Genomic DNA, 70,200 nt, shown 5'->3' with positions numbered 1-70,200 from the left:
TTTCCTGGTTTGTGCTTGATTATCAACAGGGAGGCGTTGGAATTTGAATTCTGTTGACATTTAGTTGAGCTCAGAAATCAGAAATCAAACCTATTTAAGCCCGAGATTTTAAGAAGATACTTATTGAATCTAAGTTCGGTTTATTCCTGGGGAAAAAAAATTAATATCCCAAATATAAAATTTAATTCTCTAGGCAAATTCCCTTTGGGTAAAAGAAGAGAAAAAGATTGTCAGTTAGATCTTTTTCCTTTTTTTATGACAATCTATTTTATGATCTCTACGTCCTTTCTCCAGCAGATTTTTAAAGTATTTTGAAATATATGAACATGATGCCAACAGATTTTTTTGAAGTTTACAGTGGAAAATCTTCCTCATGCCTTCATTTCCCCAGCCACCGTTCTTTCTGGACTCTTCTAGAAATATTCCCTATTTGTACAAATGAGGGGAGGGTGTTTTTAATTTTTACCCTTAAAGCCTTCAAAAAAAAATATAGAGAGAGAAAGGGGCAACTGACTAAAAAATGTTCTGCCATTAGGAAAAGACTACATTCCTGCTTGAAATTATGAACATTATATTATTTAAACATTATACTTAAAACGTGAATCAGAACAAAACTGCTATATATTTTCTTTGGTAACCTGTGTATGTATTTATGAAAAAGGTCTGAGCAATTTTCAAAATAGACTTTAACTTCTATCATTTTTAACATTTTTCAGAATGAATTTATTACTGGGAAATTAGAATGAATAATAAAAATAAAATGTCATTTTTCAGGTTAGCAGGAGACCCCAGTTGACAGGGACAGCGGAAAGAGACAAAGTTGGTGATTAAATATTATCGTTAATCCCACTAGGGGGTTGTAAGTAGAGAAAAAAGTATGTAAGTTAAGTGGTCTTTCACTCAAGAAAGCAGGTTTACTTAACCACAAAACCAGCAGGCTTGTTTAGCCAAAAACCCATGCAACAGAAGCATGAGACATGCCCCGAAACAAACAACAGTGGAAGGAGACCCATATCCTGCCCAGTGAGCTCAGTAACTTAATGATTCCTAGGACATGCTCCTCTGGGCATACTAAAAACAAACCTGTAAGGAAAGAGTGACATTATACTGAAACCTGAGATGATTTACCATTTTTAATATATGTTACCACCTTTTTGCTCATTTCCACTGTGCCATGACATTCCTGACTTGACTATGGAGCGACAAGAAAACTCCCCTGCCTGACATGGAGGAGGAACTGGTGATGGAAGCTTAACATCTACTCAAGAATGAGGAAGAAGGTGGTCTTTTCCCCCTCCCCATTTTTTGTTGGATTCTAAAACTGTAGCCCACTAAGTTCTCAGGGTGCAGCCCCCTCTCGCCCACCCACTTGGAAGCCTCACAAGCGTCCTCTTCTAATAAATCACTCCTTATCTATCACTTTGCCTCTCGCTGAATTCTTTCTGAGCTGAGACGTAAAGAACTGGAGCTCCTCGGAGCCTCCCACCCCCAGATGCATTTCTGCTGTTTCACAGTAACTTCCAGTACAGACTTCCGTGAAGGTTATTTCTAAATTTTTGGAAAGGGGGTTTAAAGGAACAGAACATCAAGGCTCTTTATAAAGTTTTTTTCTTTTTTTCTCCCTAAATTTCAGAAAGAAGTTTTCAGAGGAACAAAAAGCTGAGGTTCTTTCTCAGGTGACCAGACCTGGCTTCAAACCACACCCTATTTGCTTTTGGCTGTTCCTTTCCTGCAAGCCTTGTGATTCCTGTTGTTTAAAGGCTGAGTCACGAGTTTTGTGACATAGTTTTTTTCATGGTCCAAAAGGTACAGAGAAAAACAGGCCTGATTTCAGAGGCAAGGGAGAGGGAAAGAAGGAGAAAGAGGGGGGAGAGGAGGGAGAAGAGAGGCTCAGAGGGTGGGGAATGGGCCCGGGGTTATCTCCAAAGAGAAAACAACATTCTTACGAGCTGAGAACACTGTGTTGTCTCTAGCAGAAAAATTCTCTGTACCACCCCTGCGGTCCCTAACTTAAGTCTAACTGTGGGTTCGGTCGAAGCAAATAGAAATAAACATTTGTCCAAGGGCCCTGAGGTGAGGGGGAGGGGAGGGAAAAATGACCTCCCCAAAGACAGGTGGCTGCTGTTTATCTCGAGCAGTGGTTCTCAACCACGAGTGATTTGGCCCATCGGTGGACATTTGGCCATGTCTGGAGAATTTTTTTTTTTTTTTTTGGCCCCCTCTCCGCTCTTGGGATCTTAGTTCCCCGACCAGCGATTGAACCCAGGCCACAGCAGTGAAAGCACCGAGTCCTAACCACTGGACTGCCAGGGAATTCCCAGGAGACATTTTTGGTTGTCATACTGTGGTATTGGGGGTGAGGGGTGCCACTAGCATCTAGTGATAAAGGCCAGGGATGCTGCTAAACCCTTCAATGGACGGTCCCCCATAATACAGAATTACCCGGTCCCCAATGTCAGTAATCCATTGGGTTGATAAACCCTGCTGTACAGAGGATTTTTGTTGCTGTTGTTACAACTGCTTTTCTATTTGCTGAGAAGGGCCCCCAAAGTCTAAATGTCCCACTTGGATTCAGGAATCGGGTATCAAGTTACACTCCTAAAATCCCCTGACCTAGAATGCAATGTGCTAGAACATGCCAGAAGCAGCTTGAGTCACCGAATCCAATCCATTTTCAGCTCCTTCATCCACTGACCCATCCTTTGCAGGCACCCCAGAAGGGATTGCTTCAGAGCTGGCACCAATGGAAGAGTGACAGAGACCCAGCAACAAGGCGGGATTGGTGGGCAGGCATGAGCACGTGATGAGCTGAGCTCACAAAGGGCCTGGGTGTTGGGCTGCAGGGGGTTGGACTGGTGCCTGTTTGTCCGCCTGCCTTTCCTCCTTCCCCCAAAGGATTCAGCTCCCCTGAAGGTCACACAACCTTGTATGGGACTTAACTCAGCATCATGAGAATGTTCGCAAAACGACCAGCAAACATTTTCCTCCCAAGGGAAAGGGTGAAATCGGAGAGCTGGATGGGAAAGGTTTGCCTTGTGTTGTCATCAGTTATATAACCATAAAAGGAAGTCAAGGGAATCTGCAGCTTAGGGGGGAAAATAAAAGAAGAAGCCCTAGAGGCTCTGTTCCTTTTCCTGCTTATATTTGTGTATTTGCATTGTGTGGCAGAAAACAAACTGCTCCGGCTTCAAAATAACCCATTTCATCCCCCACCAGTCAGAAAATCAGACCGAAGTTCCAGTCCCCAATTTTGCCTGGTATAGGAACGTTACGAAGTTAGTTAACTTATTGGGTCTTTGTTTGTGTTTTAATTTGTTGTCTTTAAATTGTGGCAAAATACACACAAAATATATCATCTCAACCATTTTTTAGTGTACAGTTCAGTAGCGTTAACTATATTGTAGGGAAGGAAAAATAATTTTCCTTTTACCCTCTGATTTCTTAGCTGAGATGCCTGTAATGAAAGACAGAGTAACAAGAGAAACAAAACAAAACAAAGCACAATAATTTATTAAGATGCACACGTCTTTAATATATGGGAGATACCCCGTAGGGAAAATGTGTCACTCAAAGATGTGACTTTAGAATTTAGGCTTAAATACCATCTTAACAGGGAAATACCATCTTAAGGGAGAGTAAATGATTTTTGCTGGGAGACTAGAAGAATGGATAGAGATATGATAGCTTGTGACACAGTTTGGTATCAACTTTTAGTCTCTCCTGTGTCAAGAGCCACTCTTCCCTGGTTGGTGAAACTCCTGGGGAGGGGATCTAGGACCATGGAGTTCCTTTTGAAGGATCTGTCTTTGGGCGGAGAAGGGGAGTTCAGTGAAAGCCTTGCTTTGCATTTGCTGTTTTTCAAGTGCCGACAGCTCAAAATAACGTCAGGGGCATGTTCTGCTACCTTTCAACTTTCACCCTGTTGTGCAGCCATCACCGCCATCCATCTCCACTCTTCATATTGCAAGACTGAAATTCTGTACCCAGTAAACGCTAACCCTTCACCCCCAGCCCTTGGCAACCATCATGCTTTCTGTTTCTATGAATTTGGCTAGTTTTTAAATTTTAGATCTTAGACCAGGATCGAACCTGAGTCCCCCTGCAGTGGGAACGCGGAGGCTTAACCACTAGACCGCCGGGAAGTCGCAAGAATGTGACTACCTTTGGTACCTCATATAATGGATTTTGATTTTTTTTAATTGTAAAATCAAATCTAATCATTGGAAAACATTTTTTTTCAAAGATTTACGACATCTTTTCTAGAAAGCTCCATTTCTCAGCACACCTTGTTCTTTTTTCCTTATGGTGTTTTTTTTTCCTTGTCATTGTGCTATTAGAAACATTTAAGCATAAGATACAAAGTAAAACAGAATCGTATGATTCATTTCATGGGAGGCCTGATAACTTTAGAGATAACTTCAACGTTTTGTCCTCTTAAAACCTTGTTGACATTTAGGGAGAAATAACCTTCACGGAAGTTCATTACCAAGAGAAGCTGTCACCAGTACTCCACTCCCTAACTGGGTGAGTCATTTCATGAATTTGTTTCATCTCAAAAAACGAAGGCTGTGCGGAGTCAGATCCTTCCAGCTCTAAGATGAGGTGTTTTTATGATTTAAAACATGAGGTCAAATCAAATGAGAGACAGGATTTGATGGATGAGGAATTCATTATTTCTGCAGACGAAGAACCACCGAACCCAGAGTGCAACAGGACCCCTTCTTTTAATAAAATAGCTTTTATTTTTAATGGTAAAGTACAGTGTATAAACATAGGTTTAAACAGTAGGTGTGCCACAGCCATTCATGCGTTCATACGTGGCCTGTCGCTGAGGAAGCAGGAAGCACAGTCCCGCCTGCTGTGTCTGCTGGTTTCCTTTTGGGTGGCTCCCTTTCGGAGGGAGTTACTGAGAGCACAACTAAAGGGCAAGGGCCCGCACAGACGCTCAGACCTTTGAACGACGTCCCCACGTTGTCGTCTGATGGCCGGGAACGAGTCACCAGGCCTCCAGGCCTTTTACTCAGTCACAATGCCAGGAAGCGTAGGGTAAATTCCCTGAATGATCATTCTCACTTTTTCCGTGGTTTCAGTCATCATGTCAGGTTTTGCCTCTACCTGTTTCTTGTAACTGCTTCCTTTGCCTCTTCTAACAAAATTACATTGGGAGTGTTAGCGACTTCAAGAAGGGCAGATCCCGCCTATTGTGAAAATCCCACTTCCAAGTAGTGACCGGAGGAGTAATACCTGTTATAATCACGTCCATGGTGTTTGTATGATGAACAGGGGCAGAAATTTGAGGGGAAAAAAAAAAAAAAAATCAGAGAAGGTATAGTGGAGATGCCGGGGATCGAACCCGGGGCCTCATACATGCAAAGCATGCGCTCTACCGCTGAGCTACATCCCCCTCCCCTTTTCTTTTCCTTTCTGAAATTCTCTGCTATAGTCTATTCTTTAGATTTTTTTCCCCCTAAATTAAAATGTTGTATACCTAAATGGGTGTTAAAGTTTAAAGCAAACCAAAATAAATCGTTTTATGTTTCCCAACTAGACCCGTCCTGATACCGGAACCAAGGAGCAAAGGGAGACAGACCTATTCTTGAATGTTGCTCCTCACAGACAGAAAAGAAGGAACAGAAAATAGAAGAGTTTCTTTCCAATAAATAAGGACATTGCCCCCATTGCACCTCCACCCGGAAATCTCCTGTTTCCTGGTCTTTAAAACCATGCCAACCTTTGGTGACTGTGAGGTTTGCAGTTTATTTTTCTTTTAATTTTTCTCCAACAAGAACTCTGAATATTGAGACTTCCTGGTGGCGCAGTGGTTAAGAATCCGCCTGCCAATGCAGGGAACACGGGTTCGAGCTCTGGTCTGGGAAGATTCCCACATGCTGCGGAGCAACAAAGCCCGAACGCCACAACTACTGAGTCTGCGCTCTAGAGCCCGCGAGCCACAACTACTGAGCCCGCATACCGCAACTACTGAAGCCTGCGCACCTTGGAGCCCGTGCTCCGCCACAAGAGAAGCCACCTCGATGAAAAGCCCGCGCACCGCAAAGAAGACCCAACGCAGACAAAAAAAAAAAAAAAAAAAGAGCTCTGAATGTCAACATGAACCCTCAGTGGAAAGGAATCTGAAAAAGAATATATACATATATACACTTGAAACTAACACAAGACTTCAATTAAAAAAAGATATATTCAAAAAAAACCAAACAGATCCACCCCCACTAAAACGCTGAGGAAGGAAGGAATCTCTTTGAGATAGCTCACTGAAAAGATCCATTCCTTAGCTGTCAATTAGCGCCTCTTTTCCAGAGTGCTCCCCAAGGGGAGAGAAGTCACAGTGCGTATGGAGTGTCCTTCAAGTCATCAAGGTGCCACTCGCTGGTTCGGTGAGAGACAAGGAGAACACCGAAAAGTGAGGCTACGCCTCTTTCCACCAGCGCTTGAGATTTCCTGGCAAGAAATAGAGTCACTTTACTATGATGTGGAGAACGCACCCCAAAATACACTGCCACCTCAGTCCTTAACTAATCGTCTCCCTTACAGCCTGCCAGTACCTGAAACCCTTCATAGTAAAGTCCCAAATGGGCTGGTGGCCGGGACATTGGACCCAGCAGCTGTAACTTCATTACCTCACCTCTCTGGGCCTCATCTGTGAAATGGAGATTTGACTAGTAACTGCTTCACAGGGTGATCGTGACCATTGAATGAGTTACACAGAGCAGGTGTAGAACGAACAGTGCCTGGTACGAGGCCCCTGCTCTGAAATGCCAGTTCCCATGATTAAAAATGCTGTTATTATTATATGAACTCCAGCGAAGAGCTACTACTTCTCATATTCACCCCATGTGTGAACTGACACTTTGCTGATACTGTTTTGGTGAAACAGGAAAAGAGCAGGAGGGCGATGGGGTGAGTTGCGGAATGGGGCTCCGTTGAAAGCCATCCTCTCTCCTTATTGTTCTAGCTCGAGAGGGCGGCCATGAGAGCTGCGACCTTAGCCACAGAACGGAAGAAGGACGGCAACATAAGTGGTGGTATTTTGGACGTGGTTCGGGAGCGAGCTGAGGGGTTGTAGTCAGTTCAGCAGGTGCCCCTGCTTGTTCTGCTCCAAACAAACCCGATTATGTTTGCTTTTCTGTGTAAAACTTAGAATCAAATCCATGCTCCTAACTCTGGCCTTTAAGGCGCTCGGTGATCTGGCCTCTGTTGACCCGCCCTAACGTCCCTCCATTACGCCCCTGCTCCTCTCTACGGGCACTCTAGCCACACCTGCCTCCTAGCTGTTCCTCAGGCGACCAGGCTGCTATGCACCTCAGGGCCTTTGCACTTGACATTCCCGCTGTCTGGAAAGCTGTTCCCCAGATCTCCTCATGGTTGGCTTCTTTTCATTGCCGGGGTCCTCAGGAAGGCCTTCCTGGCCACCTCTCTTAAGAGACCTATGGGACCGTCCCTGGTGGTCCAGTGGTTAAGACTCTGCCCTTCCACTGCAGGGGCTGAGGGTTCGATCCCTGGTCGGGGAAATAAGATCCCGCGTGCTGCGCGGTGTGGCCAAGAGTTTTTTTTAATAAAAAAAACACATTTTTTTTAAATGAAGGGACCTGTGAATCCCATGCATTCGCTATCTCATCGCTTCGATTTGTTTTGTTTTTCTCCAGAGCATTTATCACCCTCAGAACCTGTGTTTATACAATTCGCTTATTGTCTGTTTCCATGCCTTGGTCCTAAGCTCAGTAGGGCAGAGCCTTGCCTGTTTTGTTTCCTGCTCTATCCCCTGAGCCTTGAACAGTGCCTGGCACGTAATAAGTACTCAGTAAATATTTATGGAATTAATGTGAAAAAAAAAAAGAACAGACAAATAAATGAATGAAGATGAGGAGCCTGGGAAGGATGATAGCCATATATTCAGGAAGCTGAGTCTGCAACTGAAGTAAGACCAAAAAAAAAAAAAAAAAAACGGTCCAGTTTAGACTCACCCTACCTCCTGTCTCAAATCCATAGACATTTTCTGAGGGCCAGCCTCTGGGCCGGCGCAAGACATAAGAAGATGAAATATTGGCAGCCGAATGAGCATTTCCTGGCCTGAGGAGTTGACGGTTTTACTCAGGGAGATCATTATATAAACCAAACACTTGACAGCGGCGCTGTGGCATGCAGAAAATGGAAAATTCCACTTCAACGTGAGAACTTTTTTTTTTCTTTCTTGTAACCATGTGACGGGAGGACGCTTGTCCTGACTAGACCAAGCGGATGATAGATAACCGCCGGTGCAAATCTCGCTTGCCTGCCAGGTTGATTCTTTCAAAGAGTAAGGAATTTGTATGAGAGTTATTTATTTGGAAGAGAAATGAAAATGTACTGAAGCTCGAAAAGAGGTCGCCTCCCCGTCGGGGAATCGAACCCCGGTCTCCCGCGTGACAGGCGGGGATACTCACCACTATACTAACGAGGACTAGCTCTCGAAACACCTTTTCGGCTCTCCCCTAAAAGGCACATTCAGCGTTCCCTAAATAGTCACATGTTCCAAAAGGTTAAATATTTCACCTTCTCCTACAAAACAAAAGAAGGAAAGATCCCACTTTATTTAATTCCATCTTAAAGATTACTTTTCCTCCCTGGTCCGTGATTTAGCCGTGAGGGTTCAGAGAGCAAAAATTAATAAACAGCAAAAATTAACCAACAGACATCTAACAGAGGTTAAGTGTCTATGAAGTGAAAGAAACGGAGTTAGGGAACTCTTGGTCTTGTCCTATTTTTCCAGTTGGGGAGTTGTAAGGAGGTTCCCATATCCTCTGGCTTCCCTTCGATACTGCTCGGAGATGTTTTAAACAAAGAAAATGAAACCCCTTTATTCGTTTGAAAGAATCATTTCGTCTTTTTTGTTTTCCCCCGACACATGGGAAGAAAAACTAAGCTGCCGAAACCCGGGATCGAACCAGGGACCTTTAGATCTTCAGTCTAACGCTCTCCCAACTGAGCTATTTCGGCGCCTGTCGCTTCTAGCCTGCGCTTTTGTCCTCCTCGTCGTCTAATGGCCCTGGTCCTCGACCTGTGGATCCGCTGCTGAGGAACCGGGGTCGGCGGGAACGCATGCCTGCCAGGCTCGCCCCGCACCCGCCCATTCTCGTCCTTCAGAGCCACCGCCTCCGAGAAGCCTTCCCTGATCACACCTCCCTACGCGACCCCAGCCCTTTATTGTTTACCGTTAGCTCAGGTATTGTTTTCCTTGTCCATTATCTGTCCCCCCGGTTAGAATGACAGACCCACGACGGGCAGGGAACTCATCAGCCTCTGTCACTGCTGTATCGCTTAAGGCCGACAACAGTGCCTGGCACCTAATAGGTGCTTAAAAATAATTGCTGAATTAAGGAAAGAGCGAATCTTACCTGGCTCAGAGCTCCGCTTTCTCAGGCTCCCTTCTCTGCGCAACTGAACAAGGTCTCCCCTTGGGTGCAGCTCACCAAGCAGCCCAACGCATGGCAGGGATGCTGACCACGCCAAGGCATGTGGGAGGCCGTATGGGCTTTCCTTGGGGCAGTGACACAGATCCGGCCTCCAAGCATGGCCACCCCACCTGTGGCAACTGCTCAGCTTCAAGGCACGAAGAAATCAACAGGTCGGCATCCAGGTTTGGTTCTTTCTGCTTCCCTGCCCTTTGGGAGATGGGTGGCTGGGGAGTGTTGTCTGGGACAGGATGAACAAGTGTGGACGCCCTTCATGATGTGAAGTCATTTAATACGTGTTTGCTAAGTACCTAATGACCCTGTAACCCAGTCACAAATACAGTAACAAAATAGTTCGTCATAATAGGAATGCTAAGAAGCAAAATAAATGGTAGTGATGGGATGGAACACCTGGGATGGGGGCAGTAAGAGAAGGAGAGAGTGCTGAGAAGACTTGGAGAATGAAGAGCCTGCTGGGGGAAGAGCCTCTGGAACAGAGGCAACAGCTGATGCAAAGGCCCTGAGGCTGAAACAGAGTCCGGCCAGTTATATGAATGGAAAGAAAGTCAGCGTGGAAGAGGTGAAGAGGTTGAGGGGACAGGAGATAGGAGGCAAGGACAAAGAGGTGGGCAGAGGCCAGACCTTGCCGGCCTGGAAAGCCACGGTGAAGGGTTTGTACTTTCTTCTGTGTTGGAAAGCTGCTGGGGAGTGAGTGATATGATTTACCTCGTAAAGCCTCCCTTGACTGCTGTATGGAGAATGGACAGGAGGGGCTCAAGTGGCAGCAAGGAGACCAGTGAGGTGCTGACGGCTCAAAATAAACAGTACACCAAAACGGGATGTCCTAAATTCCTTCAGGAGCAAGGGGATACAGCAGGGGACCCTACCGCTGCTTTTCACGAAAGCGTAGTAGCTCTTGAAAAACTAAGTGTACCAATTTAATAAAACTCGAGTAAGGAAGAAATGAAGGAAGGAAGGGAAGGAGAGCGGGAAAATAAATAAATAAAATTGAAACAGTCCAGAAAACTACCGAACGGAAAGGCAGAGTCACTCCCACCTTATCCCAGTCCTTCTCCCCAGAAGTAACCAGGGTCTAGACCAGACTGATTCATGTGACCTCGGACAAGTTACTGGATCCACGCTCTGTGCCTGCATTTCATCTGTCTGATGTGATAAAATAGCCCCTACTAGGCTTATTGTGAGGACTAAATGGGTGCACACCTGTAAAGGACTAAATGAGTGCACACCTGCCTGGTGCATGATGGGAACTATATAACGTTCGCTCTAGTTGTTGCCGTAATCCGATCAGAAAGATAAACACGAATATACTCACTATGTATATTTATTCTTACATAGAAGGGAGCCTATAGTGCTCATGGCTGAGTATACAGTCTTTTCCACTATCTTCTTGAGGAAATGGACATCTTCCGAAAACCAGATTTACACGGTTTCACGCATATCTGTCTATCATAGTCATCATTTTGGAGAAGATGCCCCAAATGTCTGTGTGTGTGTTAAAACAATCGCCTAGCCTCCCCGTCGGGGAATCGAACCCCGGTCTCCCGCGTGACAGGCGGGGATACTTACCACTATACTAACGAGGACGAGCTATACTTCGGATTCTCCCGCGAAACCTATAAAGAAACACCATTCTCTGGCTGCTACACCCGTCTACTCCGGACACTGGTCTCCACGGGCGCAGTGCCGGGCGCCCCTGGTTGGTGGGCTTCCTGGGACGGGAAAGACTTACTTGCGTCTCTGAAGGGGCTGAGCCTCCAGAACGGAAGAAACGTGGAGGAACGAAGTCACTACTTCCTATATCCTCAGTTCCAGGAGGTAAATCCGCGGGTCTGGGGATGTAGCTCAGTGGTAGAGCGCATGCTTTGCATGTATGAGGCCCCGGGTTCAATCCCCGGCATCTCCACGTTTTCACCCACAATTAGTTTTTTCCCCCTCTGGATCGCAGTCACACGACCAAAAGGCAAAGCAGGGAAGGGGACCCAAAGCCCCCGCATCAGCTGGCTTAAGAAGGGAGCTCCGTTGGAGAGGGCGGCGCTAGTCAAACGCCCTTGGTCTCAATCACAGATGCCCGTGTCCCCTCCCCTGGAGATTCGGATTCAGGTCAGCAGTGGGCTGCGTTTTTAAACACACTCCTAGTGATTCACATCATCAAGCAGTTAGAAAACACTGGATTTCTAAGGAGGGTTTTGCAACTGGCCATTCATCCCGTGACTCCTGAGCGCCTAGTGCCAAGAAATGCGGACACGTTGAGCGCCTACTGTGTGCTCAGGTAGTGTCAAGTACCCTTGTATCCCCATATACCCCAGGCAAGGTTTCTCAGCCCTCCTGTCCTCAGTATTCCAGTCTAGGGAACTAGCAATAAGCAAGTAGCAATGAGCTTTATGAATATGGCAATTGTGATGAGATGGAGACTAAAGGGGGAGGACGTGGAGACTGCGGTAGATAAAGTGTCAGGGGGGCCTGTCTGCAGAAAGAGGAAGTGGCAGGTGCAAAGGCCCTGAGGTTGAAGGGGGGCAGCGGGAGGAATCTGCATGGAAGGAACAGGAAAAAAGCCCTGTGCATGTTTAACGAATGAGGGAAGGAGAGGGTTGAATCCTTCAAGACACTGGAAGGCCTGCTGCAGGGGAATGACAGGATTTCCTTAGGTTTTAAAACAGCTCCCTCTGGCTGCCATGTGGAGTCCACCACAGGTGGGCAGAGTGGACCTGAGACCCGCCAGGAAGCCACTGCCGTGGCCCAAGCAGGAGCTGCTGGAGGCTCGCTGGAAGCAGAGGTGGGGATGGCACAGCAGTGGAAGTGGGGAGCACGAGGGGGTTCTGGACAAATCCCGGACGTGGACTAACAGACCTTGCAGATGGCTTAAATGCAGAGGGAGTGGGGTAGGGGAGACCGCCTAGTTTGGGGGAACAGTAGGGTTAGTAGCTAGGCTGTGGAGAAAGTGAATAGTTTTGGAATATTAAACACGTATCTCTGTTTTTTTGTCTTACGTATGTGTTTATGTTACAGAATTTGTGTTTATTTTTTACTTTTCTGGCAGTGCTGCGCGGCTTGCAGGATCTTAGTTCCCCAACCAGGGATCGAACCCGTGCCCCCTGCAGTGGACCACCAGGGAATTCCCGAATTTATGCGTTGATATTAATACAAACTGATTCAGGAAAAATACCTAAAGTAAAAGTGAGAAAAATGATCAACCTCTATAACTGTGCCACAGGATTACCACTAACACGTTCATGAGCATCCATCCAGACTAGTCTCCACGGATGTGTGCACGCGCACATGCAGATGTCCCTGGACCACCCCCATGTTCAGAGGTTGGCCCAAAGAACTTCAGTAGACGCGGTATACACCTGTTGTCACAGTCAAGGTTTATTACAGCAATGTAGCCAGCGGGGAGCTGACTCCAGGGAGGGGACACCCACTCCACAGGAGCCGGAGGGAGCCTTGGGGGACCTCGCTGGCTGTGGGCAGGGTGCACCACACCCGCAGGGAACAGGGAGTGGAGGAAGGGCCCATGGTCGCCTTCACCCTCCAGCCAGCCCTGCTGCTCTACAAGGGACTAATGTCGTCCACAGAGCACGTTTAAAGCAGGACCAGCATGGGAGATAAAACCATGATCCACCCTGTAATAAAGAGTTACAAAAGCCACCCCGCGTGGGACTGCCCAGGGCGGCAGCAAGCTGTGCCCAGAATCGAGCCAAGATGACCAAGGGTGTCCAGGGGGCTCCACCTGCCTCCTGGGAGCAGTCTGGGGTCAGGGTGACCATGGTGGCCACCGGCCACTGCCAGCCCCCTGGGTCCTCAGGCCAGTCCTCGGCCCTGCAGGCCGGCACCGGGTCAGCGGTCAGGAGTGGGTGGCCAGGCTTTCTCGATGTTGGCGTGCACGGCCTGCGGGAACCACTCGCAGTACTCGGCCAGCAGGTCTGCAGGGGTGGGAGGGAGGACGGTCAGGGCGGCTCTGTGCCTGCCCACCCGCCACAGGGCGCACCCTCCCGCTAACCCTGGGCTCCCTCGGTGGCCCCATCCTGTCCCCCTGCAATGCCCTCGCCACGGGGCACCCTTCCTGGTCAGACTCACATTTGGGGTTCTTCCTCCAAGCAGCCAGCAAGGCGTCTCGGCAGTCGGCTTTCTCAGCAACAAGGGCTCTCAGGAGGTTCTCTGTCCTGGGCTGCAGCCTGCGGGTGGGGAGGCAGGACGTGGGGCGTCACGAGGCCCACACGCGGGCACCGCTGCCAGGTGTGCCCAGGAACTGCAGGGAGTCCCCTTCCCTCCGGCAGGCTGGGGGTGCCGGCCGGATGGAAGGATCCAGACTCCATCACCTCCCACCGCTTGCCTCTGACCCGCCCACCCAGTGCTCGTCCATCTGGAACCTTCCTCCAGACTCCCGCCCGGCTCGCAGCCCTGCCCCCCCTGACCCTGCTCAGTCAGCCTTTCCTGACTGAGCCCGCCCGCCCGCCGCCTCACCTCCACATCCTGCTTTGACCCTTCGTAGCTGTGCCACCCCTGCCACTTGTACTAGTTGTTCTGTTTGGGGACAACCTCCCTGCCCTGGGACACGCCACGGGACAGGGTCACGGCTCGATCGTAACACGAGAACGCGCTCGGCACAGAGCGGATGCTCAGAACCAAGTGCTGGCTGGGGCTCCTGGACCCACAGCCTCACCCTGAGTCCCCGGGAGTGCCACAAGAGAAGAGACTCCTGTCTTCGTAAGGCTCTCAGTGGGTGGGGATCTGTTACGGCGGCCCCAGGACACTAGTCTCAGCTCCCTCCACCACCACGTGCTGAGCCGACGCCCCCGGGAGAGACTGTACCTGGCCCACGTCTTCAGCATCGTGCTGGGGCTGGACAGCAAACAGCTCTTGTATGAGGCCAGCTTGTGGAAGACCTGGGGAGACACCACAGGATGGGGAGAGAGATCTGGGGCTCACGTCCCACCCGAGGTGCCAAGGAAGGGGCCAAGGGAGCTGTGCCGCCTACCTGCCCCTCCAGGAGAACCCGGGCAAAGTGCTTGTAGCAGTCAAGGCCTTCCGGAAAATCCACCTGGACCGCGGGGAGTGGCCAGCCGACGCGACCTGGGGCGCGCGAGCCGGTGAGCAGGGGCCACGATGGAGCCCCACGCCACCCTCCCCCGCCAGTCCCCTCCCCGCCCGCCAAGGGGGCCCGCAGCCTGGGATGACACGGCGCAGGACACACACACCGCCCAGGGCACTCGGGAGGCGGGACCACGTGTCCAGTGGAGCCCAAGGCCGCCGGGAAGTCACCCCGACTCACAGAACACGCTGGCCCGGTGACACAGCATCCGCCCCTTCTCGGGGCAGTAGGTGGGGGGCGGCTCCTCAAGGGGCTTGTCAAACTGGCAGTAAGAAGGCAGCAGGACCGGGATCCACTGCACCTCCACAGTCGAGACGCCTGGGGGCCCAGGAAAGAAGGGATGGGGGCTCGGCGAAGGGCTCATGGGTTCTCCCCTCAAGGGTCCAGCGACACGGCTCACCAGAGCCACGTGGGTCAGGCGAGGGGCTGGCCAGCTGCGCTACCTTTCATGTACATCTTGGTGGTCTCCACAATTTCCTGGTAGACCACAAACTCAGGGAGCTCCCTGAAGAGCACGGAACTGGGGTGAATGAAGACTGGGTCGTCGAGGAGGGGGGTCTGCGAGAGAGACGGCGGGTGGGCGTGAGTCTGGGGGATGCATGAGCGCCAGGTGAGGCTGACCCCCTGAATCCAGTTACACCCTCAGCCAGGAAAGCAGGAGGGCATCCGTCAAGTGACAAACGGCCACCCTGGTGGCGTGTGTCCGCCGACGGAGCGCGTACCCTGCCGTGAGAGGTACTGACACGGATTGCAGCGTGACTCGCCAAAAAGCGCAGCACTGAGCGAAGGAAGCCAGTGCAAGAGGCCACGCGGTGGAGGATCCCATTCGTGTGAGACGTATAGAACAGCAAATCCGTAGAGACAGAAAACAGATTCACGGGGTGGGGAGACTCAAGAGAAAATGGGGAGTGACCGCAATGGCTATCCAGAGTCTTTTTGGGATAATAAAAACGTTCTGAACTTAATTGTGGTGATGGGTACACAACTCTGAATAGACTAAAATCCCCTGAATTGTACACTTTACAATGACAGGTTGTACGAGATGTGCTTCTATCTCCATTCAGTGAAGTTGGGGCGAAGCTCACGCCCAAAGGGAGAAGTGGCTGCACCGTCACTCCACCTTGGCCCTGGGTGGGGACCTTCCCAGAGGCAGCGGGACCCGTGACCCGGGAGGACAGGCCCATCCACACCCAAGGGTCCCCCCGGCTGCCCCTCACAGGCGTCCTGACGCTGCCCAGAGCTGGGCGTCTGGAGTGCCCAGGCTGCCAGGACGTGAGACTGAGGGCAGGGAGGGCGGGGGGCCTGGGCGCAGCGACTGCCCTGCTGCGCGTCCCCGAGCCAGCGTCCAACCTTGTAGGCGTTCTTCCACTTGTCGTCCAGCAGGTCCTCACTCTGGACCCTGCGGGCCAGGTGGTCACCCAGGCCGGCCGTCACGATCTGGCGCAGGTAGGTCACCTGGCTCTCGGAAGGCGGCTGCATCTTGGGGTCCACGAAGAGCCCGGCCTCGGGGCACATGGCGTTGACTGGGGGGAGATCCAGGCGTGAGGAAGGCGAGGCGGGGGCTGGCTCCACCCGGCCTTCTGGAAGGCCCCACGCCGTGCAGCTCGGAGCTCTGGCCTCAGCGACTTGCGCATCTCGGCCCCCGTCCACCGAGGATGCCCACCCACACCCACGTCTGCCTCGTCCTTGGGACAAAACCCCAATTCCCTTGCAGGCAGCGGGCTGTGCTGCTGCTAGACCTCGCACTTGACTCCGTCGGCTTCGGGGCAGGGAGCACGCCCAGCCAGGAGACATGGCAGACGAGCCACGGTCTCTGAGCAGGACGAGTGTGGAGACCACCTCTCCCCTCGAGGGCCCTGCGCTGCTGAGCCCAGGCGCGAGACGCGGGGCGAGGCCTCCTTCTTCTGCATGAGAAGGATCTGAAGCTCTGGAAAACTTCGCAGGTGGGGAGAAAGGAGCTGGGGCTTTGGGCCCTGCTGCTTGTGGCGGGAGGCGGCGGCAGGGAAACAACGAGAGGAGGACGGGGGAGGAAGGTGGGGAGAGTGGGCTTGCGGATCTCAGCTCCCCGACCGGGGACCGAACCCGTGGCCCTGCAGTGGAAGCATGGGGTCCTAACCACTGGGCCGCCGGGGGAGTCCAGGGCTTTCTGTTCTGAGGTTTGCAATGTAAATCTGTCTTCCCTACAGAACCTTCAGTGAAACCTATGTTGTTTAACTTAAAAAGAGAGAGAAGAAGAAAGAAACAGGAAGAAGGCAGAACACTGGGACGGGACGCGGAAGACCTGCCACCCACGCACAGCCCTAATGTGGCTTCAAACAGGTCCGGTCCCCACCACTCAGACCAACAGGAGCGGGAAGCAGGGGCTGAACCGTCAGCTGCTCCCCGACTCCAACGAGAGGGGCCCCTTCCACTGCTGGAGAAACCAACCAGGGCCGGACCCTACTCGGGAGCAGGGACCCCTGCACGAGGCTGCTGGGCAGGAGGTGCGGCCAGCAGCCGGTCCAGGCCAGAGCCGGGACAGAGGGTGACGAGAGAGATGTCACCGAGGGAAGGATGAGCTGGACAGACAGCCTGACGGGAGAGCGTGCACACGTCACTGCCCTGCTCATGTGCGTGCCCTCGAAGGACCACAGAAGTGGCAAAAGCACTAAAACAGATTCCAACGAACAGGTGAATTCGCAGATGTGGAATCTGTGAATAACGGAGATCGACTGTACGTGGGTGACGTCGCTCAAAAGCGACTTTAAACGCCAACGGGGTCCAGTTCTCTGCCGGGCGCAGGGCCATACCCGCAGTGGTCAGCTGGCCCCTCAGGCGCCGGATCTCCATCATGGCCCGATACCGCAGCCCGTTGGCCTCACAGAACTGCGGAGAGCAGCCCGCGTACTCGCAGGCCCCCACGGCACCTGTGGATGGGGTGGGGGGGGCGTCACTCCTTCTCGCTGCCCTGTCCCACCCCGCGTGACCTCCCCACCAGCCACACGCCACACCACGCAGGGCACTCACCCAGCAGCACCATGAGGTCCCCAAGTTTCAGAGAGGCTCCCTGCCCCGCCCAGATCCTCTTCATCTGGGCTACCCGGGCCCGCTTGCCCTTCAGCCTGGCGAGCTCGTCGTCGCTGGCAGCTGGCCTGCAAACACACACACTACGTAGGCTGTTGCCCTGGCCACACACGGCTGCAGGGGCAGGGGACACGCCAGTTACTCAGGGTGGGCCCAAAAATGCCTGGTGGGGGTCACTGATCAACATGACCCTGATCATGGGACTTCCCTGGCGGTGCAGTGGTTAGAACTCCTGCGCTTCCACTGCAGGGAGCACGGGTTTCATCCCTGGTCAGGGAACTGAGATCCCACAAGGTACACGGCGTGGCCAAAAACAAAAACGAAAACAAACAGAGGTCGGTAGAGATCAGAATGCTGCCAGGCGCAGGGCGGGCGAGGGTCTCGTACAAGACCACTCAACAAGTCAGAGGTGCCCTAGGAGGCCAGGCTCCACACCATGGCTCAGCCAAGGGCAGGCGGCCCCCGAATGCCCAGCCCCCGGCTCCCACCTGTCCAGCTCCTCAAACAGCTCCCGGACAGTCATGGCAGCCACGATGGTGATGGCGTATGGCAGGCAGCCGTGTTGCCTGCTCAGCGCCAGCATCTTGGCGTAGCGCGGTGCCACAGGGAACGTGGCCATGGTCCTGCCCAGCTCAGTGATGGGGCGGCTCCACCGGGACCTCTGCAGCTGCTTCACCCTGGAGGACGGAGGCCTGTGGTGGGTGCGGGGAAGGCTCCACGAGAAGCCTTCGGCACCCAGAGGCCTGGTGCTCGGTCAGCTCGGGAGAGGGGAGAGGGCAGAGAGCGGGGCGGGACCTGGGCCCCCCACTGCCCCCAAGCTCCTGCCCCACCTTTCTGTTTTTGGGGGCGCCTGCAGGGCACCCAGTGCGATCAGCAGCTCCTCGGCGGCGATGAGGGCCTCCACAGAGGGGGGCGTCGCGAAGGGGAAGTTGATGACCTGGGACACAGGGAGACACGGCAGGAGGCGGGTGAATGCCGAGGAGGAAGCAGGGGACCGGAGGAGGGAGCAAGGCCGGGCCTGGCAGGAGGACGGGGCTCCTACCGCCTGCCCTCCGAGCACCACTCACACTCAGAACATGGGACATGGGGGCCCGGACACATGCCAAATCCACGGGCCGGGGAAACTCCAGAGGCCCTCTTCCTTCGTTCATTCACACCATCCACTCACTCAAAAGCATGTACTGAGCACCTCGTGTGCGCCAGAGGCTGTTCTTGGTGATGGAGATAGAGAAAAACAAGACAAGGATTCAGCCTCCATCGAGCTTTCATTCAGCCACAAGGGGCCGCAGACGACCAGTGAGTATACACGAGAAGAAACGTCATCACAGGAGAAAATGTGCCCAGACAGTGAGATGATCAGGGGACAGATCAGGGACAGGGAGTGACCGGGGTCAGGGAGGGTGGCACCGTAGAGTGACCAACTCAAAACAGCATTCAAATAAGCATCTGTACATACATGTTCACAGCACCACCGGGCACGGCGGCCAAAAGGCAGGAACAACCCAAATATCCATCGATAGATGGAAAAACCAGGGTCCATCCATACGATGGAATGTGACTCAGCCATAAAAAGGAACTAAATTCTGACACATGCAACAGTGTGGACGAACCTTTAAAACACAACGCTGCTACGTTCAGCCGTGGATTATCCAAACAACAGAAATATAAAACAGGTATCGATTTACAATATTTGCTGAGAGTAACTGACTCTGATTCAAACTGTCAGCTAGGTTCTCTGACACTGAAAATAAAATACCAAACATAACTAATGTAAAAACTTTTAGCAAGGAAAAGCATGGTCCTATCTTTTATATTATCTTACTGTGTGTTGAACAGATAGATGAAGTTTACATTGGCTAGAAAACAACCCCGAAAAAAACCAACCACGATGTTGAGTGAAAGAAGCCAGACAAAAGAGGACAAATATCATGATTCCATTTTTATGAAATGTCCAAACTGTAAATCCATAGGGACAGCAAGAAAGCAGCCTCGTGGTTGTCAGGGGCTGGGGGGAAGGGAGGGCTGGGACTGGCTGCTGATGGGGGCGGTTCTCTCTGCCTGCACCAGCCCTCCCGGGGCAGGGCAGAGGCGGGCACCCCTGGACACAGTCACTGGGTGCAGCACTGGGGAGGTGGGGGGCCCACAAGAAACCGCCAGGGGGCTGGGCAAGCACCACAGGGCTCAGCTCCTAGGGCTTCCTGGGCTGCAGGGAAGGAGGAACAACCCATGAGGGGCTGGGGTCGCCCTTGCCCACCAGACTGGACACAGGTACCCTGGCAGATCAGTGGGGTGATGGCAGGGCTAGTGCTGCAACTGACCTTTTCTATGTTGAGAGCTTTCATCTGAAGGGTCAAGTCTTCGACAGGCCTCCGGGTGATTTCAGGAGGGGGGAACTTCTCAAAGTCACCGAAAACCGCAGATGAATAGAGTCTGAGCAGAAGGAGGCACCAGAGACTAAGAAATGTTAAGTGAATAAGGAAGAAACTCAGCCCAACTACCTGGCATTGAATCTTGACTCCACCACTTTACTAGGCAAGGTGTTTACCCTCTTCCTGCCTCACTTTCCTCACCTGTGAAATGGGCGAACATAGCAGCTGCCCCGTTGGGATTGGTAAAGATACTTCAGGTATCTTCACATAGACTGCTTAGAACTGCCTGGCACACGGCACTCGGGACGCTTTAACTACTTTATTGCTTACGAGTTTTCTTGGCATAGTTTCTCAATTTTCTTTTCTTTTGTAATGTAAAGCAACGTTAAAAAGAACAGCATACAGCTATTGAAAACAAACAAATAAAACCCAGCATACAGACTGGGAGAAAATATTTGCCAATGATACCTCTGACAAGGATCCAACACTAGGATTATACAAAGAACACTTACAACTCACCAATCAAACGACAAACAACCTGACTGAAAAGTAAATGATAGGGACTTCTCTGGTGGCGCAGTGGTTAAGACTCCACGCTCCCAATGCAGGGTGCCCAGGTTCGATCCCTGGTCAGGGAACTAGATCCCACATGCGTGCTGCAACTAACAGCTCGCATGCTGTAACTATGGAGCCCGCGAGCCGCAACTACAGAGCCCGCCTGTGGAGCCCACCTGCCGCAACTAAGACCTGGCACAACCAAGTAAATAAATAAAATAAAATAGCAAATACTATAAAAAGAAAAAAATAAATGATGGATCTGAATAGACATCCCTCCAGAGAATACGTACAAATGGCCCATAAGCACGTGAAAAGATGCTCAACGTCATTAGAGAAATGCAAACCAAGACCACTGTGAGATACCACCTCGTACTTTCATTTTTATAAAGTAGAAAAGAGTGAGCATCGGTGAGATGTGGAGAAATTAGAACCTTCACACACTGCTGGTGAGAATGTATAGATAAAATGGAGTAGCTGCCATGGAAAACAGTCTGGTCGTTCCTCAAAATGTGAAACACAGAGTCATCGTACAACCCAGCAATTCTACTCCTAGGTATATACCCGAGAGGCATGGGAACAGACGTTCAAATACTTGTACATGAATGTTCACGGCAGCACTATTCACAGTGGACAAAGTGTGGACGCAACCCAAGGGTCTATCAACAGATGAATGGACAGTGAGATGCGGCCCCTCCACGCAACAGCATGTTACTCAGCCATTAAAAAGAATGAAGCACTGACACAGGCAACCATGTGGATGAACCTTGAAAACATGATGTTGCGTGAAAGAAGCCAGACACGAGAGGTCACATATTGTCCGATTCCATGTACAGAAAATCTCCAGAATGAGCACGTGCGTAGAGACAGGAAGTGGATGAGTGGCTGCCGGGCGCTGGGGGGTTGGGAGTGGTAGGGAGATGCGGGGAGAAACTGATTAATGGGTACAACTGATAAATGCGGTCTCTTTTGGGGTGAAGAGAACGTTTAAAAATTAATAGTGGTGATGGCTGCACAACACTGTCAATATACTAAAACCCACAGAATTGCACACTTTAAATGGTGAGTTTTATGGTATGTGAACTTTACCTCAAAAAAGGTGTTAATAAAACAAAACAAAAATCGAGGTGCTCATAAACACAGGGCCCGACGTCAGTAGCAGAATAAAGAAATAACGCAAGTGCCTGAAAGCCAACAGAAAAGGGGGTGTGAAGGACGCTTTCCAGCGGGACACGGGACCCCCCTTTCCTCGCCCGTGGGTGGGTGACCACCGCACAGTGGCCCCAGCGTCACTGGAGGGGCCCCTGGGAGCCCCACCTGTAGCAGTGGCCGGGCTCCGTCCGGCCCGCGCGTCCTGCCCGCTGGTCGGCCGAGGCCTGGGAGACCCAGGTGACGCGGAACGAGGACACACCGGTGACACGGTCGTAGTGCCGCCTCTTGACCTTCCCGCAGTCCACCACGTACTTGATGCCTGGGATGGTGAGGGATGTCTCGGCCACGTTGGTGGCCACAACACACAGCCGTGTCCCCTCTGGAGGAGGTTGGAAGACCTAGGATGGGGGGACAGGAGCAACAAGAAAACTGACCTTTGTCCCACCAGAGTCAGGGAAGAATTCGCGGGACAGGGGTCAGAGGAAGTCAGCCAGGCGGGGCAGGGCCTGGAGGTGACGCTCCCCGCCTCGGGCCACTGCTCCCCAACTAAATGAGGGAAGCGTTTCCGTCCTCCGAGTAGGAGATCCCCATACCCTCTCAAAAGTCTGGGGCGCTGAGCAGACAGCTGATGGAGAGGGTGACCCGGGGTCTGACCTGCTCCCACCTCAACGCCTTTGGGTGCCCCCCACCCGGCATCCATCCCAGGCCCCACACGGTTACCTGCGCCTGCTTCTCCGGGGCCAGCAAAGAGTAGAGAGGGAGCACGTGGAGGGGACGCGAGGCATCGGGCTGCTCACCTGCAGGGGAGGCAGAGGCCTGCGGCACCCCGCTCCCCTGCCGTCCAGCACCCCCGCCCGCTCTGCCGGGGAGGCCCCCCTGCAGCCCCGCTGCCAGGGCTCAACCCTGGGCACCGGCAGAGAGGGTCGGCAAAGCCAGCCACGCTGCAGCCTCTCCTCCTCGGAAGAGCCCCAGGCCCTGTGTGGGGACCCCTAAGGGCTTGATTCTGCACCCCCCAAACCCCCAAGGCCTGCGTTCACCCAGCAAAGCCGAGCCCGGGGGTGGCGCCCCCATTACAACCGGCACAACAGAGACCTGAGGGCCTCCTGTGTCCGGCGGTTTCAGGAGCTCAGGAGACGGCAGGGGGCAGGGCAGGCAGGAACCCCAGCTCCCCGGGGGCTCGTTGCCGGACAGGCCCATCGCGCGACCCAGGCCCACGCGGTGGAAGCAGAGGCCCCGGCGGGTCCCACCTCCGTCCGTCCCGTCGTCCCCCAGGTCCAGGTCCAGGTCGGAGCCCAGGGCCTCCTCGTCCTCCTCGTCCATTTCCGCTTCCCTGTCCTCGTCACCTTCGCCCGCTGGCAACACCGAGTAATTGTCCAAACTGATCTGGGGCAGCGTCTATGGTAAACAAGACATCAGCACCGCGGGCTGCGAGGGACCCTGCGTAGAGACCGGCGTTGCGAGCAGAGCCCGCGGCCACGTGAGCCTGGGCAGGTCACTCGACCCTGTCCTGCCTCAGTGTCCTCATCTAAGAGTTGGGGACGATCACGGGACTTCTCGAAGGGCTGCCGTGATGATGCTACGAGCTAACACATGTGCAGCCCTGAGACCACTGCCTGGCATGCTGTAAGAGCAGAAGTGATGTCGTGCAGACGCCCTGGGGTAAAAGCTCCCCATGTCCGGCCACCCCCCCACCCCCAGCTCTTCAGCAAGCACGAGGGGTCCCTTTCCCTTGTCCGACCCTCCCTGGGCATCCATGCAGGCCCTGCTCAGGGCTCGGGGCTGGGCCTTCCAGAAACTTCCTCCAGGCCCCCAGTACAGGGAGCCTGGAATGTTTTAAGTCGCAGCCCACCCTGCAGCCTCCGGAGCGGCACCAGTCAACCTCTCCCTCCACGGCAGGAAGGTTCTAGACCCCTGCTGCCCAAAAAGGCCACCAACAGCCCCAGATGGCCACTGGGCACCTGAAATGTGTCTAACACGACTGAGGAGTTGAATCTTAATTTTATTTGGTTTTACTTAAATTTACATCTGTGCAGCCATATGGGGCTAGTGGCCACCACACGGCCAAGGCAGCTGCAGAGCCTGAGCTGCCCCCTCCAGCCTCTACGTACCGTGGCCTTGGCCTTCCTCGCCCGAGCCTGTGACTTCTTAAACCTCCGCATTTCTTCTACCGAATCTTTCTGATCGTCCTTTTCTGGGAAAAGATGAGCAAGTTAGGGAAAAGGCCATCTTGTGGCTGGTGCCAGGTCATCAGGGTCCAGGGTGAGGTCACTGCATCGATCACCATTCACTGGGGGGACGGGAGGGCGGGCAAAGGGCTGGCTCTTTTGGGGGAGGCTCCAAAGCCCAGGCTGACCGCCCGCAGCCTCTTGGGTGAGGGGCTTCAGCTCGGGGTTACCTGGAGGCCTGTGCCGGGCAACCGGGAAGGCTCTCCTCAGCCTGCGGCACAGCGCGTGCACCTCTGCCTGCCCCGTCAGGAACACCAGGATGCCACCTGTAGGGAGAACCAGCCCCGCCGTGACCCGCTCATTCACACAGCAGACGCTGCCTTGGCCGTGACCGTGTGCCAGGCCTTGATTTGAGAGCTGGGGTGTGAGGCAGTGCTCATCAAACCAGGGCTGAAGAGGCCCAGACGAGCAACGGGCAGCTGCCCACACACTGAGGGCGCCGGGACAAGGAGCTAAACAGTTGCTGTGGGAGCCGGCATCCCATCCCCCGGTATGAGCCCAAAAGACGGGGAAAGCAGCCCTACTCTGGGGAAGTGGGAGCAACCCAAGGGTCCATCACCTGGTGAACGGAACTAACGGAGCACGTGCCACGGGGATATGGTGAGAACTGTGAGGGGGTCAGGAGTGAGACTCAGGTGGGACACACCTGTTCACCTGCCCTGCGTCTGTGGGGACAAAAGGCTCCCTCCACCCCCTCACCCCCTGCCCAGTTAGTCCCTGAAGCCTCACGATCCTTGGGGCGGAACATGGCAGGGCAGGTGCTGTGAGCGCTCCGGGACCAGTGAGGACACTGAGGCACAGCGAGGCCAAGTGACCACCTGCGTCCCCGCTGCCCGCACCCCCCGGTCTGCAAGGGGCGGACCGGCCTCCTCCTGGCCAGGGCCTCACCTGCGGGCAGCATGCGGTGGATCTTGCAGACTTTCCGGAAGCACTCCCCACTGTAGTCTTCCAGCGGCGTCCGCTTGTTAAAATGCACCGTCACTGGGAACTGCCGGGACTCAACCTACGAGGACGCCCAGGGAAGTACGGGGTCGGGGGTCGGGGGTCAGGCGTGACCTGAGCCCAGGCCCGGGCCCTCCCCTTCCCTGAACTCTCTGACCACGAAGGTCTCCGTTTGGTGCTACGATCCCACCCATCTCCCCCGCAGCAGGCGTCCTGCGCTCTGTCGCAGTTGACAGAGGGGCCCGGCCTCCCCCGGCGTCCTGAGACCCCGGCCTGGGCGGTACCTTGATGACGGGGGGCGGCTGGGCGAAGAGCCTCTGGTTCTGGGTGAAGTCCTCCACCCGCAGCGTGGCCGACATGATGAGCAGCTTCAGCGGCAAGTGCCTCTGGGGGACGACAGACCCGGGGACCCATAGCCGCCCGGGGCCAGGAACACTGACGGGGGGGCGGGGGGCGGGCCCTTGGGGGAGACCTGCTCTGCCCTCCGGGCCTCCCTCCAGCCCCACCCCGCCCCAATCCTCAATCCTTTCTGGTTGCCAAAGATCTAAGAAAAAGTGGAAGAAGTGGGCGGCAGTGGCTTGTTAAAGGAGCCCTTAAGATACCCCCGAGGGGTCTTCCCTGGTGGCGCAGTGGTTAAGAATCCGCCTGCCAATGCTGGGGACACGGGTTCGAGCCTTGGTCCGGGAAGATCCCACATGCCGCGGAGCAACTAGGCCCGTGCGCCACAACTACTGAGCCTGCGCTCTAGAGCCCAAGAGCCACAACTACTGAGCCCACGTGCCACAACTACTTCAGCCCGTGCACCTAGAGCCCATGCTCCACAACAAGAGAAGCCTGTGCACCACAATGAAGAGCAGCCCTGGCTCACCACAACTAGAGAAAGCTCACGCGCAGCAACGAAGACCCAACACAGCCAAAAATAAACTAATTAATTAATTAATTTATTTATTTAAAAAAAAAAGAAGATAGCCCTGAGGGACCTCCCTGGTGGTCCAGTAGTTAGGACTCGGTGCTTTCACTGCCGAGGGCGTGGGTTCAATCCCTGGTCAGGGAACTAAGATCCCGCAAGCCGTGCGGTGTGGCCAAAAGGAATAAAAAAAGATTCCCCCAAGTCAAGCTCTGATGGTGTGAGACTAGACAGCAGGGCCGAGCCTGGGGTCCACCTGGCACACCGGCACAATGGGTGTGGTGGTCTCAGTCCTCCCTCCCCCTCGAGGCTGTGACTGCGGTGGCGGGTGCCTGGTTCCCAGCCCCCTGGGCAGCACCTACTGTGCCCCCTGGCGGGCTCTGCTCTCGAGCCCTTGGAAGCTGTCCTCTGAGGCTCGTAAGGTCCAAACCCCAAAGTTCAGCGTTTTCGGCGAACAGAAGACAAGGTGGGAGGCACAGCGCAGACCAAAGGCCCCATCTCCTTCCTGCAACAACTTCCCGTTTGCCCTACCCCGCGTACCTCCCTGCATCTCCTGTTCTCCCCACCTCCCTCACTCCGCTCCGCCACCCTAGGCTGCCTGACAGTCCTCAACACACAAATCCAGACCATGGCGAGGACTAAAATCATGGAAAATCCCAAGCGTGGGCGAGGACGTGAACTGGCAGCCTGTCCACTGCTGGCGGAACATAAGGGGTGCAGCCGCTGCGGAGGATGGTCTGGGATGGTTGAAATGGTTAAACGCAGAGCTCCCGTGGGGCCTGGCAGCTCTGTTCCTGGGCACAGACCCAAGAGAAAGGAAACAAGTCCACACGGAGACCCGGACACGGACTTCACGAGAGCCAAAACGCGGAAAGAGCCCAACTGTCCTCCAACAGATGAATGGATACGTGAAATGTGGTCCGTCCACACATGCTGACTCAGCCATCAAAAGGAATGAAGCACTGACACAGGCTACACTGGAGATGAACTTTGAAAATGTGCTAAGTGAAAGATGCCAATCAAAAAAGGCCACACGTGTCATTTCATTTACATGAAATACCCAGAATAGATAAATCCAGAGAGACAGAAAGCACACTGATGGATGCCTTGAGACGGGGGGAGTGTAGGAGAACGGGGGTGACAGCTAAAGGGTACAGGGTTTCTTTTCAGGGTGACAGAAATATTTTAAAGTTGACCGTGGTGATGATATAACAACTCTGAATATGCTAAAAACCACTGAATTGTACAGTGTAAGTGCATCCATTATGTAAAATAAAGTCACAACCCCCCCCAGATATCAGGCCAACACCTGCCCCAGGGCCTTTGCACTGGCTATTCTCAATTCTCAGAATCTCCTCCCACCAGTACCCCTCCTCACTCCCTCACTTCCTCCCGCCCCTCCACTCAAAGGTCACCCTCTCAGTGAGTCTTCTCTCACTACCAACCCTCCACCTTCTGCCTGGTACTGCCCCCTCTCCCCGGCTCTGTCCGTCACCAGCTCACAGGCTTTCTGAGTTTGCTTACTGTCAGTTGCCCTCATGAAAATGGAAACCCCAGAAAGGCAGGAACCTGTCCTGTTCACTGCGATGTGCTTGGTGCCTGGCACACAGCACACACAGACCTGATGTCTATTTGATAAAAGTTCTGCACTTCTAAGAACTGGGCGTGGTAAAGTGCCAACCTCTCGGTGGGACTGGCGGGGGCCAGAATAGGACTGTCGCACAGAGCTCCCACCCCAGGGCAGCATCCCTCTGACATCCACCTCTGCCTGATCTGGGGTGGGGGAGATGCAGGCAGAGGCAGACCCCAGGCCGGGCGCCAAGGCAAGCATCTCAGAGCACATGGAGCATAAAGGCTTGGCTGGGTGGCCCCACCAGCACTGCGGGTTCCAAAGACCCGGCTGGCGTCTTAAAGCTGGCTGCAGTGGAGCCTGGCCCACCACGGTCTCCTTGCTTGAGCCTCTTGCTCTGGACAGAGGGAAGGGTCACAGCGGATGAGGCTGGACCCAGGACGGGGATCACACAGGGTCTATTTACACCAAGACCCGCAGCCCAGCACGGGGCCTGGGGGGTCCTGTCCCGGGAGACCCTCTCATGGCAGCGGCCTGGGTGTAGACCGCCGTGGGCTGTGGGAGCCGTGGCCTGGGACTCGGGGCTCCCCGGCACCCTCACCTACCTTCTCCCGGAGACGCACTATGCGGGACAGGAGGCCGATGAGGATGTCGGTGTACACGCTCCTCTCGTGGGCTTCGTCAATGATCAACACCTTGTACTTCAGCAGCAGGAAGTCCTGGGTGGGGAGGTCCGGGGATGAGGCCAGCCAGCCGGGCCTGAGCACCCCAGGGTCATTGCACCCCAAAGTGCCTGCTCAAGGAGCCCCTCTGGTAGCCACCACAGATCCGGGAGCACTCGGCCTGCGGGGAGGTCCTGGCCTATGACCCTGGGCCAGTTGCTTCACCTCCCAGGCCTCTTTCTTCATCTGTCAAATGGGACAATGGGACCCATCTCATGGGGTCACGGTGAAGTTTCGGTGACAATTACTATCTATAAAGTACACAGCACGGGGCCTGGGCCCTGGCAGAGAAATTTCTAGAGAAAAGGCAGCTACGATCTATTAGAGCCGAGCTACCAAATGCAGATGCCCATGGGGCGGGGAGGGCAGGCAGGAAACAGGAACGAGGGGATGTTGGGTGGGGACCAGGGGCAAGAGCTCAGCACATGCCATAGAGAAAGGGGCCATCGGACGCCACAACACACTCACAGCCACCGTCCCAGGTGGCCTCGAGGCAGAGGCAGGAGTCACCTCTGCCCTCCCCAGTGACCCCTGCCCGGGGGACGTCATACAGCCCAAGAGAAGCAGTGTGCATTTGGCTAACACACAGTCTGTGAACCAAACCACATTGAAAATACAAGTTCACGGGCTTCCCTGGTGGCGCAGTGGTTGAGAGTCCGCCTGCCGATGCAAGGGACGCGGGTTCCTGCCCCGGTCCGGGAAGATCCCACATTTCGTGGAGCGGCTGGGCCCGTGAGCCATGGCCGCTGAGCCTGCGCGTCCGGAGCCTGTGCTCCGCAACGGGAGAGGCCACAGCAGTGAGAGGCCCGCGTACCGCAAAAAAATAAAAAGAGAGAAAAAAAAAATACAAGTTCACGTTTAATGAGCACTTACGAGGTGGTGTGCTAAGGTGCTTTCGTGTGTCACACGGTTTTTGTTTCAAAGCAATTAGGAGGAAGGTACCAGCTTGCAGATGGAGAAACCAAGGATCACAGAGGTTGCATAACTTGCACAAGGTCACACAGCAGCACGGTGGTAAACACAGTGCTTTGCCAACATTCGCTGCTCACATCCCAGGTGACATCCTAGCCACCCCGCCCCCCATGCTTACCAGCCTTGCTTTGTGACACCAGATGAGCAACCAACCTTTTGGATTTCCTTGAGCAAGACGCCATCAGTCATGAACTTGATTCTGGTCTCTTCGGTCACGTTTCCCTCGTATCGGATCTGATAGGAGACGACCCTGTGGGCACAGGCTACGGTTCGGTCCCCCAGAGCTGCAGCTGCCTGGGGCTGCAGCCGTGCGGCCACTCCAAGGTGGGCAGAGGAACAGGCCTGGCCCCGCTGGGCAAGCGGCCGAGGGTAGGGCCCACCGGCTCCCCCAGCAAGGCCCGGACACAGGTCCAACCCGCCTCCCTCTCCAGGAGCTGTCATGGGCAAGTGAAGAGCATGTCAATCAAATATGCACACGGACCCTGGCTGGAGCCCGATTTGAACAACCAACTGTAAAAGCTGTTTAGGAGACAACCCGGGAAGTGGTAACACGGACCAGAGCACACTCTGGAGTTATGATACACTCGTTAGTGACGGTGGCGGTACTGCAGTTATGTTTTCAGAACCCTTATCTTAAAAAAAACAAACAAACAAAAAAACAAACCCAGGGACTTCCCTGGTGGTCCCGTGGCTAGGACTCTGCGCTTCCACTGCAGGGGGCACGGGTTCGATCCCTGGTCAGGGAACTAAGATTCCCCAAGCCTCGGGGCACGGCCAAGAAAACAAACAACCCAAAAACCCCCCAGACTCATGATCTTTCAGACCCGCGCAGTGAAATATTGAGGCTGAGATGATGCGAGATCTGAGACTTGCTCCAAACTGGGTCTCAGGTACATGGGGGCTCATCATACTAGTCTTTCCACTTTTGTATACGCTTGAAGATTTCACACTAAAAAGTTGAAGAGAATTGGGCTTCCCTGGTGGCGCAGTGGTTGAGAGTCTGCCTGCCGGCACAGGGGACACAGGTTCGAGCCCTGGTCTGGGAGGATCCCACATGCTGCGGAGCGGCTGGGCTCGTGGGCCACAATTACTGAGCCTGCGCGCCTGGAGCCTGTGCTCTGCAACAGGAGAGAGAGGCCCGCGCACTGCGATGAAGAGTGGCCCCCGCTTGCCACAGCTAGAGAAAGCCCTCGCACAGAAATGAAGACCCAACACAGCCATAAATAAATAAATAAATAAATAAATTTAAAAGTTGAAGAGAATGAAAGAAAGGGGCGGCTTTGTATGTACTGTAATTCTCAAGGTACGCATTGAAATGGCACAAGAAAGATACAGAAGGGCATGAACAGTAGAACCATTCACGCAGCAGCCAGACAGCGAGAAACACAGAGACACAGGACTGCCTGTCTGTGCACAGAACTGTCTAGAAGGATCCACAGGAAATGTGCAGTAGTGGCTGCCACCAGGGAGAGGAGCTGGGGGCGCCTCGCCCACCTAAGATGCGAACAGAACAAGGCTCCCCAGTTTGCGTGCTGGGCCCAGCGGGGGCAGGCTTCTGTCCCCAGAGCCAGGACGGGCCTGAACCGTGGCAGGTCCTGGTCGGTAAACATCTGATGACAGTGTGGATGGCGGGCACTCTGCCTCTATACGATTCCGTGCTTTCTTTTTTCTTTCTCCTTGGCCGTGTGGCGCAGCTTGTGGGATCTTTGTTCCCTGACCAGGGATCAAACCCGGGCCCTCGGCAGTGAAAGCGTGGAGTCCTAACCACTGGACCGCTGGGATATTCCCTACAGTTCTGTGCTTTCTGGGCCTCAGACCACACTGGACACGCCACGCCTTCCAGCCTGAACTGGATGGTCTGGGCTGAGACCCAGGCGTCTGCGTTATAAACACGGCGCGGAGCCACCCTCAGGCCAGGGCTATGCTGTGTTCAAACTGCTCTCCGAGGCAAGTCCTGCAGACTTACTGCCGGGAGAGGATTTCCGTTTGGAAACCTGAGCTGTAGAGTAACCCGGCCACGCTATTCGCCTCCCGCCTGCCTTCGGCCACCTGCTGCTCGGCTCTGCCCTCAAGGCCCTGGAAGGGCCACTCGGTCCCCTCACCAAGGGCCTGGCTGGCGTGTCCCTGCTTCACGACGCCCCTGGCAGGAGGGTCCTACTGTCGGCGTGTAGGGAACCGCCCTGTGCTTAGATGCAGACGTGGCGCCCCCTCCCGGCGCCCCCCAGGGGAAGGAGGGCCTGCGCCGCGGCTCAGGTCTCGGGGGGCCGGAGGGCCACCCCCAACTCTCCCATAGAAGGCAGAGCCCTCACCGCGGTGACAGATTCATCTCCTGGGCCACTCGCTGGGACATGGCCACGGCGGCCACTCGGCGGGGCTCCGTGACGCCAATGATGCTGTTGTCACTGGGGGAGAAGAACACAAGGCATCAGCAGGGCTCCGCCCCCACGGCTGCCCCGAGGTCACACGCGGCCCACACTGGGGGTGACGGGACACGGGCGCCAGGCAAGGCACCGCAGCATCACTTAACAGCAAAAGGGAACGGCCCACAGGGCATTCTACAGGAGATGCTCCGATAATCGCGGGGCGAAGGGGTCCAGGCAGCCGCAAACAAGAACGAGGCCTAGGTGGACCTGGGCCTGCAGCCCGGGGGCTTGTCCAACCCAGCCGAGCACCTGTGCCTCCACAGAACCTACCCAGGGGACGGGTGGTGGATTCTGGGCAGGAAAGAGTCGACCCAGCAGGCCCGAGGCTGCTCTCCCTACAAAGCTCTGCTTCCAGGGCAGCCCCTGGCTGGTGTCTGGGATCCTGGATTGCAGGAGGGCTCCTGCCTCTCCCTGATGGACAAGAGGGGCTCACTGCGCCTGAACTGTCTGTACAAACAAGGTGGCTCATGCTGACACCTGCTTTCCTTTGGGGAGTCTAGCATTGGGTAGGTACCAGGCAGAGGGCGCCTGTGTGACCAGCCCCCAGTAAGAACCCCGGGCGCTAAGCCTCTACTGGGCATCCCTGTTTGATGACATCTCTCACGGGCAATGAAGCGTGTCCTGTGTGACCCCTGCCCTGGGAGAGGGCTCTGGGGGCCTGTGCCTGGTTCGCCAGACGTCACCCCGTGAGCCTTTCCCTTTGCTGGCTGTGCTTTGTGTCCTTCACAGTAATTTATCACAGCCGTGAGTACGACTACATGCTGGGTCCCGGGAGTGTTCCCAGCAAATTGCTGAACCTCGGGGTGGTCCTGCGGACCCTGACACACACGGGTCAGAAGGGCCAATAGGAGTTGACACGCCATCCCTCCCACCAGGGACCAACCTAAATGTTTTACACAAATTCAGTCATTTCATCTACGTAACAACCCCGTGAAGTAGGTGCAGTGATGAACCCCATGTCACAGCTGAGGAAACTGAGGCCCAGAGAGGTTAAGGAGCTTGCCCCAAGTCACACAGCACGGCAACGGCAGAGCCAGAATTAGATCCCCAGGAGCCCTGCCCCTAACAACTTCTGGGGGCCACATCTCACTGTCACCCAAGGGACCTGCGAGGGACCCTGTGGCCAGCCCCCACCTGCTGTAGCCTGCTTCGTAGAGAAACTGGGGCACCTGGGTGGTCTTCCCGCTGCCGGTCTCGCCGCACACGATGACAATGGGGTGCTCAGCCACTGCCTCCATGATCACTTGTTCTTCAGAGAGAATCGGGAGCTTCAGCCGCTCTTCCTGGCGAGAGAGGGGAAGTCAGCGCTCACGGAATGGGGGTGGGGGGGTGTCGTCCCCTGCAGAAGGGCGGAGGGGATGGGGGGCTTGGCTCAAAGCAAGATTACGTAGGGTGACGTGGTTCCTATAAAGGCAGCAGCCGGCATCCAGCCAAGGGGAACAGGTGTGCCCGCTGGAGGATGGAAGCCCTGACGGCTGGGGAGGGGCAGAGACATGGGCTGGGTCCTCGGGGACAGCGTGGTGCAGAGAAGCCCCTCTGGGCACAAGGAACTCTTGCCTGCTGCTGGGGGGAGCCTACACTTATGGCACAATCACTTCGGCAAACAACCGGGTGCTAATTTTACCAAAATCGAGAATGTGAGATACAGCGATTCCTTTCCTAGGTCCTAGGTACTCACACATGGGTGCGCGTGCACACACACGTACACACGCTCACACAAGTATTACATAGTGGGGGAGAAGTTCCGTGACCCCCTGCTTGCCCTTGTTATGTGTGAAGCACGCTGGCACACTAATTTTAAACATTCCGTTCTCTAACTCTATTCCATTCCATTGGTTTAAAAAAATAAAAAAATAAAGGTGCTGGCCATCTCATGACTTCACAATGGCTGTGACTTCCAGTCTGTAGACGCTGTTCCCCCCCAAATTTTTGTACCTGTGGCTTTGAGAACAAGGCAAGAATGTTTAAATCAGCAGTGAAGATGGTAGCAAAAAGCTAAAACCACCCAAATGCCCAGCCAGAGAAGGGTACTTAAACTGTGCTCTATCCACGCAACGTAATGCTCTATGGCAGTGAAAAAAAAAAAACCAAAACAAAACCCAAACGGACCTTGGTGACACACATCTACACGGATAAACAGATCTCGGGAACACAATGCCGACTAACAAATAAGCAAAGTGCTGAAAAATATGTATGATGTGAGGCCGCTTATAAAAACAGGCAAACCTAGGCTTAAAAACATGCACGTGGAAAAACCACAGAGAAAGGCAGGGGATGAACCCCAGCGGGCACCACGGACACTGGATGGCGGAGCCCTGGTTCCTGAATGGCCATGTGGAGGAGGATCTCACACACTGGGCTCTGACATCACCTACAAGGAAACCTTTGTGGCGTGAAGCACTTCAGGGCCTGTCAGAGCAGCCAGCTCACCCTAACTGCTTACATATGAGCACACAGACGTACCTGTGACTGAAACCACCTCATTTCCACAATCCAATCTGTGGTTGTTTTCTTTTTTACGTAGGCGGGCCTCTCACCATTGCGGCCTCTCCCGTTGCGGAGCACAGGCTCCGGACGCGCAGGCTCAGCGGCCATGGCTCACGGGCCCAGCCGCTCCGCGGCGTGTGGGATCTTCCTGGACCGGGGCACGAACCCGTGTCCCCTGCATTGGCAGGTGGACTCTCAACCACTGCGCCACCAGGGAAGCCCCAATCTGTGGTTTTAAACAGCTGCCCTAAGACCCAGGAACCCTCTGCCTCAGGCCTTTGCTCATGCACTTCTCGGTGTGGGACGGCCCCCACGTTCTCATCTGGTCCCTGAGCTCCCGACCCGGATGCCCTCCCTGATGAGGCCAGGCCCTCCTGTGCTCCCCGCCTCATGGTATCCGATCTTCCCCTCCGTGGCTCTTGTCCCATGTGTGGTCGACCTCGGTCTCCCCTGCTGGACCGAGAGCTCCGAGCCTGCAGATCGCTCCACCTCCTGTGCTGGCCCACAGCACGTGCTCCATGGAAATGTGTGGACGGAACCACCACCCGCGATGGGCCAGACCCTGCTGCATCACCAGCCTCACGGCTCCCCAAGTACGTTCCATGGGCCTCGGGCTTCACCTCCCTGAATCTTGTTGTCATGACAACCCAGTGTGACCCTCATTTTACCAGACAAGGATACGAAGTATAGAGAGGCGGAGTCCCTGTGAGTAGATGGGTAGCCCACGCTATGGATGAAAACGAGGCCCAGAATGAGCTGGAAGGTGGGGGAACCAGCACTCCGTTCCAGGTCAACTGACTCCAGAGCCCAAGCTCTTGTCCCAGTGAGCAGATGCCTGGACCAGGACCTGTGGTCAGAGGCTGAAGGTGACGGTGACCAGACGATGATAAGGGCAGCGGACACCCAGCAGCCCCGACCATGTGCCGGGAACCCGCTCGTCAGCCCTACAACAACCCTGCAAGGTGGGTACAGCTATCCCCCTTTTCCAGGCAAGGAAACTGAGGCACAGAAGGCAATGCAACCTGCTCAGGTCCTGGGATGCCCTCTCTCTGCACCCTCAGCCTCCTCACAGCACTGACCTGAGCACCTAAGCTCTTAATCACACACCAGAGAGGCCAACCTGCATTTCGGGGGAGCGGTTCACGGGGATGAAGACGGCGGGCTTCGCTGGGGGCCTGGCCAGGGCAGAGGCTGCCGCAGGAGGAGCTGATGAAGGGGCAGGAGTCTCGGCCAGACCGCTGGGCACTGGGCTCTGGCCCCTGGCCCCGGGCGGAGCCGGTGGCAGATGCGCTGGGGACGACCCTGCACCGGCCTCTGCCGGCTCATCTGCTGGGGTCTCCTCGGGTCCAGACTCCGCTGAGGACTCAGACTCCTCCTCGTCTGCCTCCTGGCGGTGGCGCTTCCGGTGGGCCCCGCTGAGGCTGCTGATCTTCTCCAGACCCTGGGCTGCCAAGCTGTCGGGCTTCCTGCCGGGAGAGCCAGAAGTCAGACCCTGGGACGGGCCAGTCAACCTGAGGCAGCTGTGGGCCGCTGCAGGCTCCTCAGAGGTCAGGACGCAAAGGCCACGTCCCTTCCTGCCGCAGGGCCTTTGCACCCGCTGTCCATGCTCCCTGAAGACAACTGCTCCCTTACTTGATTCCAAGGACGCCTCTCGGGAAGACTTTCCCTTACTGTGTAGCCTCAGTCACCTCCCCCACCCGCCTCCATCCTCTTCTACCTGCTCTTTTCTGCTTAGTGCTCACTAGCACTAAATATATATGTAGTCACTGGATCACTGCCCATCTCCCCACCATTAGAATGTGAGTTTCTTAAGGGAAGAAATTTAATTTTTGTGCACTGCTCTATTCCTAGGGCCCAAAGGAGAGCCTGAGATGCAGTTTGCACTTGATAAGCAGTCGTTAAACGCACAAGGCTTAACAGGCCAGTACTGGAAATGAGCAGAGAGGGCCAAGTGTGAGAGCAGAGGGCAGGGGCCCGGGCTGGGGGGAGCACACGGGCCCCATCTAACGCCGGCTGCTCTGTGGGAAGGCCAGCTGGTGCGGCCACATCATCCAACTGGTCAAGACCGGGGGGGACCCTGGATTTTCATGTGAAATCTCCTAATTCTTAAATGTTGACTGTTGAATAGTGTCTCCCCAAAATTCATGGCCACCCAGATGCTCAGAATGTGACCTTATTTGGAAACAGGGCCGGCAGGATGTCATTAAGATGAGGTCATACGAGATTAGGATGGGCCCTAAATCCGATGACTGGTGTCCTTAGAAGAAAACAGAGACCCAGGGGACTTCCTTGGTGGTCCAGTGGTTAAGACTCCATGCTCCCAATGCAGGGGGCATGGGTTCAATCCCTGGTCGGGGAACTAGGATCCCGCATGCTGCGTGGCCAGAAAAAAAAAAAAAAGATAAAAGAAAACAGAGACCTGGACACACACAGAAGGCCATGGAAGACACACAGAGGATGCCACGTGACGATGAGGCAGACTGCGGTGATGTGTTTACCAGCCACGGAGCGCCCAGGATGGCTGGCACCACCAGAGGCTGGGGGAGAGGCTGGAACAGATTCTCTGGCCTGCAGCAGGAACCAACCCCACCAACACCTTGACTTTGGACTTCTGGCGGTCAGAACCACAAGAATAAATTCCTCTTATTTCAAGGTCCCCAGTTTGTGGTGACCTGTTACCGCAGCCCTAGGAGACTCATACATGTGCAAAAGATCCAAATGTCTAATGATGCTACAGGAACCAAACAAAACCTGCTAATGGGCTAAATCAAACCCTTGACCTCCTTGATGACGACTTCTGGCCTACTCGTCCCTGCCAAAGCTGGAAGGACCTGTAATGCAGGACTCAGTGTTGCAGGAAAACACCAGCATCCTGGAGTAAGAACTTTGCCATCCTGTGCACTGTAGGATATTTTGCATTATCTGAGGCCTCTACCATTTGAGGCATTTTAGCACACGGGTCATTGCAAATGCAGTTTCTCATAACCCCAGAAGACGCCATGACCCTTGAGCCCCCCTGGGAGCCCTGGCGGGAAGGACGGGCTTCAGGGAGGAGCCAGCGACTCACTCTTTGGTGCGGTACATGCGGTCCCCAGTGCCCAGTTTGGACGTGGTGTAAAACAGTCTCATCTCAGCTTCCGAAACCTGGACTTCGCTCAATTTCTGGAGCATCTCTGCTCGCTGGGGAAGGAAATGAGTGTGTTACACATTTGGCATCATGATCCTCTCTTCAGAAGGGAAGTTGAGACTCTAAATAAAATTCCAGCATCACTAACACCTACAGTCTTTTTTAAGCCGAAGGTTGAACTGCAATTACCATCCTTCACGGAGTTCTTAACGCCGACAGACGCGTGAGCTGAGGGTGGCTTTTTGCCCCCTTACGGAGTCTGGGATTGGATAAACAAGGCTCTCTTTGCACCACGGTGTGTCGTAAGGGAAGATCATTGACTATCCAGATGCCCATCAACAGGAGATGGAATAAATAAAGTAGGGCCCATTTGTATAATGCAAGACTTCCCGGTAGTCAGGTACAAGGGAAGAACAGCTGTGTGTGTGACAGGAAGTGGTCCCCACTCTGCCTCGAATAAAGCAGTGAGCAGGGGCGGGTCCAGTTGGTTCCTTTCCCCTGGGTGAGCAATTCATGAGTGTTTGTTTTGTTATTCTTGAAATCACACAGATATTTTATATCTGCTTTTATACGTGTATATGTGTATATATATATATATATACACACACACACACACACACACACACACACATTTCATAATCGATAAAAAACAACGTACAGAACAGCAAGAAAAGATGCTCACAGCATTTAAATAGGACACACTCAGAGGACAGTGAGCCTCCCCCGTATGAAGGGCTCCAGGGACCAAGCGTCAGAGCTGCTAACGGGAGGCCTGTGTGTCCCCTGGTGGACACAGCACACCGTGTGGTCACTGCCAGAAAGACTAACGAAAGAGAACCTCCTGAAGCCTCTAGATCAGGGTTTCTCAGCCTTCACGCTACTGGCATTTGGGACCAGATAATTTTTTGATGTTATGAGCACTGCAGGCTGCTTAGCAGCATCCCAGACCTCTACCCACCAGATGCCAGTAGCATCCCCCAAAGCGTCACAACCCCAAATATGTCCAGATTTGGTCAAATGTTCCCGGGGGGGTGGGGCAAAACTGTCCCAGTTGAGAGTCACTGCCCCAGACCCAAATACCAATTTATAGGAAATTCGGAGGGTGGAAGACCATGTTTATATCAGAGACAAAAAGTTTTTAATCCAGACCGTGGGAAAGTCTCTGAGACAAACAAACCAATCTCTCCAACAAATATAAGGGAGAAAGACAAGAGATACGGGTGGAGAGCATCTATGAAACAATCAGAAATTTGACTATTTACTGGATATCTAATGGTATTTTGAAAAAATTTAGACATGCTAATGGCATTGTGGTAATTTGAAATGGTCCTTATTTTAGAGATGCAAACTGAAATATTCAGGGATATGTATATGGGTTGAATGGTCCTCCGAAAACATATATCCATGTCCCAGAATGGGATCTTATTCAGAAAAAGGGCCTTTTTAAGTGAAGGGTAATTAGCTTAAGGATCTCAAGATGAAATCCTGAATTATCCAGGTGAGTCCTAAATTCAAAGACAAGTGTCCTTGGGACTTCCCCGGCGGTCCAGTGGTTAAGACCCTGCGCTTCCACTGCAGGCCGCACAGGTTCCATCCCTGGTCAGGAACTAAGATCCTGCATACCACATGGTGCAGCCAAAACATTTTTTTTAAAAAAAGAAAAAGACAAGTGTCCTCATCAGAGATACACAGAGGAGGGACACACAGGGGAGCAGGCCACATAAAGACAGAGGCAGAGGCTGGAGCAATGTGGCCATGAGCCGAGGAAACCTGGAGCCACAGGAGCTGGAAGAGGCCAGGTAGGACCGTCCCCTGGAAACTTCAGAAGGGGCACGGCCCTGCTGACACCTCGATTTCAGACTTCTGGCTTCCAGATCACTGAGAGAACACATTTCCATAGTTTTAAGCTACCCAGTTTGTGGTCACTTGTCAAGGCAGCCACAGAAACTAGTACAGATTGATGCTGCCTGGGCTCTGACCCAGGGGGTGGGAAAGTGACCGGCTGTGGAGATGACCAAGGTTGGCCATGAGCCTGACGACTGTTGGAGCTGGTGACAGGTACACTGGAGGCCATGACACTACTGTCTCTACCTTTATATATGTTTGAATTTCTCATTACAAAGTTTTCTCCTTAAAAAAATATTAAGCAAAAAAGGTTAAAATTCTCCAGAATGAAGTTAAAAAATAAACAACAAAATGAATGAGGAGGGAAAATAAAAAGTGAGCACGTTGATCGACCAACTCCTGGCTCAACAAACACGTGGCCTCCACAAAGCTGGACCTGTCCCAGACTGACGGATACCCAAGTAGCACATCTCCCAAGGACTGGAAAGGTTCTGGATCTGTGTGTCCCATACGGGGCACTAGTCACACGTGGCTATTTGCATTTAAGTTAACTAAAACCAAATCACATTAAAAATCCAATTCCTCGGCCACACTGGCCACATCTCAAGCGCTCAACAGCCACGTGTGGCTGGTGACCACTGTACTGGACATTGCAGACACAGAACTTGTCCCTCCTTCTGGAAAGTTCTATCCGACAGTCCAGCCACAGGGATCACGTTGGGGGTCACGGACACCCCGACCCATCCCTCGCCGTGCAGACAGAGCGTGCATACCTGGCGCTTCTTCTCCTTCTGGTCTAAGATTCTCTGCAGCATCTTCCGCTCTTTCTTGGTCAGGGGTTTCTTCTCCTTCTTGGACAGGGGAGGGGCTTTGGTCTTCTTCTTCTTCTTGCTGGGCAGGACGAGTGCGTTGCTTGCATCGACTCCTTTCAACGTGTCCTTATCTGAAAAGACACGCTTGCCTGACCCACAGCCCTGGAGGACGGAAAGCACGGACGCCTGCGAGTCTCAAGATGCTGCGTTAACGCCGATTTCCTCCGGGCTGACCCTCCTGCCCACAGTGAGAGCCACCCGAGCCCCCGCATAGGAACGGGGGCGCAGGCCCGTCACACCTTCATTCCACCAGTCCACCCAGCACCTGCCACGGGTCAGCCGTCCTCGCGTTGCGGGGAGAGGGATGCGGGCACAGCAAGGAGGGAACAGGCTGCAACAGTGCCTCCCTCCCAGCGGGGCCCTGCGTTTGGCGGGGCCATCTTTACAATAAACCATCTTTACAATAACTCTGAAAGACACTCTCTCACATGTGTACAGTGGACTGAGTACCAAGCTTGCGTCACAGCTATTTTTAAATGGTGGAGTTTGGGACATCCCTGGTGGTCCAGTTGTTAGGACTCCGTGCTTCCACTGCCAGGGGCATGGGTTCAATCCCTGGTCGGGGAACTAAGATCCCAAAAGCCGTGTGGCATGGCCAAAAAAAAAAAAAAGTCGGAATTTGAAAGTATACGTTTCAGACCAAAATCCAGCTTGCCTTATCACCCTTCAACTCAAACCTACTGCAGCACCATGGGGAGGAGGGCGCTTGGGGAGCACCTATTTCTGCCTGACACCCGACGCTGGAGTCCCCGTACGGGCAGTGTCTGACATTTATTAACTTCTCAGGCTTTGTACATCTTTATGACATTACCAAGTGCAGGAGAGGTTGTGCGCTCCTCAGTGAGAAAAATGGGACTATTTTAAGCAATGCAAGCCATCCATTCTGCAGTTCTCAGACAGAATTAAAAGCAGGGGGAGAAAAAGAAAAGAGTATATAGCAGCATTTTTCAAAGGCTCCAAATTGTGAGACGTGGTGACAGCTAAAGGAGTGTGTGCTTGTACGCGCTTGTGTTTCAAAATCTCTCGGTTTTAATTTCTAATATGGTAAATATCGACAGACACAACCCACACTAACAAAAGCACTTTGGTTCCTCAATTTTTAGGAATGTAAAAGGGTCCTTGGTGCAAAAAATTTGAGAACCTCTGTGCTATAGAAAAAAGGGGTGGGGGAGATGTGCTAAAAATAAAAATAAGAAAAAGGGTGATATTGGATTGGGGAAAGCGCTTTGAAGAAGGTAACCTGCTTTATATCCTTGTAAGATCCCTCTGGCCCCTGAGAAAGGTGGGGATAGACAGAGATGTCTTGTTCTGGGGTGAGAAACAACTTTCCCCAAATCTTTGAGTCTAAGAGACCTCGGGTCCCTCTGCTCTCACCCAACTGTCAGTCCAGGGGTCTTCTGCCCTCTTAGAGGGGCCATCTCACTTCCTGAGCTGTCACTGCTGTTACAATGGATGACGCCCATCACAGGACAACGTCACATCTCTACAGCTTGTCTTTACTTTTCAAAGCATTCCCGTTTCAGTCACAAACATATTCTCCCAAAATACCACCTCCATGACTCTGAGAGCAGGTAGGATGACTGTTACTGCTGGACCCATTTGACAGCTGAGAACACTGAGGCACAGAGATGTCAAGGCGATTTGCTTCAACTCCCAGACTATCCCTGCAACTTCCGAGGAGGGAATTCGGACTCCAGATTCCCACTCTGACAATCTTTCCTATAACCCCACTGCCTTCTGGGTCCAAGAGGAGAGTGTGGAAGAAGAGGCTGATGAGCGGGGTCGAGGGAAGCAGGCTTTCCCAGCGGCCCCGGCTCTCCCTCCCTCCCTCCACCTCCTGAATCTAGACTCAGTCTTCCCTAACACCTAAATCTGCTTGGCCCTCAGGGATCCTATACAAGCAGCTGGATGAGTCCAATTTTGGAATGTGTTCCGTCTCAGGGGCCTGCAAGACAGCTGAACCCATTCAATCACTTCAGCCCAACTCTCCCCCGAAACTGGACCCATCACGGTCGCCGATGGCCTCCCCAGTGTTACATCCACGGTCCTTTCTCTCCCTGCCTGATCCCACGGCCACATCTGACACAGACGGCGGGTCTTCCTCTTGGTCCCCGGACAACCACACTCTCCCAGGGTTCTCTTCCCACCTCACTGGACCGGACTCATTGCCTCAGCGAGCCAGTCTGGTCTTCAGACTTCAAATAAGCTGCAATCTCCCCTGGACTTCCCTCTCTCAAGCGTCCGATTCAGCAGCGGCCTGCTGACCCTTCTACTTGGATATCTGACAGGCCCCCCAAACCACTCATATCCAAAGCCAAGCTCCTGGCCTCCCCGCAAGCTGCCCATGCCTGCTTCCTCCAGCCTCCAGCCTCCAGCCGCACGCCTGGGATTTGTTCTTGACATGTCCTTTGCCAGAACAAAGCTCCATCTTCCAAGTACATCCTGAATCCAACCACCTCTCACCACCTCTCCTGCTACCTCCCTGGTCCAAGCATCAACTCTTGCCAGAGTCAATGTACTCAGCAGCCTCCTATCGGATCGCCCAGATTCTCTGCCCTCTACTGCTTTTCCTCAACACAGCAAAGTGATGCTGTTAAAACCTAAGCCCTGGGCTTCCCTGGTGGCACAGTGGTTGAGAATCCGCTTGCCAATGCAGAGGACACGGGTTCGAGCCCTGGTCAGGGAAGATCTTCCACATGCCGCGGAGCAACGAAGCCCGTGTGCCACAACTACTGAGTCTGTGCTCTAGAGCCCGCGAGCCACAACTACTGAGCCCGCGTGCTGCAACTACTGAAGCCCGCACGCCTAGAGCCCATGCTTTGCAACAAGAGAAGCCACCACAATGAGAAGCCCGCGCACCACAACGAAGAGTAGCCCCCGCTCGCCGCAGCTAGAGAGAGCCTGTTGGCAGCAACGAAGACCCAACGCAGCCAAAAATAAATAAATAAAATAAATTAAAAAACAAAACCAAAAAAAACCTAAGCCCACCCTGAGTCCTTCCTCTGCTCTCAACTCTGCAGGGCCACCATCCTCACCATGACCCACCAGGCCCTACAAGATCCTGCCCCCATTTTATTTTATTTTATTTTTTTCTACCCCCATTTTAAATTTCATCTCCACTCAGCCATTCTGACTGCCTTCAGGTCTTAAAAAAGGATTCAACGTCTTCTCAATAGGGCCTTCCCCGCCGCCCCCCCCCACCATGAAACACTGCAACCTGCCCAAACACCTCTTGTGCTTTATCTCTTTAGTATGAATGTATGCAAAACGTTCTATGTATTTTGTGTTTATCTTTGCTTGTCTCTTCCCAGAAGCATCTGAACTCTGCAGGGCAGGGATTTTTTCCCTTAATCTCCTCTTCTGTTACTCTCCTAGAATAGTGCCTGGCACATAGTAACCATTCCTAACAAAACGGAGGAGTCTGGGCAGAAATGTTAAGCAGCCTGGAGCTAAGCAGACAGGTCTGGGCTGAAAAATACAAACTTAGGGGTCGCTGGTAGGGAGGTTATAATGGAAGCCATCAGAATGGATGGACTTACCTTGTAATTCCTTACCCAAACTCCCCCTATAGCTATACTTGGGCTGGACCCCACTGGAAAGAAACTCCAGGTATTGTTCCAAATTCAGTTAAAACGAAACTGTCACTATTCCCCCTTCCTTTCTATCATCTGGGAGGGGGGTGTCTCTCCGTGTGTCCCGCCCGAGTCGCGGAGGCAGGGCATAGTCCGGGAGCCCTTCGGCCCCCATTGGCCAGCCCTGGCTCCGAGGCCCTGGTTGGTCCCTCCCCCGAATCCCAGCCCTCGTCCGGGGGCGCCTTACTTACCCTCCAGTTCCAGGCGCACAGGGGGCGGCTCGGGAGGGCCCTTCGAAGGGCCGGGGGCCGCCTGCTGACGCCCCTTGATGTTGTACCTCCGGCGCAGCTTCCCCATGGCACCCGGCTCCTGTTCCGCTCCCGCGGGTCCTACGACCAGCACACTACGAAGCCCAACCCACGTGGAATCCCACCGAGCGTTCCGGCCGGAAAACTTCCGGGCTGCGCTCTCGCGAGAGCTGAAACTAACGGAGTCCCTGGGGGCGGGGCTGGAGGCGGGGCCACGCTGATAGCAACGGCCGGCCGGCGGCGGAGGCGGGACCAAGTTAGAGGAGGGGGCGGGGCTGCGGAGGGCTCAGTTTAAGCCCAGGGCTGTTCTCACAGAGGTTTGGTCTGAGTCTCTAAATACTAATATTAATTTGGCTATTTGGGAATGGGAGTGTTCTGTCACCTTTAAAAATATAACCCTGCCCCAATACAATCTTCTTCCCTCTCTTTTTTGCTTATCTGCATTTTCTGATATTCCTACAAGAAACAGTTGTGTAATAAAAAGGCCCTAAATATTTCCATTCCAGTGACAGGTAGAACTAAAAGAAGGCATCTAATAGACAACTTTGAATTCTCATGACCACATCCCATTGTCTGTAGCGCACTGGGAAATAATGTATTTTCTGAATCCTGTATCTTGCGACTAGAACATCTATATTGTGCCTCCTTTTTTCTGTTAAAAGCATTAATTGGTTAAGGGCAAACATTTAAATTATATCACAAAAAAAGGGAAGGCACTAGACGTTATTTTAGAATTTTAGAAAGGATAAAGTTATTTTTAAGACTTATTTGAAGTTACTGCCCCAGGAAAAACATTTGAATAACGCAGAACAAGATCTGGCTGCAGAGCAGGTAAGCAATAAATTGTTGTTGATTGGAATGAATGAATGAATGAATGAAGAGTGTGATTAATTTGGATAAGCTCCCCTCTTACCCCGAAAAGCAAAAGCAAAAACAAACCCCCCTTTTGTTGTGGTCATCCATTTACAATGCTTGGTGTCAGTTTATTTATCTCTTGTAAAAATAAAATACAGGGCTTCCCTGGTGGCGCAGTGGTTGAGAGTCCGCCTGCCAATGCAGGGGACACGGGTTCGTGCCCCGGTCCGGGAAAATCCCACATGCCGCGGAACGGCTGGGCCAGTGAGCCATGGCCGCTGCGCCTGCACGTCCAGAGCCTGCGCTCCGCAACAGGAGAGGCCACAACAGTGAGAGGCCCGCGTACCGCAAAAAAATAAAATAAAATAAAATACAGTGTGTGTGTGTGGAAAAAAAAAAAGCCCCCACGAACACACAGGAGGTGCGTGAGAGGATTTAGATAGTATACATATGAACATGCTTTTAATTAATTAAAAAGGATTTTGGGGGAAAAAGTTATAATGAGCAAATCAAACCTGTGTTTTCATGGGTTTTATTGCTTAGGATGATAGTGATCTACAGTTTCTTCTTTAAATAAGTTTACTTAAGTAAATAAAAAGTGTGTTCATCTTCAAATTATTAGATAGGTAATAGAACATTCTCTTATATTTTCTTCTAAAATATTATATACCGAAGTATTATCTCCAGAAGTTATAAAGAACACACTATAAAGCAAAAGGAGAAAAGGCAAATACACAACAGCATGGATCTCATTAATATAATGTTGAACAAAAGAAGCCAATCACAAAAGATCATACTTTATGATCCAATTCACATAAAGTTCAAAAACAGGCAAAATGAATCCCCTAAATTTTGGAGGGGGCATAGTGAATGGGAGAGGGCAAAGGGAGCCATTTTGCAAAGCTGGTAATGTTCCTTTTCTCAACCTGGGTGCTGGTCACCTTGTGTGTCGTTTAAATTCATGGAGAGGCACCTTATGATTTGTGTATTTTTCTGTTGGTATGCTATACTTCAATATAAAAAAAATTCCTTTAAAAAAAAAGAAGAAGGGACTTCCCTGGCAGCCTAGTGGTTACGACTCTGAGCTTCCCCTGCAGGGGACAAGGGTTCGATCCTTCGTCAGGGAACTAAGATCCCACATGCTGCACGGTGTGGCCAAAAAAAAAAAAAAAAAAAAAAAAAAAAGAAGAAATACAAGGCCAGTGAATATATGAAAACCTCACCAGGAATCTAGAAAAATGTAAGTTCAAAAAGAGGTAATTTTTCACTCTTTGGGTTGACAAAAGTTAAGTTTTATTTTCCTGGTGGTCTCAAAAAATGTCTGGTTAGACATGGTTTGATTTAGGATGCAAACAAGGCTCTTGCGTTGTATTTGGTTATTATAGCTCTTAAGTCTTTTAAAACCAATAAAACTCCCCTGCCTTCATTTTTTATGTCATTTACTTATTGAGGAAACTGGGTCGTTAATCCTGTTGAATGCTCCACATTCTGGCTTTAGCTGATTGCTTCTGCTGCTTCTAATTTTTTTCCTCCATCCCCCATATTTCCTGTAAACTGTTGGTTAGATATGGAGGCCACATCAAGTTAGGGTCCAAAGTGTTTGGCAAGAATCCATCATAGGTGGCGCTGGTACTTGTGCCACTAAGACTGGCGGGTCCAGGTCCTGACCACCTGGCCCCTCCTTTTTTAAGTTCCCCACCGACCTGCCACCTTTTGGTTTTAGTGTCTTGATGATCGTGGCCTGGACCCGTCATTTCATTAAGGAGTGCAAACGGATTTTCTAATTTCTAATTTTCTAATCTCTTTCACTCCCTCCTCATTTACTAGCGGGACTTTCCTAAAAAGAACTTTCGGTCCTCAACTATTTTGTGACTCTGAAATAGAGTTCTTTGAAGAAGGGCAGGAGGGATGCTTAATGCTTTTCTTTTAAACATTTCAGAATGAATGAATAAGCTCGTGCCCATGCCATCGGCAACGGTGGCCAATTTTGGGGTGTCAAATTCAGCGATATATAAAATGTATACAGTTCATATTTTCCAATCAATTGCAGTCATTGTCCTTGTTGGGGCTGTTTCCACTTTTACAAGCTTGGGTTGCTTTTTATAGAAAAGTTAAAAATAAAAATTATTTTAAAAAAAGGACAAGGTTAAAGCCCCACCAGGTCAGGGAAGACTTCCGGGGGGTGGGGGCGGGGAGATCATCAACCTCACAGCCGCCTCTCGCGCTCCAGCCAGGTCGCCGGAGGGTCCCGGGTCCGGGGGCGGAGCGCGGCGTGCGCAGGGCCTTCGAGGGAGTGCGCGCGGGGCGGGGCAGGTGGCGCGGCGGCGGCGGCGGCGGCGGCGGCAGCGGCGCGGGCAGAGGTGCGGCGCTCGGCCACCGAGCGCGCCAACGTGGTCCCAGCCGGAGTCGCGGCGTCCCACCGTGAGGCTCTCACCCTTCTTCCAGACCCCGCATCCCACCGGCCCCAGGATGGGCGCGCGCGCTTCGGGCGGACCCCGGGCCCAGACTGGGTTCCTGCTGCTGCTGCTGCTCGGGCTGCTGGCCCCGGGCGTGCAAGGGGCACGGGGCCGCGGCGGCACCGAGAAGAACAGCTACCGCCGCACGGTCAACACCTTCTCGCAGAGCGTCAGCAGCCTGTTCGGCGAGGACAACGTGCGCGCCGCTCAGAAGGTGGGCGCCGCGCCCGCGGTCACCTTGCCGCAGCCGCCGCGCACCCGGGGCCCGCCTGGGCCGTGCGCGGCCTCCGGGGCTGCAGGCCGGCCGGGGCGCGGGAAGAGGGGGGCCCGGGTCTGGGGCGGGGGAGCCCGGCCTGAGCCCCGGGGCCTTCCGCCTGCCGCCCAGGCCCCGCCCGGCCAGCGTTGGGTCTGGGGGCCGGTTCCGGCGCAGGGCCTCGGGGCGCCCTCTGTGCCATGCGGTACTTCTCCTTGGACCTTGCCCCCGGGGGTGTGCGACCCGGGTCTCCTCTGGGCGGCGCTGACGCCGGCCGCGCCTCTCATTCATTCATTCAACACGTTTGAATGAGCGTCTACTGTGAGCCAGGCACCGTGGCGGCTGCCCGGGGCGGTGGGGGGCGGGGGGGCGCCCTGCCAGCCAGCGCCCGCGCCCTCTCCCCACGCTGCTGCGCTCTCCCCAGCAACCCCGAATTTCCTGTAGCCTTGCACCCGACCCACTTCCCCTGAGCACCCGAGGCCCTCCTTCTTCTGCTTTGAAGATATTTAGGCTTTTTACTTTTTATTTTTTAAATTATTTTTTAAGAATGGGAGTAACGCAGTCTGCTCTGTTGCTTTGGCAACCTGGCACCATAACAACACTTTTAAGCACCTACTGTGTGCTGGGCCTTTCACTTGGAGCGTTTTGTTTACTTTGGAGCTGTTGAGGAGCCTCAGACCCCTGGGGGTGGTGTTGAGCGCTCCGGAGAAGCGCAGGGAGTTCTTTCTCCCTTCTCTGCCCTTGGTAGCCGGGTGAGCCATTCGGGGTAAAAGTCCACCGAGAAAGGGGAAGTGAATAGGGGCACAGTTACCTGTGGTCAGGCGGTTCCTTGAGTACAGCCCTTACTGTTCGTCCTCTTAATTCCTTTGCTCTGCGCCAGTCCTGGGGTTTTGGAGCGGAGAGAAGTTTGGGTTTAAGTTCCAGCTTTGACTGGATGGCTTTGGGCAAGTGGCTTCACTTTTTTGAGCCTCCGTTTCTTTATTCCTTAAATGGGGCTAATGATAATATCCTCTTGGTTATGAGTTTGTAATTATGAATCGTTGGTACCTTCTTGGCCCAGAGTAACGGCAGAATCAGTGTGAGCTACTGTTGTTAGTTAAGTTCCTGGCCAAGGAGCAAATCAACATTGCGAAGCCCCGCTGAAAGGGCTTTCAGGGTTTAAAAGAAGTTTTCTGGTGCTTGAGGTGGAGGGGAAAGAAAAGAATATTAAAGCCCAAATCAGATTGGCTGGATATTCTAATTGGATGAGATGAAATACGAGTTAATTTGTTGGGAAAACTAACTTCTGACCACCATCTCCTATGGGTGTTCTGAGCCTCCGTAGAGGTTGTGGGTTCTGGCGGGGATCTCTTTGTAGGTGGCCACGGAGGGAGAAAACAAAAACACCTGAGTGCAGAAAGGTGGCCGTCCAGTCTGCCTGAGCGTAAAGGGTGAATCTGCACTTCCCTCCTGCCATGTGCCTGAGCCATTTGAAGGCAGAAATCATTTCTTTTTTTTTTTTTTTTTTATAAATTTATTTATTTATTTATATTTATTTTTGGCTGTGTTGGGTCTTCGTTTCTGTGCAAGGGCTTTCTCCAGTTGCGGCGAGCAGGGGCCACTCTTCATTGCGGTGTGCGGGCCTCTCACTGTCGTGGCCTCTCCCGTTGCGGAGCACAGGCTCAGTAGTTGTGGCTCTGAGATTAGCCACTTAGCCACTAAGGGCTTAGCCACTCCGCGGCATGTGGGATCTTCCCAGACCAGGGCTCGAACCCGTGTCCCCTGCACTGTCAGGCAGACTCCCAACCACTGCGCCACCAGGGAAGCCCCAGAAATCATTTCTTTTACAGCAAAAACAAGTCTGACTTTTTTTGAGGAGGCTAAGCACAAGTAACCCATGTCTTGGCCGACGGTCCTATCTGAGAATATAAGGTCCACGGACGTGAAATACAAAATAGATACTTGAGTTTAAATATGGGTTGGTGCCAGTAAGACAGCTGTATTCTGGCAAAGAATCTGAGAATCTCGAGGTCAGAAACGAAGTTTTGTGCCTTCAGTAGAGATGACAATAATACTAATTTGTTATTTGTTTAGGATGCACCTTTTTTCCTTTTTTTTTGGCCAGGCGACATGCAGGATCTTAGTTCCCTGACCAGGGATCGGCCAGGGATTGTACCTGAGCCCCCTGCAGTGGAAGCGCAGGATCTTAACCACTGGACTGCCAGGGAAGTCCCAAAATGCGCCTTTTTAAAAACGATCTAATTGGTTTTATTCAGCAATTCATGAACTGGGCAGCATCCCTTCTAGCAAATAGGTGGTCCATGTTCTAAGTCCTTTTATAGGTAGAGTAACTCACTTAATCCTTAGAACAGACCTATGAGGTAGGTACTGTTAATGTTTCCCTTTTACACATAGGGAAACTGAGGCACAGAGTGGTGAAGTGACTGGCTTCAGGTCAGACTGGGTGGAAGAGCCAGGATTTGAACCAGGCACAGTGGGTCTGGGGACCACACTGGTACCCTCACTGGTCTTCCAGCATCATGACCTTCCTGATTCCCCTAATTATTGTGGCATCTAGAATGAGGCTGCCCTGATATTTCCTGCCTAGTGTAGCCCAGACCGGCCAGGCTTGGGGGAGATGGTTTTGTTCATCTTAATTAAAAGAAACTGGGTCTGCTAGCAACCGTAGCTTTCAGCAAGCCAGACCTGCTTAGTGGGTTGTGAAGTTTGAGGGCGTTTAATGAAACACTTCATGTTCTATCTAGGACTTGTCTAACATTAACCCTTGACCTTCTTCTGGTTTGGAGCATGGGCCTTGCTCTCCAACAGACATGGGTTCGAATCCCAGCTCTGCGTCTCACTAGCTCTCTGACCTTGGGCCGGTTGCTTGACCTCTGTGTGTCTCATTTTTGCAAAGGAGGTAAATTGGAGGGTTGAATGTGATTAGTCAGGTTGTACAATACCAGGCACTTACTAAGCATTTAGTAAATGGTAGAAGATATTTATATAAGAAGGACTCGCCAGTGTAAGGAAGCACCGCCATTCAACCTACTCCTGATGGCCAGTGTTTCATTAGTTTCCTGTCTTTTGCCACGTGAATCCTGGCTGCAGTCAAGGTCCTTCTATATCAATTTTTTGGAGTGCGCTTAGACAAGTTCATCTGTAAATTGTTAGAAATGTAATTGCTGAGCCAAAGGATCTGTGCGTTTTAAAATTTTGAATTGAAATATAATTGGTGCACTTTTCTGTATAAGTTATACAACATAATGAATTGTCACACACCAAACACGCCCATGTGACCAGCATGTAGATCTAGAAAAGTATGGTCGAAATCCCCCTGCCCCAAGACAGCCCCTCTCCTGACACTGATAGCATAAATTAGTTTTTGTTTGTTTGTTTGTTTTGCGGTACGCGGGCCTCTCACTGTTGTGGCCTCTCCCGTTGCGAAGCACAGGCTCCAGATGCGCAGGCAGCGGCCATGGCTCATGGGCCCAGCCGCTCCGCGGCATGTGGGATCTTCTCGGACTGGGGCACGAACCCGTGTCCCCTGCATCGGCAGGCGGACTCTCAACCACTGCGCCACCAGGGAAGCCCCATAAATTAGTTTTGATTGCCGTGGCCTTTATGCACAGTTCCAGTTCATGTACTTTTTTAGTACCAAGAGATATTACTGAATTGTTTTCCAGTTATACTCCCATCATACGTGTGAGGGCTGGTTCCCAAACCCTCTCCAATGAAGTGTCAGTAAACTTTTTGGTTTGATTATTTTACTGTGAGATAGATGGTCTTTTCACTTATCCAGAATCCATTGGCGTCTTCTTTTCTGGGAACTACTTTTGGTTTTCCTTTGCCATTATTGAACTGTTGGTCTTTTTTTTTTTTTAAGAGGCTTACATGCTTTTGCTTTGTAAGAAAATATTTTGAGCAGAGTAACTTTGACACTTTCCAGTCTTTTTTTTTTCCCCACCAACATTTTAACAGCTTTATGGAGGTGTAATCGACATAGACTACACATATTTAAAGTGGGACAAAAGTGTACACGTTGGTAAATTTTGCCATATGGATATACCCCTGAAGACATCACCACAATCAAAATAATATTTCCTTTTTATTTTGAAAAGCTGAAAGAATTGAATAAGGAGCAACTAGAAACTCCATCTGGGTTCACCATTTCCCCCCCAAACTGTTTCTTTTTCACTACAAGCACACACATACACACACTTTTTTTGAAAGTAAATTGCAGACATCATGACACTTTCTCCTACAAAACCATCATACTATGACCCCTCCACCCCAAAACTTAAATTCAGTACAATAATATTTTGTAATATACAGCCCATATTTGCATTTCCTTTATAGCTTTTTAAAAAAAAAGTCAGCACCCAATCAACGATTGCTCATCACATTTGATTTTCATGTCTCTTTAATTCCCTTTAGTCTGTCAAAGTCCCTTCACCCATTTGGGGGTAAGGGAGGCTTTTATCACATTGACATTTATGTCTTTTTTTTAAAAATAGATTTATTGAGCTGTAATTCAGATACTATACAATTCATTCATTGAAAGTTCCGTGATTTTTATTATATGCACAGGGTTGTGCAGCCATCACCACAGTCAATTTTAGAATATTTTCATCCCCCCTCCAAAGAAACCCTATATTCATTAGCAATCACCCCACCTCCCCCAGCCCCTGACAACCCATCATCTTCTTTGTCTTTATGGATTCGCCTATTCTGTGCATTTCCTATAAATGGAATCATACAGTGTGGTCTTTTGCATCTGGCTTCTTTCTCACTCAGCATCGTGCTTTTAAGGTTCATCCCTTTTGTAACCTGTGTCAGTATTTCATACCTTCTTATGGCTTTTTATTTATCCATTTATCAGTTGATGGTCATTTGGGTTGTTCCCACTTTCTGGATTCTATGACTAGTGCTGCTCTGAACATTCATGTGCAAGTTTTTATGCGAATATATGTTTTCTGTATTTTGGAGTATGTACCTAGGAGTGGAATTGCTGGGTCGTATGGCAGCTCTCACATTTCAAGGAACCTCTGTACAGCTGTACCATTTTACGTTCCCACTAGCAGTGTATGAGGATTCCTTTCTCCCCATCCTCGCCAACCCATGTTCTTGTCTTCCCCCCACTCCTTGGATACATTTTATTTAATTTATTTTTTAATTGAAATATAGTTGATTTGCAATATTATATTAGTTTCAGGTGTACACCATAGTGATTCAATATCTTTTTGGACTATACTTCATTTATAGTTATTTTAGAATACTGGCTGTATTCCCTGTGCTGTACAGTATATCCTTGTAACTTATGTATTTTATACACAGGAGTTTGTACCTCTTAAACCCCTACCCCTATCTTGCCCCTCCCCCTTCCCTCTCCCCACTGGTAACCACTAGTTTGTTCTCTGTATCTGTGCGTCTGCTTCTTTTTTGCTATATTCACTGTTGTATTTTTTAGATTCCACATATAACAATTATCATACAGTATTTGTCTTTCCTTCTTTCTTTCTTACTTTTTAACTTTTTAGCTGCCTGGCGTGCAGGATCTTAGTTCCTGGACCAGGGATCGAACTTGCGCCCCCTGCAGTGGAAGCACGGAGTCTCTTTTTTTTTATAATTAATTTTTATTGGAGTATAGTTGCTTTACAATGTTGTGTTAGCTTCTACTGCACAGCAAAATAAATCAGCCATACATATACACATATCCCCTCCATTTAGGACACTACAGTGCATTAAGTAGAGTTCCCTGTGCTATACAGTATGTTCCCATCAGTTGTCTGTTTTATAGATAGTATCAATAGTGTATATGTGTCAATCCCAGTTCCTCCCACCCCACTCCTTTCCCCCTTGGTATCCATACATTTGTTCTCTACATCTACGTCTCTGTTTCTGCTTGACGGGAAGCGTGGAGTCTCAACCACTGGACCTCCAGGGAAGCCCCAGTTTTTGTCTTTCTCTGTCTGACTTATTTCACTAAGCGTAGTACGCTCCAGGTCCATCCAAGCTGTTGCAAATGGCAAAATTTCATTCTTTTTTATGGCCGAGTAGTATTCCGGGGTATGAGTGTGTACGTGGTCTGTGTGCGTGAACCACATCTTTCACCATTCATCTGTTGATAGTTGTCTGTCTCTTTTAGTGTAGCCACTTTAGTGGGGCTGACATGGTATCTCCGTGGGATTGGGACAGGCCAGTTGACTTTTGAATTTTCGCACGATGCATCTCACCTGATTGCATCCTCAGGGTTAGACTGAGGAATTACAATTCCAGCAGGAATTCTACGCGAGGGTCTCGTGTCCTTGCTGGGGCAGCACATCAGGGCACAGGGTGTCGGCTTGTCCCATGACTTTGATCTTCCGTTGAGGCCTTCCATCCTGGAGGTGCCTTTTCCCCTATGTAATTCATTCGTGCAGGTGGTCTGCACGTGTGTTCCAGCACCTTCAGTTCACGTAACCTTTGTCTCTCATTGTGTTCCTCAGATGCTTGGGTAACCTCTGAACTGCAGAAACTCGCCCCTTCTCTGCCTTGCTCATGAAGACACATGTGCCCTTACAGCCTGATTCCCTGGGAGCCAGTGTGCACGTGCCTGGGGGTGATAGGGACGAGGAGAACTGCAGGACGTCCTCCAGATTTAGGAGGAGGGTGATGCAACCCTGAGCTGGAGTAATCGTGTTTTCTCCCATAGCCCTGGCCACGGCCGCAGGCCTCCTGAGTCGGTTCACCTGAATCTCCCTCGTTTTAACTTTTCATCCTGAAAATTATCCAACAGACACAAAGGGGGAAAGAAATGTGTAATGAACCCCAGTACCCATCACTCAGCTTTGCCATTTTTGTTACATTACTCTCCCCATCCAAAAAGTTTTTGAAGCCTGGCATAGTATTTTAAAGCTAATCCAAGACATAACGGTTTACTTTTGAATACTTCGGTCTGCATCTTTAACAGGTGAACATTTTGCAAAGATCGCAGCCATAGTACCATCGTCACAGCTCGTGACAATTCTTTTTTTAAATTTTATTTTGTTAGAAAAGTATTTATTTATTGACTGCATTGGGTCTTCGTTGCTGCGTGCAGGCTTTCTCTAGTTGCGGCGAGAGGGGGCTACTCTTTGTTGCGGTGCGTGGGCTTCTCATTGCAGTGGCTTCTCTTGTTGCGGAGCATGGGCTCTAGGCGCGCAGGCTTCAGTAGTTGTGTCTCGTGGGCTCTAGAGCGCAGGCTCAGTAGCTGTGGCACACGGGCTTAGTTGCTCTGTGGCATGTGGGATCTTCCCGGACCAGGGCTCGAACCCGTGTTCCCTGCTTTGGCAGGCAGATTCTTAACCACTACGCCACCGGGGAAGCCCCGACAATTCCTAATAAGCAACCCAAGTCCATTTTCCGATCTCCCTGATCGACTCAAAACGTCTTTATGCAAAACTGCTTTGTTTGAATTGGGATCCAAACAAAGTCTACACTTGCATTTCACTGATAGGTCTTTTAAGTCTCTCTCTCTCTCTTCATTTTAATTTATTTATTTTCTTTGGCCTTGCTGCACACATGTAGGACCTTAGTTCCCTAGTTCCCCAACCAGGGATGGAGCCCGGGCCTCTTCAGTGAAAGCACAGAATCCTAACCACTAGGCTACCACGGAACTCCCAAGTTTTGTTTTGTTTAGTTTTAATTTTATTAAATTTTTTATTTATTATTAAAATTTTTATTGAGGTATACTTGATGTCCAATATTATACAAATTGTACAATATTATATAAATTTCAGGGGTACACATAGTGATTCACAATTCTTACAGGTTATACTCCATTGATAGTTATTGTAAGATATTGGCCTAGTTTATAGGTTGTAGAAAACATACAACCTGTGCCATAGGTTCAGCTTTTCACCTGATTTCTGTGAACTGCTTCAGGCTCCGGGCTCCGCTGACGCCCCCGTCGTAGGCTGCAGGGCTGCCATCAGGAAGGACCACAGCCTGGGCAGCTCACACAGAAAGTATCATCTGGAAGTTCTGGAGGCTGGAAACCTGAGATCGAGGTGCTGGCAGGGTTGGTTTCTCCTGAGGCCTGTCTCCTTGGCTAGCAGGTGGCCGGCTTCTCCCTGTGTCCTCACGTGGTCTTTCCTCTGTGTGTGTCTATGTCCCCATCTCTTCTTGTAGGGCCACCAGTCCTGTTGGATCAGGGTCCCTCATACTGATCCCGTTTCACCCTCGCTGAGATTTGGAGGAACAGAGTGCAGCCTGCAGCACTCCCTGAGGGCTCCTGTGTCTTCACACAGACAAGGGGGCCAGGGAGTCACATTGCCCAAGGGGAAGCCACAGTGAGGGGTGCCAGCCCCCGGGGGCAGAGAGCAAGTGTGGTTCCCACCGCTCAGTCCAAAAGGCCCACGATGGGTCTGTCCCTGCAACACCCTCTCCTGCCCTGGACAGTCCCCAGGGTGGGCCTGACTTTCCTCTGAGCAAGGCCAGACCCTGGTTGGGCCTGTGGGTTTCTGAGCACCTGCTTGAAGACGTTTGTTAGGGTGGGGAGGGGATGGCTCCGTTTGGAGAGAGGGCCGCACCTCCGTCCTTGCTGGGAGCAGCTGGGTTGCCTAAGCAACCTAAGCAGCTCCCATGTCCTGAGGCCTTTACAGGTTCTTATGGCTGTCTTATCTTAGTCCCATTTTACAGCTGAGAAAGTGGAGGCAACAGCAGCAATTGTTGTCTCTTCCTCTCCAGATAAGTACTTCCTCACACCCTTTCTAGGAGAGCTGGTGCCCTTGAAAAGCCCGATAGCTTGTGGTGTGGAGCTCTTGCCTCTTTCCTCCACTTGAACAAAATGTACAAGTTGCTACCTATTGGCAAACGTGTACAGATCACGCGTACTTTAAAGAATTACGACAGGAGAAACAAAACGCGGTAGATCCCTGAAAGGGAATGCTGTTTGGCAAGAAAGAGAAATTAAGTACCGATACACGCTGCAGCACGGGTGAACCTTGACAATGTTATTTTGAGTGCAAGGAGCCAGGCACAAAAGGTCACGGATTGCCTGATTCCACTGGTATGGAAAGTCCAGGAAAGGCAAATCCATGGAGATGGGAAGGAGATTAGTGGTTGCCTAGGTTGGGGGTGGGAGGCAATGGGGAGTGACTGCTGACGGGGGGACAAGACTCCTTTTGGGGTGGTGAAAATGTTCTAATGTTAGATTATGGGGAATTTCTAAAAAAAAAGCTGTGAATCGTGCCTTTTAAAAACGGGAACTTTATGGTATGTAAATGATATGTCAGTAAGTTTCTAACCGGAAAAGAATTATAACTAAACCAACACCAGTGTGCCTTCTCTCCAGGTGATGATACATTCTCCGAAATCCCCTTACCCACCTACCCCTGCCAAAGAGAGGGACAGTGACCCTCTCTTCTCTCAGACACACATACTTCCTCCTTTTTTTTTTTTTTTACGTCAACCCTTCCATTATTTTTTTTTTACTCTTCCAGTTTAAAAAACCTTTTTTCAGATAGGACTACAGTTGATTTACAATGTTATGTGAGTACCCTTCCAGTTTTTAAATAGCAGCTTATTGAGGTATAATTCACATACCATACAGTTCATCCATTTAAAGTATATCATTCATATATAATTTCCGTATATTCACAGGGTTGTGTAACCATCACCACATTTTCTTCACCTCAAAGAAAAACCCTTTAGCTATCAACCTCTCTCCCTAACCCCTAGCAACTGCTGATTTACTTTCTGTCTCTATGGATTTGCCTATTCTGCATATTTCCTATACATGGAATCACACGTTATGGTCTTTTGCCTCTGGCTTCTTGTCCTTATTGGAAGGTTTTTACGTTTCATCCTTCTAGAAGCATGTGTCAGTGCTTCATTCATTTTCATGGCTGAATAATATCCCATCGGGTGGATATGTCAGGTTTATCCATTCACCAGCTGATGGCCACGTGGTCTTTATACAAATCCCTTTGGTGCTTGCAGCTAGGAAATTTAAGGCTAAAGGGATGATGTCCTTGCAGAAGGGTCTTGGGGCCAAAGCTTCTGTTAGAAGATCGGGGACTTCCCTGGTGGTCCAGTGGGTAAGAATCCGTCTTGCAATGCAGGGGACTCCGGTTCGATCCCACAGGCCGTGGGGGCAACTAAGCCCGGGCCCCACACCGAAAGATCCCACGTGTCTCAACTAAGACCCAAGGCAGCCAAAAAGATAAATATTTTTTTAAACACAGTGAAATGAAGCTGCACCTCATATTCATCCTCGGAGAGCTTCAGAAGCCCCGGGTCCTTAAAGCTGGGATGGACGTGGGTCTCTACTGTTTGCACACGCTAGGGAGATGCTGTTGGGACTCGAGTGTGAGAACCACGGTTCTCGCCCTTCAGAGTTGCTCCCATGCAGCAGTGTCCCGGCCTCCGGGTGAAATAGGTTGGTTGCAGCACCTCCCACTGTTTAAAAATGAGAAATCAGGAGGAGACTTTGACAAAAGAGTCGGCCTAGAAGGGCTCCAGGAGGAATCGGAGGTGGAGTGAGCAGCTGTGCAGAGAGCTCCCGGCTCCCCCGATGCATCCCTTCCCCCGTAGGAGGGAGATTTGTCTAGATTCGCTTGGTTCTTGGCACCTGGCCAGTTAGTCCCGAGCTCCGTCAGTCCCCTGGGCTACGCGGCCAGTCCTGGGGTGGCCTTCGTCATCGGCCGGCTGTGTTTTCTCGTCCAAGTGTAAGCTTGGCCGGACTAGGCAGGAGGGAGCTTTGGCCAGGTTGTTAATGATCTCGCTCTCGTTTCTGCAGTTCCTGACGAGGCTGACCGAGAGGTTCGTGCTGGGAGTGGACATGTTTGTGGAAACCCTGTGGAAAGTTTGGGCGGAGCTCTTGGACGTCCTTGGACTTGACGGTAGGTGTGGGGGGCATTCATTTGAAGGCACTGTTTCATTCTGGTGCTTGTCAAATTATGGGAGTGGTACCCATGGCGGGTGGCACAAGAGAAAACTAGGGGGGCAGTGAGGATACGTGTCATTGTTGCATGTGTAAATAGCTGAGATTCCCAGATGCTATTTAGGATAAGGTGCAGGTGGACAGTGCCAACTTGTGTGCCCCCAGGCAAACCTCGGGGACTGGAGGTGGAGTCTCTAGGTTGTTGGGGTCCGTAACCAACTACTCCAGTTACTTAGACAGAAAGGGATTTAGTACAGGGAATGCGGCGCTCACACAATCACCAGAAGGGCTGAAGGAGCGATGTGTGACCCCCGCCCCAAGGTCTAGGAATTGGACGGCAGCTGCTGGAACCCTTTGAATTCAAGCTCACAGCCCTGGTCCAGGCTGCTGCCTGTCTCCAGGAAGCCTGCAGCAGTCTGTGTCGGGGTCCCCTAGACCATCCCCAGGTCCTGTGCATCTCCAGGAGGACCCCCAGGACCCAGCATGTGGTCGTACCCACAGCTGTGGTGTATCACAGTGAAGGACACAAGGCACAGTCAGCAAAGGGAAAGGCTCACGGGGTGACGTCTGGGGGAACCAGGCACAGGCCCCCAGAGCCCTCCCCCAGGGGGGGTCACACAGGACACCCTTTATTCCCCGAGGGAGGTGTCATCTACCAGGGACGCCCAGTAGAGGCTCAGCCTCCAGGGTGTTTATTGGCGGCTGGTCATGTAGGCGCCCTCTGCCTGCACCTTCCAAATTCCCGACTCCCCGAAGGAAAGCAGGTGTCAGCGTGAACCACACTGATTGTAAAAAACCTCCAAGCCAGGGAGCCCCTGTTCTTGGGGAGAGGAGGGAGCTCTCACTGCAATGTGTATGCAAGTCACTCAGCTCTCCGGGACGCTGACCAGGTGCCCCCAAGTTGAACTCAATTCTAACCCTATCACCTTGGAGGTAGCATCTGATCCCACAGGTCAAGGGCTCAGTCCCACAGTCGGCCCCACTTCAGACACGAGTCACAGATCCGGGTTGTCACCCGTGCTTCTGACAGACTAGCATGGATCAGAGGTTCCCACGACCCGTCCGGTCACCGTGGGTTCAATTAATTTGCTAGAGCCGCTTGCAGAGCTCAGGAAAGTTTACTCACTGTCTGTTTACTCACTCACCAGATTACTGGTTTATTATGAAAGGATATAACTCAGGAACAGCCAGGTGAAGGAGATGCATGGGGCAGGGTTGGCGGGCAGGGACTCCAAGCTTCCACGTTCTGAGTTCTATTGTCTCCTTGGCCATTGGTGATGGATTCAACCTTCAGCCCCTCCTGGAGGTTAGAGGGCCCAACCCTCTAATCATCTGGTTGGTTCCCCTGGCAACCAGCCTACATCCTGAGAGGCTTTCCAGAATCACCTGATTAACAAGCGCAGGTGTGGGTGAAAGGGGCTATGAATTATCAAGACTTCTGTTGCACTTGTCACTTAGGAGATTCCAGAGGTCTTAGGAGTCTATGCCAGAAATGGGGATGGACACCAAATACAGGTTTCTTAAACATCACAACCTCACACTCCAGAAATCCAAGTTCCCAGATGCCAGCCAAGGGCCCACCTTGCCAGCAGGTGATTCTAAAGAGTGGCCTCAGGCCTGCTGGGTGAACTCTTCCCTGCACAGCTCCTAACTAGGGTCCCTTCTTAACAAATCAGCCAGAGCAATTTTTTTTATTACTGCTTTTATAGTAGTGATTTAAAAAAAAAAAAGAAGGCAGGTCAAGTCACTCTCCTTAAAGCTGCCCGGTGACTCCTTGCTGCACTTGGAATCGACCAGGTTCACACCAAGGACACTGCAAGCAGCAAGGATCTGCCCAGCCCCCATCCTGTTCTTGGACACGCTGGGGTCTTTGACACCTTCCTGTCCCTCCAGGTGTTCCCTGCTGGGGATGATCCTCCCAGCCCTTTGCCTGCTCCCATCTTTCCCATGCTTGGGTCTCTGGTACGTGACACCTCCTTCAAGAGGCCCCTCCTGACTACCCTGTGTGAGGAACCTTGTCCTTAGTTCTCACCCTCAGCTGTAACATCTCCCTCCCGTGTGCGTGTGTTACGCACCTCCCTTCTGAGATCCCGTGAGTGGGGTCTTGCCCACCTCCTCCAGGCTGCAGCCTCGGGCCTGGCTCTGCCCTGGCACAAAGGGGCCCATCGTTAATACGAATTGGAGGCCTGGGCTTCCCTGGTGGTGCAGTGGTTAAGAATCTGCCTGTCGATGCAGGGGACATGGGTTCGAGCCCTGGTCCGGGAGGATCCCACATGCTGCGGAGCGACTAAGCCCGTGTGCCACAACTACTGAGCCTGCGCTCTAGAGCCCGTGAGCCACAACTACTGAGCCTGTGTGCCACAACCACTGAAGCCCGCGTGCCTAGAGCCCGTGCTCTGCAACAAGAGAAGCCACCGCAATGAGAAGCCCGCGCACCCCAACAAAGAGTAGCCCCTGCTCGCCGCAACTAGAGAAAGCCTGGGCGCAGCAACAAAGACACAACGCAGCTCAAAATTAATTAATTAATTAATTAAAAAAAAAGGTATATGATGGCCAACAGGTACAAGAAAATGTATCAATGCTACATTACTAGTGGTTCAACATTACTAGTCATTAGGGAAATGCAAATGAAAACCACAATGAGATATTAATTACCTCATGCCTATTAGCATGGCTATTATCAAAAAGATAAGAGATAACAAATGTTGGTGAGGATGTGGAGAAATTGGAACCCTTGTACACTGTTGGTGGGATGTAAATTGGTGCAGCCACTATGGAAAACAGTGTGGAGGTTCCTCAAAAAACTAAAAATAGGGGCTTCCCTGGTGGCTCAGTGGTTGAGAATCTGCCTGCTAATGCAGGGGACATGGGTTCGAGCCCTGGTCTGGGAGGATCCCACAGGCCGCGGAACAACTAGGCCCGTGAGCCACAACTACTGAGCCTGCGCGTCCAGAGCCTGTGCTCCGCAACAAGAGAGGCCGCGATAGTGAGAAACCCGCGCACCGCAATGAAGAGTGGTCCTGCTTGCCACAACTGGAGAAAGCCCTCGCACAGAAACGAAGACCCAATGAAGCCAAAAATAAATTAAAAAACAAAAAAACAAAAAAACAACTAAAAATAGGGAATTCCCTGGCGGTCCAGTGGTTAGGACTTCACACTTTCACTGCCGAGGGCACAGGTTCAGTCCCTGGTCTGGGAACTAATATCCCAGAAGCCATGCAGCGTGGCCAAAAAAAAAGAAAAATTAAAAATAGAACTACCATATGATCCAGCAATTCCACTTCTGTGCATATATCTGAAGGAAACAAAAACACCCTGTCACAGAGATAACTACACCCCCATGTTCATTGCAGCACTATTTACAATAGCCAAGACGTGGGAACAACCTAAGTGTTCATTGACAGGTGAATGGATAAAGAAATTTTGGTGTGGGCTTCCCTGGTGGCACAGTGGTTAAGAATCTGTCTGCCAGTTGAGGGGACACAGGTTCGATCCCTGGTCCAGGAAGATCCCACATGCCTCAGAGCAGCTAAGCCTGTGCACCACAACTACTGAGCCAGCACTCTAGAACCTGCGAGCCACAACTACTGAAGCCCGCCTGCCTAGAGCCCATGCTCCGCAACAAGAGAAGCCACTGCAATGAGAAGCCTGTGCACCACAACGAAGAGGAGGCCCCTCTCGCCGCAACTAGAGAAAGCCTGCGCACAGCAATGAAGACCCAACGCAGCCAAAAATAAATAAAATTAAAAAAAACAACAACGAATTTTTGGTGTGTGTATATATACAATGGAGTATTATTTAACCATAAAACGAAGGGAATCCTGCCATTTGAAACAACGTGGATGGACCTGGAGGGCATTAAGCTAAGTGAAATAAGAGAAAGGCAAATACTGTAGGATCTCACTTGTATGTGGAATTAAAAAAAAAAAACTCATAAAATGAGAGATCAGATTTGTGGTTGCCAGAGACAGCAAGTGGGAGGCAGGGGAATTGGAGGAAGATGGTCAAAAGGTACAAATTTGCAGTTATAGGATAGATAAGTCCTGGGGATGTCATGTACAACATGATGACTGTAGCTAACACTGCTGTACCGTATAGTTGAAAGTTATCAGGAGAGTTAGTAGATCCTAAACGTTCTCAGGAAAAGAGAAAAAACTTTTTTTTTTTTTGTATCTATATGAGGTGATGGATACTAACTAAACTTGTGGTCATCTCACAATATATGTAAGTCAAGTCACACTGTACACTTTCAACTTATATAGTGCTGTATGTCAGTTATATCTTAATAAAACTAGGAAAGAAAGCTGCATGCTGAAGTAGGATGTGTGCCTCTTTCAAATGGTTTGGTTAAAAAGAAAAAAAAGGTACGTGACTAGAAATGGAGCAAAACGTTAACCATTGTTAAAACCTAGGTGGTTTTGATAGGAGTATTTATTTTACTATCCTTTAAAATTTTCTATTTGAAAATTTTCTTAAGTCAGGCACACAGAAGATGCAAGTCCTCCATTTCACTCCATTCTTAAGATGGAACTTCATGTGTGGGTACCAGTTACAATTAGGTTTGACTGTGAGTAACAGAGACCCCAAATAACAGTAGCTTAAACAAGATGGAAGCTTATTTCTCTTATGTGAAAGTTCACAGGTAGGTGGTTAGGCAGGTAGGTGGCTTTGTAGCACATTCTTCTCGGGTCCGAGGCCCCTTCCATCTTATTGCTCCCCAATTGGTGACCTCCCTTCCCTCATGACACAAGACAGCTGCTCCTATTCCAGCCATCTCACCCACATTCCAGCAGGCAGAAGAAGAAGAGGTAAAGGGCATATTCCCACTACTTCTAGGAAGCCACCCCAAAACATTTCTGCTCACCTCTCCTTGACCAAAACTTAGTTATGTAGCCGCAAGGGAGGCTGGGAAACGTCCTTATCCTAGGCAGCCGTGTGCCCAGCCTAACACTGGGCATTTGTTACTATGGAAGACAGGAAGGAAGGAAATTGAAGGCCAGTTTTCAGGCTCTGCCCCACCTGAAAGGTGTTTCAAACCCACGATATGACGGCGTTGCCCTGTCTTTTCCCAGGACTTAGTATAAAGGCTAATGAGGCAGCCGACTTTAGTTCCTTGGGTGTAGCAGAGGCGCAACCAGTGAGCTGAGCTGCCCACCCCCGGCTTGCAGAGAACCCCCTGACCCCGTGTAACCGGCCGCTGTCCCTCTGTTCTGTCCTGCAGTCTCGAACCTGTCCCAGTACTTCAATCCGAGCTCGGTGGCCAACAGCCCCACACGTGCCCTCCTGCTGGTGGGTGTCGTCCTCCTGGCCTACTGGTTCTTGTCTCTGACCCTGGGCTTCACCTTCAGCGTCCTGCACGTGGTGTTCGGCCGCTTCTTCTGGGTGGTGCGGGTCATCCTGTTCTCCATGTCGTGCGTGTACATCTTGCACAAGTACGAGGGCGAGCCCGAGAACGCCGTGCTGCCTCTGTGCTTCGTGGTGGCCATCTACTTCATGACCGGGCCCATGGGCTTCTACTGGCGCAGCAGCCCCAGTGGCCCCAGCGTGGAGGAGAAGCTGGAACAGCTGGAGAACCAGGTCAGACTGCTCAACATCCGTCTCAACCGAGTGCTGGAGAGTCTTGACCGCTCCAACGGCAAGTGACAACCAGCCAGCCGGCCGGGTCCCCTCCTCCCGGCGCCCTCTCTCCGGAAACAAAAAAGAAGAAGGAAAAAAAGAACGCCAAACCCCAAACAATCTTAATAAACATGTCTGAGCAGGAGAGTGGCGCTTTGCGAGGGTGTTTCCGGCCACGTGTCAACTCTTAGGACAATCTTCCGGGAAGAATGGGACAAGATCGTTGATGTAGAACGAACCACCCACCAAGTGTCATTAGTGGAAAGCAATCTTTTTTAAACGAAGGATATAACCATATTAGCTGTACAGGAAGAGAAGTTTATCTGTGCACAGAGCATAAAGTTAATTTTTTCAAGCATTTAAATACACCTTTTGTAAAGTTTTCTAACACAGGCAGATCGACTCAAGTTTTAATAACCTTAAAACTTTACAGGGAGGGGACGAAATTGCTCATTCGACCCTTTGCAAGAGTTTCAAGGCAAGCATTTGTTTTTGCAGCGTAGGGGTTGGTGGGTGAGGTCTGTGTGCAGTCTTTTCAGGTTCCAAAGCTGTGACCTTCATTACATGTCGTTTTTCACTGATGTCGACCTGATGAATGTTCTCACTTCTGAACGTGGGCCGTTGGGTTTCAAGGAGGAAACTAAACATCTTTCGGATCCTAGTGACCCCAGCCAAGCCCCCTTCAATCCTATTTCTAAATGAAGAAATCATTATTTGTAGAAAACCTACGATTTTTTTCCCCCTTCTGTACTTGGATGTATTTTAACCTCCACATTTTGTAAAGGGAAATTCAAGGACCAGGCAAAGAAATGTCTTTGGGGTTTGATGCCGGGAGCTGCCTGGGTCAGCTCGTTCAGGAATCTATTTGATGTCCTAATTTCGCCATTTGCCAGCTAGGTTGATACAGGAAAGATACACTCTCTAGGGTTTTTTGTTCATTTGTTTCATCTTGGTTTTGGGGGACTCAGGACCTTAGAAGGAAAACCAACCATAGCAGCTAATAACATTTTCAAGTCTGTTGCTGCTTATAAAGCATTCTCAGGAACTATAAGCTGGAATAAGCCAGACTTGGAGAAGATCTGAATTATTTTTCCTGAAATTTTTACAGTACATGTGTTAGGTGCTTTTTGCCTGGAGTCTGGGGTGACCTCATTTTTAGGTGGTCCCTAGGGGCAGAGAGAGGTACGTGCAGGGCAGACAGCTGTGGGGTCCTGGACAAACGGGGCTTTGCAAGGCTTGGATCAGGGGCTAGTGGAGATGCCCCTTTCTGGGCACTAACAAGCACAGGAGGGCAAGGAAAGGATTCCCCAGGTTTGGATGCCAGGGGTCCTGACTGTCTTTCCCTGCCCACCTGCGTCATGCCCTAGCAGCCCCCTCGCAGGAGCCCCTCTACGCAGGGTTGCAGAGTCCCATGTCAGATCAGGTAGAACCAAGACCTTTTGGTCCAGGTATCATTTTGGGGAAAACTCAGCTGCCTGCCAACTCCGCCTGTGCTGCTTTTCTGTGACGTTTTACTTGGGGTTACAAGTACCTGGAAAACGGAAGCAAATGTTTTCTGAGGATGTTTGTGAAACTTCTGTCTTTAAGGTGCACACTAACGGGACCCAAACTCTCCTGCATTCAGTTCGCTTCCTGAAACACATGTTCTCTAGAATTTGCTTGGGCAAATCTTTACCCATGGGCATTTGACCCCCGTGTTTTCTGCATTGAAACCGTTCCAGTTTTGTCAGTTAGATACTGACAGACAATTCTGTTTTAGCACAGGGTACGAAGAACTCCAGGGAGGTTATCTTTGCCTTCCTTTCTTTTGTGCATTTGGCTTCTGTGTATTTGGCACGTTTAGGTATTTGCTTTGCTCCTGTTAGCCAGAAGGGAAATTGACATTCTCTGCGCAAAGCTTTTAAGTCTTACATTACTGTTCTGGGTATAACACCCACTCTGTTCTCTCACCCGCCCTCACACATGGAAACCTGATGGGCACTGTGCTGTGTTGAGATCCAGGCAGGAAAACCATTTTAACTTCTAGTAGCGCGAGGAAGGCTCACGTGTCTAGTTGCTGGTGGACTCAGGCCACAGCATCAACTGGAAATTGCTGTCGAGAATATGCACCTTGTTTTCCAAATTGGCTAAGTGTAGGCTATGAAGCCAGTTTTATAGTTCAGTACACTCAGAGGAATAATGTCTTTATTTTTAACAAAAGTTAAATAGTTAATTAGTTCACTAGAAGTATCACTTCAGGGTAGAACAGTCCTTGAAATTCTGATAGAAATCACGGATGTTCGATCTGAATAAGGCCTGCTTTTTAATGCGTAAATTTGACTTTTGCTTGGGCGTTTTCTTAACCCCAGATAATTTGGGGTTTTTTTTTTTTTTTTTTTTGCTTTCTCCATTCCATGGAAGCTTGTAGGGTATTTGGCCTCCCCCACGCCCCCTCATCTCTTCCTTTTTTCTCTCTTTCGTACATGGAGAAACGTATTTTTGTACCATATCTCATACCTTGAAGAGAAACCTTTTTTATATCTTCAGGGCTGTAGAATATATTAGTGTAACACGTCATTCAACGTGGTATGAAAACATACTGACGAAAACTACTGTGGATCTCTGTTTTCGTTAAGACTCAGTTTTTCAGGTATCTTCAAATTCATCAATGTTAATTTCCCAGTGCTTCAGTATCCCAGTAAATACCAAGAACAGAAAATAGTCCAGAAAAGAGAAAGGACCAGCTATCTCCAGATTGCTGCATTTCTGGGGATATCTGGGGATAATGTTTGGAGCAATCTCTTCCTTGACATCCTAGCCAAGATGCTTTCGTGGCACGTCAGCCTTCTGTAAATGTATTTTCCAGTACCAATCAGCGTTACCTGCCTTCTGGGTTTTTTGGTTTGCTCGTTTTTGTTTTTTGTACCCCGTATCATTTCTGGTAGCAAAGTGCAACAACAGAATTTCCTGAAAGCTAGCCTTGTGAATTATGCCAGGGGTCTTAACTTATGAAGGTGACCGAGTGACAGCATGGAGAGAGGTTAGTGCCGTTGAAAGAAGGTTTTTAATACCCACACTTTCCTGGACACGACAAACATACCATGCCACGTGGGACCACAGGAAGCCTGATCCATGCAGGGTCAGGAAGCAGACGGAGGGCAACTGGGTCTGTGCTCTTCTGACTGTGGTGGGAAGTAGCTAGTTGGGGACCTCACCTGTTGGAACTAAGGGTGAACATGTAAGGTGGGGTCGGTGCTTGGGAGGGTTAGAATAGGACTTTTGTACACCCACGAGGGCTGGCTTGCAGGGAAGATGAAAATCACTTTGGTCGTTAGTCTGGCCTTGTGATCCAGCAGCCTCCTGGCTAGGAATAACATGTCAGATGTCCAGTGCAGAATCTGAAACATGGCAAAGACACCTTCTCCCTAGTGGGAATCCTGCTTTGCTTCATCTCCATGCTTCCGGCTGCTTCTTAAGATGCTTTTGAGGAATGATACCTGCCTTACAATGTGCCACCTGAGCACTTCTCCCTGATGGGTTTTGAATTGGCCGATTTAATCAAAAAACCAGCTCTCCCATCCAGCTAGCTCACTTTAAAAGGAATTCCTGGGACTTCCCTGGTGGTCCAGTGGTTAGGACTCGGTGCTCTTACTGCCGTGGCCTGGGTTCAATCCCTGGTTGGGGAACTAAGATCCTGCAAGCTGCTCGGCACGGCCAAAAAAATAATAATAATAAAAGGAATTCTTTAAGGTCCTAAAGGTGTCAACCTGCTCCCCCAACTTTTTTTTTTTTTTTGCGGTACGCGGGCCTCTCACTGTTGTGGCCTCTCCCGTTGTGGAGCACAGGCTCCGGATGCGCAGGCTCAGCGGCCATGGCTCGCGGGCCCAGCCGCTCCGCGGCATGTGGGATCTTCCCGGACCGGGGCACGAGCCCGTGTCCCCTGCATCGGCAGGCGGACTCTCAACCACTGCGCCACCAGGGAAGCCCTCCCCCAACTTTTAAAAATAATATATCATCATTTTTGTTGATGGCCATTTGAGTAGTTGAGCCTTTCCTCTTCACTTGTGAATAATAGAAGTATATATTTTTGCAGGATCTAACACAGTACCCTTAAAATTAGTACTGGATAACCATCAATATGGTGTATAGTATCTGGGATGAACAAACCTTATCCAGCGTACTCAGTTCTGTGCCCTGCTCTTCATTGATTCCTTGATATGTAGGAGATGCCCCAGCACCAGTTTTTCCCTGGTGATGGCATAAAAAGCTGATTGTCCTTTGCGCCGTCTACCGAAGACCTGCGGCAGCTAACGTTGTTATGAGCCATACGTTCTCATGTCTTTTTGCATTTTTAAAGGTTTTATTGTAGTGTCAGTTTAATATCCGCATGTGTGTTAAATCTTTGAATACTGTAATTAAATCGATTTCTTGTGGTGGTGATTAGCTCTCACTTAAAATTATTTCCCTCTTAACTGGAAATCATATTTGTGAGGTATGGTACCCATCATCCACAGTGTATTCATGAGTCAAATTTGTATTTTGTGTATCTGGTTATAAATTTTACGTAGCATTTAATTTCATACTATAAATCCACTTGATTTTAATATAGTGGTGTGTGTGTGTGCGTATGTGGTGTGTGCGCACTTTAGTTTCATGAGCCTTGGGAAACTGATTCTACAAATATAAATAGGCATAAATGTATAAGGCTTATTTTTTTGGCAGAGCGAGCCGTACATCCCTCCTATTTATTAAATCACTGGCTTTGGTGTTATGTAGAGATATTTGTAGACCGATTTCAGAACAGAATTAAAATATTGTGAAAATTAACAGCTTAATAAATGTTTATGGTAATTTTGTTGTACAGACTTCCTAAATATATTTCATTACTCCCAACCAAGCATTTGTGTTTTCCCAATCTTGACCTGTAATGCTGATTCCATGATTCTGTTCCCCAGTCCAAGGAGAGTCATACAATCTTGAATCTAATTGTTTGATTGGAGGTAGTGTTGCCACATAAAATACAGGACACCCAGTTAAATCTGAGTTTCAGATAAACAACAAATGCTTGTTTAGTGTAAATACGTCCCGTGCAATATTTGGGACATACTTACACCAAAGGAAAAACAAAAAAGAGTTGTTGCTTATTTGAAATTCAACTGGGCATTGTATATTTTTATTTGCTAATTCAGGCAATCCTAGCAGGGTATAGCAACTGATGTACACACCTCCACCCCACCCTGAACTGGAATGCTTTTGTGGGTACTAAAAATTGTTCCCTAGCCTTAGCAAACATTCAGGAACAAATGTAAAAGGGGAACAGAGACGTTAAATACACTTACGACCTGAGAGTATTGCTCCTGGGAATATTTATATTGCAAAGAAAATTTCACAGGGGTCTCCAGGGGACAGTTTGAGGCCAGTCATGGTGACGTAATCTGGAGGCCCCCTGGCTGGCCCAGCACTGGGAGAGCGAACAGGTCAAAAGCAGGGACCTCACACCACGGAGGACAATGCAGCAGTGAGTTGCACCATCAGTGCTGGGTGAGAAAGTGGGGACGGGAAGGAGGAATGACAACATTGCCCACTTGAGTGAGTTAAATACATCTGATTAATCATTTTGCAAGAGTACATTAAAAAAAAAGAAATATCCGCGCACCCCAATGTTCTTAGCAGCACTACTTGCAATAGCCAAGACATGGAAACAACCTAAATGTCCATCGACAGAGGAATGGATAAAGAAGATGTGGTACATATATACAATGGAATATTGCTCAGCCATAAAAAAGAATGAAATAATGCCATTTGCAGCTACATGGATGGACCTAGAGATTATACTAAGTGAAGTAAGTCAGAGACAAATATATGATTCATATCACTTATATGTGGAATCTAATAAAAAATTATACAGATGAACTTATTTACAAAACAGAAACAGGCTCACAGATCTTGAAATCAGACTTATGGTTACCAAAGGGGAAACGGGTGGGAAGTGATAAATTAGTAGATCGGGATTAACGTATACACACTACTATATATAAAATAGATAGGGAGTGGTTAGGATTTGGTGCTCTCACTGCTGTGGCCAGGGTTCAATCCCTGGTTGGGGAACTGAGATCCCACATGCCTTGCAGCGGTGGCCCAAAAATAAAATAGATAACTAATAAGGACCTACTGTATAGCACAGGGAACTCTACTCAATATTCTATAATAACCTATATGGGAAAAGAATCTGAAAAAGGATGGATATGAGTATGTGTATGGCTGATTCACTTTGCTGTGCACCTGAAACTAACATGGCATCGTGCATCAACTATACTCCAATAAAAAATTTTTTTTAAATAATAACAAAATAAAAATAATAAAATGTGGCTACTAGGAAATCTTATTTTATTTACTTATTTTTTTTGGCCCTGCCGCACAGCAGGTGGGATCTTAGTTCCCAGACCAGGGATAGAACCGGCACCCCCTGCAGTGGAAGTGTGGAGTCTT

At 51.1% G+C, this 70,200-nt stretch overlaps 2 protein-coding genes across 2 annotated transcripts; one reads left to right on the top strand and one right to left on the bottom strand.

Moving 5' to 3' along the window:
- Positions 1-12,818: 12,818 nt before the first annotated feature.
- On the bottom strand, positions 12,819-43,802 carry DHX37 (DEAH-box helicase 37). Its single transcript, XM_081251894.1, has 27 exons — positions 43,611-43,802; positions 39,689-39,858; positions 37,011-37,123; positions 35,064-35,409; positions 32,591-32,739; positions 31,343-31,435; positions 29,187-29,283; positions 27,945-28,058; positions 25,147-25,248; positions 24,809-24,923; positions 24,091-24,186; positions 23,804-23,886; positions 22,943-23,090; positions 22,416-22,492; positions 21,861-22,093; positions 19,938-20,049; positions 18,450-18,556; positions 18,108-18,296; positions 17,563-17,687; positions 17,346-17,462; positions 15,907-16,079; positions 15,000-15,114; positions 14,737-14,874; positions 14,443-14,537; positions 14,277-14,350; positions 13,542-13,639; positions 12,819-13,387 (listed from the first exon to the last, which is right to left on the bottom strand). Exons 1-27 carry the CDS (start codon positions 43,714-43,716, stop codon positions 13,302-13,304), a joined length of 3,471 nt encoding a protein of 1,156 aa, XP_081108020.1. The 5' UTR covers positions 43,717-43,802; the 3' UTR covers positions 12,819-13,301.
- Positions 43,803-46,709: 2,907 nt separating this feature from the next.
- On the top strand, positions 46,710-68,591 carry BRI3BP (BRI3 binding protein). Its single transcript, XM_081253040.1, has 3 exons — positions 46,710-47,192; positions 57,973-58,075; positions 63,338-68,591. The coding sequence occupies exons 1-3, from the start codon at positions 46,992-46,994 to the stop codon at positions 63,757-63,759; spliced, it is 726 nt and encodes a 241-aa protein (XP_081109166.1). The 5' UTR covers positions 46,710-46,991; the 3' UTR covers positions 63,760-68,591.
- The last annotated feature ends 1,609 nt before the right edge of the window (positions 68,592-70,200 follow it).

The sequence above is a fragment of the Mesoplodon bidens genome (assembly GCF_964165515.1).
Source record: "Mesoplodon bidens genome assembly, chromosome: 13".
Classification (NCBI taxonomy): domain Eukaryota; kingdom Metazoa; phylum Chordata; class Mammalia; order Artiodactyla; family Ziphiidae; genus Mesoplodon; species Mesoplodon bidens.
This window is presented reverse-complemented; position numbering and strand designations above follow the sequence as displayed.

Coding starts and splice junctions, on each gene's coding strand:
- DHX37 (XM_081251894.1), bottom strand. CDS start 43,716: ATGGGGAAGCTGCGCCGGAGGTACAACATCAAGGGGCGTCAGCAGGCG. Junction 29,284..31,342: donor GAGATGAATCTGTCACCGCG/GTGAGGGCTCTG, acceptor CTGTGCCCACAG/GGTCGTCTCCTATCAGATCC. Junction 23,887..24,090: donor TGCCCGGCACAGGCCTCCAG/GTAACCCCGAGC, acceptor ATCTTTTCCCAG/AAAAGGACGATCAGAAAGAT.
- BRI3BP (XM_081253040.1), top strand. CDS start 46,992: ATGGGCGCGCGCGCTTCGGGCGGACCCCGGGCCCAGACTGGGTTCCTG. Junction 47,193..57,972: donor ACGTGCGCGCCGCTCAGAAG/GTGGGCGCCGCG, acceptor TCGTTTCTGCAG/TTCCTGACGAGGCTGACCGA. Junction 58,076..63,337: donor GGACGTCCTTGGACTTGACG/GTAGGTGTGGGG, acceptor TCTGTCCTGCAG/TCTCGAACCTGTCCCAGTAC.